Genomic DNA, 69,537 nt, shown 5'->3' on the forward strand with positions numbered 1-69,537 from the left:
ACATCATTGTATTAATGTTCATATAACCTTCATGACATACAGATTACATTCGTAGAGGATATTTCATAATTTTACAAATTTCCGAACACTCACGCCTGTTAAACCATAGACTTTTAATGGAATTAAGATTAAGACTCGACAAACCGCGGCTGACAGTGAGCTGCTGTGATGACATAGCGCTCGTTTAGCAGCACTCCTCCGCAGGTCTGTTTAGTGAAGAGTCCGAACAACGTCGTCCCTCTCACGAGCACCTGCCATGGCCAAGCTCCCAGCGCCGCCTCCTCGCCGTTCACGATACGACCGGTGCGAGACAGCGGCCTCAACCCACAACCTATAGTTTTGTTTATTTAATAATTTCAGAATATGGAAAGTTTTTGCTTTTAAAGAAATGGTGAATTTTTTACTAGTTTTATTTGTTTAAAATTCTCTTTGAAGTTGCGATCTAAGCTAGCTGCCAAGGGATCTTGATACCTACGTTTATTCATGAATCGTCAGAAAGTAGAGAGCTGATAACGAACATCCGTAATTGAAACGGCACAGAAAATTGTGTCATATTGAATAGTTATAAAATATAATCAAAGTTCTATAAGCATGTGGCAAATTTCTTGTCATCAGTTATTAAGAAGATTATAAACAAATTTGCTTGAAAACTGGCACGAACGGCCTTGAGGATAAAACTTGAACGAAAGAGCAGGAAACTTTGACATGGAAAACTTATTCGATATTGTCTTCATTTACTGTAAAGTATAATTCGTTGATATATATTATCTGTTCAACTTCGGTTATTAATTGATAGTATTCTTACGCATCTATAATCATTCGATCCTTAGGCAGATTTTCATTAGTATATTGTGGAGTATGTGTTTCAAAATTTTCTCTTGATCGAAAATTTCTAACCGGCGTGCATAAATTTGTCAAAAATATTACTTCCAAAACGAATAATTCAATATTTTCAAATAAAAAACAATAATTAGAAATGAAGCTCGCTTGGCCCCCATTTTTTTAAATTAATCGGCAATAAAATGAAACGGAAAACAAATAAAATAGAACTAAATACGTGCGGTTCAAATAATTTTTGTGCATTCTTTCATTTTTCCTGGTTTCGATTGATCTCACCTGAATTTTTTCCATCCACTGTTCGAATTTTAAAACCGGATGCCAACAAAAGACACGATATTGATAGAACACGTGTCCAGTTCATCTTGAGAATCAAAAAATAGTTTCAATTAGCTGTTAACTTCAATACCGTACAATAATTTAACACGGGGAATCCTTGAATGAATCTATAATCACGATATTTACAGGTACTGAGGTACCGTTATAGAAATGCTAAAATCTGATATCGTTTCCGAAAGGTATAGGAACTTCCACTAACGCCACACATTGTTGAAAATATTACGCTCTTCTATAAAAGTACGTTTAACGGATGTCTGACTTCTGCTGTGGCACAGCTCGAATGAAACTCACCTACTACCAGACCACATCAGTGTGACTGGAACAAACTAGCCCTATACTCTAGCCACCTAACAAAAGTGGATACCCTTGCGCGAGAATCAGATTTTTTTCCTGTCCTTGATTACTGCCCGTAAGGCGTGGGTAAATCCATTGCGTCCAGGAAAAGGAAACAATACCCTGGTCATAGCTGAATTTAATTCAAGTTAGCGGCAATCAATAATAATTTGATCAGAAGTTATACGTAGAATCGGTCTCTAAAATCAAACCAAAAAGGGCGAGTACTGAAAAACTCTAGTGTTGAATCATGACAGTCAATTCTAGCCAAATGAATAACGAAATTGGGAGTATTTTTCACTATCGCAACCTCAGCCTTACCTACAATATAAGAGAGGCCAGTGAGACATAGTTAGAAAAGAACACTTTTAATATACACAAAAAATTACAAATTCTCACTTTTACAAAAGATCTGAAGCGTTGCAGCGAACAAGTGCAAAATATTATAAAATGCGCGTTCAAACTAGAGAAAAAAAATCACTTCGGATTTCGCTATTCACCAACACTGTTAATTGACTGATGGGTTTCGTCGATCGTGTAGCCTACAGCGAGAATGTGATGAAAATTTTTTGAGAAATTTAGCCATGTATTTATTTTTTGGTTAATACATAAAACGAGTCTTGGTAATGTACTAAAATTATGAATAACATGTCAAAATAACAATGTAGAAGTTGTTAATAGTAAATTCTTTTAAAAGGTAATCGAATTAAGTAATTAATATTAATTTGATTAAATTATTATAAGAATACAATACATGAAATTTTACGCATAAAAAATGCAACATAAAATCTGAATTACAATTTTTGCGTTATTTATTTGTTAATCCTGCCATACTGATCTCGTATTCAATGTTTTTCTTCTAAAATAGCCCTATCATTTACATTTTATCCATGAGCCTTCTAGTCAACGTAAAGATCAATTCAGAATAAACATAAAAATATATTTCACAAAAGTAAATTCACTATATTTATGGACCTTATTTTTTGTTGTCATTGACTGTAGCGAAGGCTAAATAAATAAGCTCCATGTATCCTAAGAAAAATTTAATGATGCATTTGTTTCTATATAATTAAAAATGGATCCAAATTGAAAGTAGCTCTAGTGAGAATTCCTCTAATATGTTGCTATTAATCTATATAAATTGTTGAAACAGCTTTGTTGCTTCTTTCTCTCGTTGCTGACTATCAAGAGGTGGTCGGTATGGGACACCCGCGTTCATCGGTGCCACGAACGCAGTCTTCGTCTCGGTCACAAACCCACTGCGTTGGGATACATTGGCCGTCATCGCATCTGAACTCTTTCGTCGAACACGATTTTTCTTGACAGTTTTGGCGTTCGTCTGTTCCGTCGAGACAGTCGCGGTTACCATCACACACTTTTGTCCGTGGCAAGCAAGAGTTGTCGTCACATAGAAATTGCGTTGGGAGGCATTGAACTCGGGCTTGACAGTTCTGCCTCTCATCGCTGACACTTTGACAGTCCGCTTTGCCATCACACACTTTGGTTATCGAGATACAAGCGCCCTCATCACATTTGAATTCATCAGCTTTGCAAGTCCTTGCTTTACAAGTTATTTCTCTTTCATCACTACCATCGGAACAATCTTCTTTACCGTCGCACAGAGAATCCATTGGAATACAAAATTTGTTATGGCAGGTGAATTCCAGTGGTGAACATTTTAATTCGTTGGGCGGGAGCTTAACACAAGTTCCCGAAATTAAATGTAATCTTTCGTAATCTGAGCATCCGCATTGCGCCCGAACTCTTCCAAAGGTGACGTCAGGAACAGTGAAGCAGAACTTTTCGCAACTATGGTGACCATAACGACATGGGTTCATATCATCAATAGGTTGAACTTTGCGACTGTGAACTTTTACCCCAAAGTGTCTTCCAAATTTTATAGATTCTAAACTTGAGACGCTCACCACGCTCTCATTTTTTATTTCCAAACGAAAAATGCTCCGAGTTGTCCAGTCACTTGCGTACAGCCAATCTGCAAAGTAAAAAAATTCTATTTAACCCACTTGTGACTAACGAGACTTCTCGGTCCCAAACCACTAGGTACGAATAGCATTGATGGCGGCAAATGTATCCACAACGAAAGGAATAAAAAAGGGGCCCAAACATCCTGTACGAAACGTATGTTCAAGATATGAGATTTTTCAGAAAACGTTTAGAATTTTGTCATATACATACCTTGGGTAGGAAGTATAAGGGGGAAAATGATCGTATGATAAGTTACATCATTTACATGTAAGAAATCCTGATCGATTTCGAATTTTGGACGACCGAGAAGGTGGGTATTGGTGAAGAGACCTATCGTGTTAGTTCTATATATATCTATCCCCATCGTTTGTAGTCGAAATTTATATGAATATTTTTGTCAATGCTAGTCAGATGGCAAGTAGGCTCTTCCAACTCATGGACCAGCTCAACATCAATCTTAAGAAGCGATCCCGTACGTGGGAACTTCGCCCTATCTTGAACTTATTTTTAGATGATGTACTGAGCCGCAAAATAGATCACCGAGCTTTTATTACTGAAATTTCTATTTATTTTTAAATAGATGCCGTTATTGTGTTCTTTTAAATCANTGAACCGTAACTCATTCATTTAATAATCGCAGTATGAGTTAACATATAGCCTACAATAAATGAAGAGTAAAAAAAAAATCACCACCCATGTTGAGGGATGTGTCGAATACAGCTACAAGCGAACTTATAGAAAATGCCTTTTTCTGACTTAGCACTGTAATTAGTATGCGACATTTCCAAACGAAAACATAAAGTACTTCCTAGATACTCAATAAAATAATAAATTTACATCTGAAATACATGAAATTGAATTGATGTGGATTTTTATAAAATGTAGACTACGCGTCAAAATTAAATGACATACGGTTAATTTGATGTTACTCGACTACTAGTACCTATGATGAATGAAGATTAAACAAGCAATTAAAAATTAAACATGGAACCAATATCACATGGAATCTGCACAAGCTTGATAAACTATTGAGTTGAATTTAGCAAATTGATAGAAAGAAGATTGTATATGCTATAAAAACGAAACGTGTGTTTGATTTCTTAGGAGGTGTTTGGGAATTAATATTTGAATCGGTTGAGCTTCAAATATATGTTAAAAATGCAAGATGGTGTCATATAGCATTGTATAGCGGTGTCAGCGTTGATAATCCCGTTAGACCTGTCGCCTATTCTTAATATCATCAAATATTCACAGCTTGTTGCGGTCTCGAACACGCAACTCACTGCTCCAATTTTGAGTCGCTTAACCACCCACATTGCCGATTTGATCAGAACTCTCGCAGTAAGCTGGGATCGAACATACAGTTCACTGCTCCAATCCCGATACTCTGTACTGTAACCACTGGGCCATGTAATAGAATTCCTCTAAACGCAGTAAATCATTGCTAAACCAACAGATGCTTTAAATTCCATACGTCCAAAATAAAGCATATTCTACTCAAAAAATATGTCTTACCTCCATAAACTGAAAGAGCAAAAGTATGCTTCAAGACACCATTTCTGATAGTGCGAACGTTGGATCCGTCCAGGTTTGCATATTGGATGATGTCGAGCCTGGCGTCGCACCAGTAGACCAGGTCGTTGGTCAGGTCTACGGCCACAGCGTTGGGCCATTGCAGCAGCGGACCCGGCAGGGCCATCAACTCTGTTCCGTCCAGGTTGGCTCGGCTGATGCCTGGGCGACCTCCCCACTCGGTAAAGTAAAAGAACCTGGAAAATTAATACAAATTAATTTCCAAAAACCACAAGTCTCTTTCGGAAATTGCTATCGATAGATATTAGGAAGACATATACTAAATGTGTAATAAATTTGTTCTTCAGAAATAAAAGAACAACACTTTGCAGGCTCCGACAGCATAAAATTTTTCACAATGTATTCCACCAGTTTTTACTATGATAGAACTTTTTTTTCATTTTCTGGCAGCTGTCTCGAACTCAAGGCAGATAGTTCACCCTTTATTCGGATGCAAAGCGATGCCTCGAGGGTTGGATAGGTTTCTGAACAGCGTTTTAATGTCGGTCTGCAGTGACGTTTTAGTCACGCAGATTTCATCCAGCAAGGAGTCAGCGAAATACAGATTCTGGGCCACCCAGTCCAGCGCCAGCGTCTCCACAGTGCGCCCCGATGTTGACAACTGAACCTGCTCGCCTGTAGCATTCAACAAGCAACACACAAATTTTTAAACCTGACATAATTAATTGATAATAATCAGTCACATGATTCGTTAATCATCATTCCTCACAGGATTAATTGGCGGATCATTATTGGTCACATGATTCTTTATTGATCATTCGTACATAATTCGTTGGTCTAATGTTATAGGGCAACATGGGGCAGCGCCCCCCCTTTTTTTAAACTAAAATTTTGATGAAGTTTTAATTGATACGAGGTGCTTCTCTGTTTTGTTTAAAGGTACAACTAATGAGGAATGTANACATCTGCTTACATTTTTAGTTATTAAATTTCCTCGTGTTTTGTATAGTGTTCATTTCCCTAGAGATATCGAATATACATATCTGAACACATTTTTCCATCGCCCAATATGAACATTCAAATTGTTGACTTATTTGTTGATACGTACGTTTTGTTTAGGATATATTTAGCACATATACTCTTGACAATGTCACGACAAGATTCAGAGGCAGATTTTCAAGTTGCTGTACTCACAATTGCAGGACCTGTTGTCAGCCGCCAAAACGAAGGTGACGTCACAGGCACAGCGGTAGCCGGCGTCCTCCCGAGACAACAAGCATAGATGTTCACAACCGCCGTTGCCATGGCGACAAGGATTGATAGCTGCCCAAGCCGATAAAAACATCGATGAAATTTATAGGAGAATTGAGAATGAGGATTTATTTACTGTGACTAATAATCATGCAATGGTTCTAGCTTGAGAACACAAGGAGGCATATTTTCTGTATTTTATAAATTAATTGAAGTAGATATACTCGTGCAGCAATTGATTTACTATAAAAGGATTACAAGTAATTCTGAAATATTGCATAGAAAGCTCAAATGCATTAATTAATTTCGGATTTGGCTCTGGAAGGTGTAATATTTCGAACTGAAATCATTTAAATAAATATTATCTATATCGATGACATAAATATTTTCTTAATAAATAGGTGCAGTGAAGGTTTGAGTAAAGTTGAATTTCACGTTATGATTAAATTAACATAAACATTCTACACAGATGAAATGATTCAGTTATTGAAACATGAGAAAAATGTTTTGTAGCAAACACTGCTATAGAGAACAAGAAAATCAACTAACCTGTGAATTAATTTGAAGTTCTATGATCTATTATGTTATAATCGTGTACTTAGATGCGCGTTTACATGAGCTAAATAAATAAATAAAACTGCAGTTAATCATGAATAACATCATGCATAACGTTCAATGGGTGGAAGAGTCCCCATCACTGAATAATAAATGTATAAAATATAATATATATATACTATTCAATCAAAATACAATAATAATCATTAGAAAATAATTAATTGCCTGAGCAATGACCAGCCTCATTACCCTCAGGCTGCAGAAGGGGGTGGACGCAGTGAAGATGCTGAGGGGGATCACCTTCTGGGTCCCACTGACCCACTTGTTCCACTGAGCCGTTCCCGCTGAACCTGTCGGTGCTCAAAATAGCTTTCCTCGACGCATCCGTCCAGAATATCCGCCTCTCGAACATCGCCGAGTAGGTAGGCGCAAATGAGACTTTTTCACCTGCAGTGAAACACAACATTGTCCAACTTTCAATTTTTATAAATCTTGTTCTTGTTTTAACAATTTGAGATGAGGAAACTTGCGACGCTTATTGACTCTTATCATAGTTAAATATTCTCGGTATCTATACATGGTCTAATACCATTTTGTATTAGACCATTTTGTTTCAAATACGTTAAATTTTTATATAATATTTGTACCTACCTTCAATTACTGTGACCGACGAGCCCGAAGGACTTGTTCTTCCCAGGAAATAAATTTTATACGTAAAAAATAAATGTTCTACTTAAATATAACCAATATAACCTAGAAAAGTTATGTTCTATCGTTAATATAAAGAGTACCTTTAAAAATTAATATTCTTTGTGATCCATCGTAGGCCACGGATTCGATGGTGCCACGCGCCGCAGAGCTCCAGAAGACGCGTCGTAGGATGAGGTCCACGGTGACACCTGAGACGGGGGCCGCGGGCGAGTTGCTCGCGATCTCTACTGCGTTTTGACCGTCCATGTCAGCACGAACGACGGCGTTGCCAGCGGCCACAAACAGGAACCTAAATTTCATTTATACAGCGTATAATTTTAGGATAATGTAGAATAAATATCTGATATTTGAATATGTTCATTTGAAGTCAAGTGAAGTGAAAATCAAAATTATGTTTTTGCCTCAGATGTATATATATGGACAAGCTTTTAGCAGGTTTCATTAAAGATCAGGGTATTTATTTTATTGACAATTTTTTGTATTAACAATTTGTTTTTTCAATACATTGAACTTTTTTTCGTTTGCACTGGTAAATAAAAAATCAGGGTACTGATGGACATTTTTAATTCGCTAAATACGTTTCAAATATATCCATCGTTCATTATCAGGTTCCAAGACGCATTGAGTGATGAAATTTTGATCGGTATAAAGACAAAATTATGTAAATAGGATACTACCGACATACCTGTACCTGCAGTACAATTCGGGCTTAATCTTTTCATCTGAAAGTGACCGATTTTTTATTTTGTCACATATAGTAAAGCAAAAGTAGGACCAAGGGGACTGACTGCCCATGTCTACTACATTGGTTGTCGGTAAAATAAAGTGACGTAAGAAGGCCAGATGGGCGTGCAGCACGGAAGACCTCCGAAAATTTAGCCTCTAAATTTCACGGAGAATTGCTTTCGAATATATGTACGGTTCTATTATGATATGCAGTTCTTTGGCTATATTTTTACATTGGAGACGTGACTTGTGAAATAATAGGTCTGACCGGGGGTGCCTTCTTTGTGGATTTTTAACGTTTCCGTATAGGTAACCGGGAAAGCAACCCCCGACGATAGGTGTGATCATTCTTATATAGAGCTTATAATTACAACGGAGTTGGTCGTACTGCATGATCAGTTTGTTAGCTTTCCTGCGCAGTTGTTCATTTGGGTCTCGTGCGATGGGACAGAATTTAGAGTCAAGGAAAAGAATGTCGCAGTTTTTTATCTAAATTTAATTTTGTTGTAGAATTCTTCCTAATACGTACTACATCGGGCTCACAACTACGACATTTAAGCCGGCGTTTCACGTGCCACCTTCAGTCTGGAACCGACTCGCGATAGCTGAGGCCCTCATCATTAATGATAGGACTCCAGCCAGCAACCTGCAAACTACTGTATTTGTCCAGAACCTTGAGACTGTTTTCGGAGTAATTTTTTGTGCTTTAATTCTTGATCATCTTCATATGTTCGTGATTTAGTAGTTATTTCTAATCAAATTATGTTTCTGATATGTTTCTGAATAGTATCCTATTTACGTGATTTTATTCTTATGTCGGTCAAAATTTCATCACTCAATGCGTCTTGTACCCTGATAATGAACGATTGATACATTCGAAACGTTGTTAACGTGTTAAATATGTCTATCAGTACCCTGATTTTCGATTTACCGATTTACCAGTGCAAACGAAAAAAATTGTTCGATATATTAAAAAAAAATAATAAAATTGTAAAAAAAATTCTCTGGTTTTCAATGAAACCTGCTAAAAGGAACAAATTCTGCCAACCTATACTAATATGACCAAACATGCACCTATGTCAGTTCGTTATACTCGCACCTTTTCATAGGATCCAAGGCAATATCCAGCGGACTTTTGATTTTCCGCCAAAGCAAAATGGTACGTTTCTGATCTCTTAGATCGAACAAGTCAATTTTCAAACCAGGTTTGTCGACGACGAAGAGCTTGAAGTTGACCCAGTCTACGGCGATGGCAACTGGTGATACGTAGGCCGGCAAGGTTAGTATAACGTCTCTGGTTGTGTTAGGGTGAACTCGTAGGCTCTCAGCGTACACCTGTAAGTCAAGGCCACAGAACATAATTCACATAGGCATTGAAAAATATTATCAATATGAAAAAAGTTTGAGGTGATAACGTTGAAAACATTGTATCTAAGGAAACCTTATCGAAACAAGGCTGCAAATTTATTTGTGATGATCCGGAAGAGGAACACTTGTTTCAATCATACCAATAACTATTATAAACGTAATGCCCTTTAAAATAAGAAGATAAACACAAATGACTGATTAAAAGAGTAAAAAACTATCTAAAAACTTTGTTGCAGTGGTACTCGAGTTTTTAATGTCCGACTGACTGAACTGTAATGCCGAGATTTTTTCGGTCAGACTGAGCATAAATGAAATTTCTGTATCCGAGATATGAAATGAGTTATTGTCTGCAAAGAAAGATATGAGTGCTAAATTTACAAGCAAAAAACTTTTATAGAAATACAAATAAACTAATTCACTTATATTAAGCCGGTTCCATGATACATTATCGTTTACGATTAAACCTAGCAAGCATTTCCTGGTTAAATCAACGTTGAAACAATGTCCGTTCACGAAGTTGTATTCGTTTTGAATTCTAGTCCTTAATGAAATTTGAATCAGCGTCTTTCTATCAACGCTACACCTCAGCTTTGTTTCAATGTTGAGAAGAGGTTAGTTTAGAAAATTGAATACAAGTTGATATCATATTGATGTACGACCGGATTACATCATACATGCGTTATCGTGACAGTAACATTATATGAGCATATGAATAACCTCAACATTTTGAACTAAATCAGACTTTCTTAGTTTAAGTTGAACTTTTAGAATATGAAAAAAACAATAAGTGTTTCAGTGATTTGTTTCATATCACTTTTCCTATTTTGGACAAGTAATTTTATTACTTTTATTTATTTTATCTTTATATTTCTGTTACCGTATAGTACGTTGCCTCACCTCTCTCATGTCACGGCCCGTCCAAATGATCTTGTCTTCCGCAAAAAGGTAATCCAGGCCTCCTACAGAGTTGCCTTTTGCAACGACCCTCGCTTCACTCTCGCCAGCACCAGCCGTCTGCTAGAGAACGGACTAAAAATCTTCTGGCATTTTTTGCAAATTAATTGCAATTCTTTAACTATACTGCTGTTTGACTTTCTTGCAACTACATAAAATTTAAAAAAATACTGCTTTATCAAATAATCGAGTTTCATGAGAAAACTATTGAATTTTTTTTTCCTCGTCGAACAATTGATAGGGTGAGCTAAGAAAATGAGATAAAGCAATTGAGTAATAGGCAATATAAATAAAATATAATAAAATGTCTTATAATATAATTCGCATTTTCTGTCACTTAAACTTTTCATAGGCTGAATCATATTTATTAGTAAAAATTTAATGGTATAAATTACTCAATAAATCTGAAATGACTTGAATTAAGTAATAAGGTCACTCGTTTGCATGAATCGCAAATTCACTAAAAACTTAAAAGCAAAGAAAACTCCACAAAAATTCATAGTATCTTTAAAGAAAACGTTTCTTTATAAGAAAGAAACAATTTTTGAAGAAGACATTTTTGTGGCGTTTTCTTGCTTTTAAGTTTTTAGTAAATTAAAGTTAATCACTTGTTTCACAACAAAAAACTTTCATTGCCATATAATTATTTTGAATAATCAACACATTATTAGATTATTTATCAACACATTTATTAACAATTAAGTAATAATGTCACTCGTTTGCTTGAGTCGCAAATTCCCTAAAAACTTAAAATAAAAGAAAACTCCACAAAAATTCATGGTATCTTTAAAGAAAACGTTTTTTTATAAGAGAGAAAACGTTTCTTTACAGATATTATGAATTTTTTTGGAGATTTCTTTGCTTTTAAGTTTTTAGTAAATTAAAATTAATCACTGATTTCACAACAAACAACTTTCATTGCCATATAATTATTTTGAATAAACAACACATTTATTTGCAATATCAGTGCGATAACACTTATAAATTCTATTTCATGGATTTTCACGTCTCTTATTAATACATAATACGAGAGAATAAACAACACATTTATTTGCAATATCAGAACGATAACACTTATAAATTCTATTTCATGGATTTTCACGTCTCTTATTAATACATAATACGAGCGCAGCTAGCTATATAACTTTTTAAATACACATAGCACGGTATCTCTTATATTTAGGGAAAAATAAAATAAATTGAAAAAGCTCACACGTACGAAAGACAGTTTTCTAAACAGTTAAAAATACCGTGTTGCCTGGAAATGAATCGTAGTGTTTTATTTTTATTTGAATACATTTATTACATTTAAAAGTACTCATTCGGAAATTCAAAATTTTTTATTTAAAAGTCCCAAAATTCCAACAACAACTTCCATTTCATTTTTATTGTGAATACTGACCATTATGATTTCATCGTCACCAACGTAGAGCAGCTGTAAGGGGCCGAACAGATTTGCTGCGCGGCACACTTCGTTGGCGCGGTCTCTTCGGTAGCCCCACACGCAGAAGCACGAATACGAATTTTGTGTGCCAAAACAAACTTGATCGCACAGCCCGTACGTCGAACATTTGTCTGCTGTTGCAAAAAGATGGCATGGTGTTATGTTACTTAGGGTGTGACAGAAAATTTGGTTTTTGGTGGGTCTTGATGTAATCCTAAGCTGAAAAATTCCTCTGGGCCAAATCTAGGGAACCATTTGACCAAATGATTTCGAAATTTTTTACCATCTTTAGTCTTTATAAAATTTGTCTTGCTAGTGAATCAGAAATGATCCTTTGTTAATATCAGTGGTGGGATCATTAGCGGAATCAGAAATCTATGATCTATTCTCTCACATGCATCCCATTCCATTCCTATTCTACTAAAGTGCTATGGTCCAATTAAAAAAATCAATTGCTAATGTGCTATTAGTCTTCAATTTATGCGTTTGTTTCCAGAATTAAGTGGCAGTCGGTGCTACGCAAAAAAAATTTTTTTGAAGGTCATCGGTCATGCCACAGGATGTTGTTCAAAAGTGCACGGAGCAGTAAACATCCGACTCCTGCCACATAGCGTGGCAGTAGTTAATAATGAACTATAATATTTAATTATATTATTACAAAATTTTCACTTCACTCTTATCTGGGAAACAATGCATAGAACTTCCCGTGTGATTGGTTTGATAGAAAAAAATTAAGTATCCGTACGCAGCTTTAAAAGGATTGTTCTTCTTATAGAATGACATAATGAAGTAAAATATTTACTTTATCAGTACCTTCAATATAGGTACAATTTCATGTGAATGGTGCTATTGTGAGAAGAAAAATTGAAATTAAGAAGTTGGATTTATCACACTTGCAGTACACTGCTAAGATTTGGATAAAGTGTAGAGAACTTGAACTAATAGATGAATAGCCAATTGAAACCCTTAATCAAATATTCACAACAGTTTTATCAATGTTAATTTCGGTTGCACCTGCCTGAATTTTGACCATCCACGGGTTGAACTGCCGCGCTTGATGTCAGAACCCCAAACAATAAAGGAAGAACAATTTCCCAAACCATATTCAAGGTCAAAATATATCTAAACGAATATTTCATATCCTTCAAATATTCAACTATTCTTCGATTAAGTTACAGTGAATCCATTATTTAATCTATGATTATCTGGGTCTTGCCTAAAAAGATGTTAGGAGTCCCACACTCAGGAAAAATTGACCTTCTGCTTGTACGCAACAAAAGGCAACTGCCAGACAGTCCTAGCTGCGTGCAAACCTCCCTAGACTTCCGTCGGGGATGACCAGCAAAACCCGTTTTTTTAAATCTCAATCGATATATCTGACATGAACAGTAGTTTCAAAAATGATTAAAGAATCCAGGAAAGTAAGCGATTCTTTACCGAAAAACTAATAATATTACAATTTAACAGATGGTTGTGCTGCACGAATGAAGTTATTTCAAAGTCCGATAAGGACGCTGCAAGAAAAGTAGGGTAATTACTAAGGTTAATTACAACCAAACGTTCAAAATTATAATGTTATTAAAATATGGCCAAAATTAGCTGATTTATTTATCTTCAGTGGAAGGAGATTCATTCAGAATATTTCTTTTATCACTATAGATAATGTAAATGGAAAATATATAACAGGATCCGGTTTACCCTCTTGAAAGAAATTGTTTTCTAAGAAATATTACTACTAATACAGGCTCCACTAAATAGAGCAATAATAACGTTGAGATTTTAAATTGAGCAGCTATCGTTGCTCACAGTTAGAAATAACGTTTATGGCACATTATCGTATACAGCTGTTGTGCATAGTGCCAGGTATAAAAAAAAATAAATAAAGCTTAAACAATTGGATTATGGAGTTTGTGAAAGAAAGTAAGAAGAATCAATTGTCCAGTAAAGTCTTCGTTTTGGTGCAATTTATTGAGGCAGAGAATAATGCAATAAAATGAAACTGAGAAAACAAACGAAGAGTCATATGCATATTGATGAATTTTCAATTCCTTTTGTTATCCTATATAAGTAACACAAGTGGAACAATATACATAGAATAAGATTTAATGAGCTACCGTACACACACATCAGACGCGGTTTTGCAGATACTGTATTGAACACACCATTAATCATGAAAACTGTTATATCTATCATATCAACGATTTGTAGGTTTGATTAGCACATTATACGATAATTAAATCTATTGTTCAGTTATGTTGTATACTTTGTTACTTTTAAATTCCGGTGACATAAATATTTTTGGGGCTGAAATAACATTAACATTAACTTTGCCAAAATATCTTAATTCAACAGTTTGGAAATTTCTGATAACTGATAAGTTAACTTAAATCATTAGATGAAGCAAATGCTTATTTTACAAGAAGTGATGATTAAAGTTCCTAAAAAAACCTGAGTTGGATAAATAAACTGTTGGGAAAACTTCCCAACCTGGCTACTTTAAAATTCCAACGAAGAAGTAGAGCTTACTCTGTTTATATAAGACAGAGGCGCATCTCTCAAAAGCAGCTACTTTAAATGTTTACGTATCTCATGAAGTTTTCCGCCGTCCTAACTGTTCCCATTGTTCTTGATTTTGCGCCACATTTTTCTCGTGTATAACTAATGGTTTTATTTTGTTGTGCACAACCTTTGCCGAGTTACTGATTNTCTTATCATGGGACTCGCGCAAAGTGCAGCGTTTCTGTTTGATATACAGCATATACTTTATCTAAAATGGCCCTATTTTGTGAGTATTCATTAATGCGAATAATATTAACTCAGTGTTAATGTGAAAATTTTCATGCAGACATATGCCTTCGTCAATCTAGATTCTATCTAGATTCGTCAATCTAGAACACATCGTGCGCAATAATAAATTGAGTAACTACGCACTACCATTATCGTTGTTCGTTTTTGGATGTTAACTTCATTGATCCGACACTATACTGTATAGCTTGTTATAGCAAATATTAAATTTCGTACTTTATATGAACATGCTGTTCATTATAGCCGTATCAATGTGGAAGTGATTGATACGAAGCATGTTAATCGTTCCACGTCATGTAAACGTACTGCTGCCCACGAGTATACAGGAGTGAATGAAGCAGTTCATTGAACCTTATCACAAAGCGGTGAATTATTTAGCCCCATCGAATGTCCTGAGATGAGAATAATTGAGCAAATTTGAAAAAATCAGAAACAGAATTGTTGCGTAAGTAATAACTAATCTTTCGTTTAGACGCCAAAATAGATTAAATTCAATTGAAAGATTTGTACATTCACACAGATATTATCATGAGAGAAATTATTTAATTTAAATAAATTACTATCTTTTTATCGCATTTTCTCATTTATGGAAAAAAGGCGCTATTGGGCTCATCATGTCCGTCCGTCCGTCCGTGACGGATGGACGGAGAGACAATGCGCTCTCTGTCAATCGCTGCAGTGAGTACTGATCTAATTTTTTTGTTCTGATTGCTCCATACTCCGAATCTCATTTCGAGTTAATAAGAAGTTGGTTAATGGAGAAGGTAAGGATTATCATTAGTTAAACATGTAAGTTAACATAAATTTTCGAATCTAAAAATGATAAAGATAATCTAAAAGTAAGTATTCAAATTCAGTTATCTCCCACACAATATGAGTTCGTGGCAAGTACGAAATCTCTTGCAGCTGTCAATTTCCCTTTTCCAATTGCTGCTCTGCCATCTGTGTAGATAAAAAAGTCTCCTATTGATAACAGTAACTCAATAAGAAAAAATATATTATTGCGCAACAATGAATCAGTCTTCACTTAACGACAAGGATACAGCCAGTCATTTACCCCAACCCACCAGGTGCGTTTGCTGGTCTCCATCGTCACGAGTGTCAGTGACTCGAGTGTCGACTTCTCGGCCGCTCGTTCAGCTCACGATCGACAGTTTGTACCCACATCGATAAGGAAGATTGTTCCCAGGCGTTCGTCTCCTTTCGACTTGAATCGTCTTGTCTTGAATTATAATATTGTCATAAAATATACGCAATGCCTTACGACTTTGGAACCTGGGATCGGAATTGCAATGCGGAACAAAGTCAACCTTTGACGGGGACTTTAACAGGTAATTTAACTAGTACCTCTACATTGATGATGATTGACGACAATTAGATTTTGCTAATTTGATCTGTTCTTAGCCATTAATCTAAGTTTGATTCGGGACTTAGCCTAGGATAGTAGTTTGTCTCTTCTTTGTCATTGATTAAAGTTGGTCACTCCTTAGCCGTTGATTTCAGTTTTTCCATTATAAGTCATTGTTTAAAAATGGTCTCATCTTAGCCATTGATTGAAGATTTTCTCTCCATTGATTGGAATCACTGAACATCAAATTATTAATTCAATTCAATTATACAGAACAGAAATAACTAAAAATTTACTATAGCCACGTTAGCACTATTAAAAATGTTTGCCTACACCATTTGCTTACACCAGTGGTTCCCAAAGTGGGCGATATCGCCCCCCTGGGGGCGGTGGAAAGACCTGAGGGGGCGGTGAGGAAGAAAGGGGCAGTAAGGGAGCGGCAGTCCGCGAAGTCGAAGTCAGAAGCGTAAGTTTGACGATTTGTATACAAACACATGCAGAACACGACGCCGACTCGAAAAAATTTTCACGAGCTAAAAATCCCCGTTTGGTAGATAGGAATTTATATTCAAAATTCCGTTCGAATCTGTTCAGTAGCTTTGAAGAAATTCTTTGATCACTGCGAATTTCGGCCCGTATCGCCATACAACTCCCAAAAGGGGGGTCGTTAATGATTCACGTACTGGGGAGCCAAAGGGGGCGCCAGCCTGAAAAAGTTTGGGAACCACTGGCCTATGCCTTGAAGAATTAATGACCTCAGAGGAGTAAACGCTGTTGAAAGCTCGTGGTTCATATAATAAAAAGAAATCAGACGTCAAATCTATCACTCAATCGCTCGCGTTACTTATTACTGAGCAGAATTCATCCATACCACTACGCTTTCCAAGTTAATGGGTCAAAATTCACCACATTAGCTATGAAATCCAAACATTTGCCCGAAGAATGTCCATTTTAGACTCTAAACTTTGTTTAGACGTCTTCATTCCTCACATCTGCATTGTAATTGCTTGATACATAGTATCTACTCAAATTCAGATTCGTTCACCTCTCCCTTCTGTGGGCGTTTTGATTTACAATCACAGAAACACGTTTTACACCAGCATATGGTATGTATGTGCTTGATACGGAGTTTCTCAACCTCAAATACGTTGTAGTCAGCCATCAGTAAGTGTCAATGATTTGCCATCCCTGCAAACTCTCTCTTGGTTTTGATACCGCGATTCCTTGCTTTGAATATGCAGCTAGTAATTCTCTGGCTCATAAGTTGCTCGGCTCACAATATCCACATGTTTCCACGTGCTTCTTTTGCATGCATGTGTATTTTGACAGCACTCAAGAGTGCCTGAAGGCGCCCAATCTATTGCAGCACTTCCGACTTGCAGACGAGTGATGATGTCGCTTGTGCTCAGTTATCCTGCAGCGTCGACGTTACGCCTTTGTTCCGCATGAATGTCTCAACGATTCTCTTTTGTTCATATCAATTTATTCAAATTGTAAGTCATCGCTGGGGTAACCTGCCGTGAGTGGCTTACATGCAAGTTAAGAGGATTAATTAATTTCCGCTCTTTTATTTCTCGATTGTCTCTCTAGGTTATCTTTTATTGGTCTGTCGCTTCTGCAACCTTAAATTAATATTTTTAATATACGAAATACCCGAGTACACACTTCGACACTTGTATATCTAACGACACATTAACTTTCACATCCCTAGCTTGTTAAATGAGAATCTCTGTTCCAATAATTACCGATTATATAGCAATAAAATTTCACAATCAATACATTTTAGTAATGCAAAGAGAATAACTGTGCGTGTCAATTCACTGTGTTATTTCTGACTGAAAATGAACTATTTTCAGCGAGCATTTGCACGCGCCTGGAAAATGAAAAGCTCAAAGCGAGAATTGTAAAGGTAATCTCAGGGCAAAACTGAGCATTAAGAAATGTGTAGTCTTTCATCCGCTCTATTTTCATATGATCTAATATAAATGGCTGTAGAAAATGAAATCTTGATCAAATAAGAAAAGGATTCCAGTCGCGATACTTCTTTAAATATCTGTTCTTAAACCTATTCACAACTCGCTCGCCAGGCAATTAGAATATTGTGTAATTTCCGACTATACAGGACGATTCGCGAAAACTTCCTGTTTTTTTTTCTTGTTTCGCGCTAAGCTGCCAGATGTTTTAGAAAAAAGGCGAAGAGTATTTCATATGAAAGGCAAGGTCATGAAGTTTTTTGTCCCGTTTAGTTAGTTGAACTACGTCTTGGGAAAGTGAGATGCGTGCGTTTACTCTCGAGGCATACTTTATTCTAATCCCGTTTCATTGTCGCCACTAGTGGACGAGCATTCCGTATACTTCCTTCAGGAGTGACGGTGGACCTTCTTTGGCAAGCCCGATCCCCTGATTTGGCTCTGTGTGATTCTTTATGGGGTTATCTTTAATCAATTGTTTACAATGACTGTCCAAGGACCCTACGTCATTTGAAGAACAAATTACGCCAAGGCTTCGCCAAAATACCCGTCAATATGCGTCAGCGATTTGAACGGAACTCGACTACGGTAACTGAATGAATTGACAATTGGAGCCGTCATTTGTCCGATGTCATTTTAAAAACTAAATTATACAAAAATTCAGGTAATATATTTTTCAATTAAGTTTATATAGGATTGATATCTTTACTAATTCTTTTTTTAATTGAGCTTTCAAGTCAGGAACTTTCCGGGAATCACCTTGTACATGGTAAAGGTTAGGGTGGTTAGACGTGGTTAGAATTAAAAAGTGTCGTCAGAGGAGGACATGTAGTCGCAGATTAGGTTTTCTCCCCGGATGGCACTGGTTTTGGCTCCTCGAGCGAATGCAAAATTTTAATGTTATAATAATTATTGAACAGGTAATCCATTTTTGTATTAGAGAGTTTGACGTGACCTTGGCTTACTGATAAAATCGGGCTGCGGCCAGTAAGGCTTACGGCGTGTGTAAGAAGTGAAAGTATGGGTAAAATTCTGTGGAGTAGGACCTGTTGACAATAATTGACTATTTGATTCAGCAGGCTGTGGAGTGAGGTAGGTGTTGCTTAAAGTTGGTGTGGGGAGATGACTCAGTTACCTACAACTTCTTGGGTGTGAGCTGAGTTTAGTTATTGCATTATAGGGTAGGCGTTGGCGTCAGGGCTTGTTTACGAGCTAAATTTGTGGTGTAGGGCTGCGCTCCCACAAAATCGACTAAGCGTCAGTAAGCGAATTTAATTAGTCTTGCGTTTGTCGTCGGTGTTGAATAGTATGCGTTCTATAAGAAGGAAAGTGAAAACTGTGGATGTTAGGTCCTAAGTTGTTAATATTTTTGTCATGCGTGCATATCTTGTGTAAATATTTTTTGCTAGTTAATTTTCTTCCTCTACCTAGTAGAAAATATCGTCCGTCCTCGATTCTATTTACAAACAACATCACTTTCTTCTCATTTTAGCTACGTAATTTATTAGCATGCATGTAATTACTGCAGGTACTATCCCCTCATGGCTGCGGGGCAGCTTGGTCTGCAACGGTCCCGGCCTCATGAAATACGGAGACCATGAGTTCAAGCACGTGTTTGACGGCTCCGCCATGTTGCAGAAGTTCACCATTTCAGAGACCGGCATGACTTACACCAGCAAGTTCATCAAGTCATTCGCGTACACCACCAACACTGAACATCAACAGATTGTCGTATCAGAATTCGGAACCAGGGGGTGTTCAGTGACCAAAGGATTCCTGTCCAAGTAAGGATTCGAATGCTAGGATATAATAGTGGAACCTACAGTCCTAGGCTATTAGGCCTATGCGATAACTGAGCTGCAGCTATGATTTGGTAGTCCATCGAATCGTTTAAGAGTGCCGGCCTTACTAAATAATTTTCGAAACTCTGAAACTTGCTTTTTGCTTCAATTGCTTGGAGCCATTTCTGCTTATAAATCTGAATTGCTTGGTGAAGGATTAATCAGAATAATAAAATTATTCTGCTAAAGACTACTATAGACCGTGATATATGTCTACAAACAGCGTTTCCGTCATTTATAAGCAATCTCAAATTTTTCTATTTTGTATGAGAAAAATTATATTTATGATACGCACGTTATAAATTATGGAGATGATCTCGAATAAAAAATACAAACCTTGGATAGGCCAGGTAGAGCTTTACATGCTTAGTAAAGCCTCGATTATCAAATAGCAGTTCTGGAAGGGCGGCCTTTGTATCAAGGAAAACAAGACTGTCGACTAAGGTGAGTCACATTGGACAGTATGATCTCGGACACTACACACTAGTGCCATTTTCATAAAGATTATGATTTCATACCCAAGTGTAAGTTCGATTCGCTTCAGGCTTTTCCCTTATCTTCCCGCACACGATTACGCATGATGTCTATGTTCTGACTCCTTTGTGCTGAATTTAGTGTGGTTGAGTGAAAACGCGGAGTAGAGCTAAGTAAAACACCATGCGTAAATTTCCTGCTAATCGCTGACTACACTGACGTTCAAAGATTTTCCATAACATGTGGTCCGGACGAATGGGTGTCGACTTTTACATTTTTATCGAATTTCAAGGCCAAATTTTTATCAATTTTTTGTGCAAATCACTAATTTGTTCGACCTTAAGAGCTTTTACAAACGGGTAACTCGGTATCCTACATAACCTAATCTCATGCCGGTACTATCTGGACCATTTGTTCAGGCTTGGCTCAAAGTTCCAGTTCGACAAGATGTTCTCAGACAATCCTCCCGTGACGCTGGCGCGCTTCGGTGGTGCATACTACGCGACAACTGAAGCACCGTTCCTGCACCGCATCGACCTTGACACTCTCGAGACTGGGGAAAAGGTGCTTGGCAGATGCTGGTAATCCAGATAGTCTTTTTTCAACACGAATGTAATTAGGGTACTGTGCTCAAGAACTGTAAGGAAAAATTTTGAACTGCATCGTTTTCGTTAAATTAGGCTCTAAAAATAAATATGGTTGAGACATGACTCGTAAAATTTGAGCTAACGGCAAAGTGTGAGACAACTGTGAACATTTTCTGATTAAATGTACATAACAGTAAACAACTTCAATTCTTGAGTTTTCGACTGAGTCTCCAATCCTATACGTTCTTCTTACCCGACCAGGTGAACCTGCACAAGTTACTGAACCTGAACTCTCAGTGTCCGCACCCCGTGACCCTAGCGGACGGCGCCACCGTGAACGTTCATAGCGCCGTCGGGCCGCTCGGCCCCCGCTACGAGGTCGTCAAGTTCCCTCCCACGTGCCCTGCTGGAGCAGGTGTGATGTGCATGCGTGTTTTCTTTTCATTTCAAGTCTTAATTAATTGCATAAGAAATCTTAAACTAAAATCAATAATTTCTTCGATGTGCGTTCGAGAGACAGCCAAAAGACTTTGAAGTTATTCCAGGTGATCTGCTGGAGACAATGTGATGTGCCTGCAAGTCTTCATATATTTCAAGTCTTCGTTAATTGCGTAAGAAAGTGCAAACTAAAATCTTGAATTTTTTAGATCCATGAGAAAGACAGCCTTGAAACAAGTCCCTCCCACGTGTCTCTCGAAGGCCTGCCTGATTTGCTTGCACATTTTTATTCCATCTACACTATTTATTGTTCGTTTGTGTCTAATTTCGGTCGAAATTCTAATTGATTAGTTTTCAAAACTTGAGTGTCATGACTCATTGGTACTTGCATGCCAATGGGCATTTGAAATAAGTTGGAAATATTACATCACTATCAATGTATGTATGAATTCCTAGTTTGGTGAAACTAAAGCTCCTGAAGGCATAGAATACACTTAAATAACTCTTGTAAATACTTTTCTCTTGCACGAATTAGACCCTTTATATTCTGATACATTTACCACCATCAATGCTGTTTGTGTTTAAAAACTTGTATTGTAACAGATGATCAAGCCAAATGTTCTAAATTAGGTCAACTTCTAGAAGCGTATCCAATTTCAGGGCCCTTCATTTACCCATGCATTGACTATCACGTTGAGATGGTTCATGTTATCTAATTTTAACAGACTTCACAATGCAAATTGTTCGAATACATTTTTTAGCAAATAATCTTACTTCGCCACAAACTATGGATGTATCCAGTTGATTTGATATCGATGTGGCCATTTTTTTATTGCAAAATTCTAAATTCAGTAAAACCCACTGAAAAACAATTCGTTCTCTCTCCTACCATGAAGCTTATACCTCAAATCGACCTCCAAAATGAGCTTAGATTAAACGTCTAATGTACCCGTATAACTAAATAATCATGATGATCCTAGATAATTTCACAATAATTTTTACGGATGCCAGACTCTGTATTTGCGAAGCCGGTGAAGCTTGCATCGTGCGAGACGCGCTGGAAGCTCAACCCTTGCCACATGCACACCTTCGGTCTGACGGAACACTACGCGCTGCTGCCCGAACAGCCGCTCACTGTCGACGTCACTGCCATGGTCGCCAACACCATCAAGGACAAGCCGCTCATCGAGGGCATGGAGTGGCTTAAGGATAAACAGGTAATCCTGTTCATCGACGCATGATCAGTAAAGTGCTTAGTAAAATTATCCATTTAATAAAAATTTAAAAACACAATGTAGCTCCGATTGTTCATCATAAAAGGACTATCAAGGATAAGCCGCACATCAAAGGCATGGAATGGCTTAAGGAAAAATAGGTATTCCGTTTCTTCGAGACATGCTCAATAAAGTTCTCACTAAAATTATTTATTTAATGAAAAGTTGAAAATTGCGTGTTTGGGCATCATAAATGTATTCATCATAAATTGGGCATCACAAATGTAGCTTTCCACTTGCGTTTAAGGAGTTAATTATGCAGTAGATGGTTATAGATTGATATAAAATATGCTGCAATGATGACATTCCAACTGTTGCCTCTGCCATTTTTCTTTAAATTATTGTAGACGGCATGCTTTTGAATTTTTTTGGCAAAAATGCATACACGGAAAATTTTTTATTTTCAATCTCAAGAATTATATATCTACAGGTGAAATACCGTATTCTGTCCCTGGAGACGGGAAAAGAGCTCAAACTGAAGGTGAAGAGCGAGTCGTTCTTCTACATGCACATCGCTAACTGCTATGAAGAAGCTGACCATTTGGTGTTCGACGTCACGACTTTCGAGACTCCTTCGCTGCTGCATCAGTTCAAGTTGGAGAACTTAAGGGTGAGATGCGACATTATAATCAGACTCAGTTTCATTTCTAGTAGAAACGCCAAATATTTCGTGCGCACATGGAAAATATTTGTGTGATAATACGTTTTTGCATTGGTAGTTTAGTTGGTATGATTGAAATCTGTCAACAAGAAGGTTCTTGCCCCTGATTTGATTATTCAACTTTATTAGCAGTTAATCGTGCGGCAACTTTTCCCTGAATGCGTACGATTTTGTTTGGATTTTTATACATAAAAAATTAACGCAAAATACGCAAATTACATTTTTCATATTTTGAAACGAAAATCATATGAATGTTTTAGGTTCTATTTTGAATGTGGGTTTGAACGGGCCATTGTACAAGTATTATATATTGACATTATTATTAACGGATACAGAACAACACTGGATTTGTCATTAAAAAATCGCTAGGATTATCTATAACTCGGACAACGCCGGGGTAATCTTCTAGCATATAATATATACGAGTGATTTTTCACTAACCGCCGCCTTGTGCTTGACCACGCAGACCAAAGGTAGCGCTCTGGCAGGAGAGGTCGACAGCGGCTGCATTCGGCGCTACGTTGTACCGCTCAACGAAAGCGTCAAGGCGGCACCCGAAGAAAACCTGGTATCGATTACTTATATCTATACTCGGCTTTATCCTCTAGTTCACCACTAATTTAAACACAAAGAAAACGTCAATTCAATTCACTTTATATTTTAATTGAAACGTTTACATTGAAGATATAGTGAATTTACGACGTTTTCTTAATTCTTGGCAAACATAGTAACGTAATAGAGGGATGGGACCTCCACTGTACAGAGCCTGGTAATGTAATGGAGGACTGGGACCTCCACTGTACAGAGCCTGGTAATGAGACTGGGACCTCCACTGTACAGAGCCTGATAACGTAATGGAGGACTCGGACCTCCACTGTACAGAGCCTGGTAATGTAATGGAGGACTGGGACCTCCACTGTACAGAGCCTGATAACGTAATGGAGGACTCGGACCTCCACTGTACAGAGCCTGGTAATGTAATGGAGGACTGGGGCCTCCAATGTACAGAGCCTGGTAATGTAATATAGGACTGGGACCTCCACTGTACAGAATTCACAGATCCATTTCATTTTCACGAATACGATTGCCTCTTGTCCTTTGATGAGTTTTATGAAATTTTTGCCAGTTACACTAGAATATCTAAAAGATTTTTCTAGAATTTATCACAACCATTACTTATGAATGCTTAATTGGTCTCTATAGCGTTTTGAATTTTTCAATATCACTTAATTTTACATGAACTGTCTTCCATTGACCAATTCTTTTCTAGTTATATGACCTATTCGATTTTAATATTGAGGGTGAGTTTAGTGAGCATTATTGGTGAAGAAATAATGTAAGATTTACTTGCAATAAGAATTGTATTAAGAATTGACGAGGCTCTAACCTTATTCTTGAAAATCTTTACATTATGTTGATAGATTAAAGTGTCTGCTTATATAACATACGTACTTTGGTTCTAATTTCATGTGCTGGTTTCATTCGCATGTGTCAGATATTAGTTTAAATTTAAGATGATACATCAATTATTGTTTGGAATAAAGTTCTATTTACGGCAAAATGATCACAGGTTATTTCTAAGCCTAGTCCTGTACTGTACTTCGATGCCAATCGAAAATTATCTCTTTTTTTTTCAGACGAAACGGACCTCGTGTGAGCTTTATTTTATGTGTCAAATTTTTTTTCATATCTTTTTCAGGTCAAACTTCCAGGAGCGCAAGCCACAGCCCACAGGCAAAAAGATGGAACGATCTTCCTCACGTCTCAGGTATCATATTGAAGTGACCATTGACCAAAAACTTGTAGAAAGCTCATATTACAGAAATTAATTACAAGAAAACGTGCATGTTTTTAACATTACTGCTTATTATTACTTTTTAGTGCCGTTCACACACCCTCGGTTTTTTTCTGATAATATTCACATAAATCAAAATATGTAAATCCTCAATATGTGCTAAAACAATAGTTTCGTAATTCCATGAAGTTTTCACGATGTTAAATTTATGTACCAGAAATTGTCCGATGTCGCTTACGAAAACCCTGTGGTGAACCCTGCGATGGAGCGCAAGCCTTACAACTTCTTCTATGGCATCTCGGGAGACATGACGTCCAATAAGGCCTCAGTGAGTGGTGCACTTTTACTATAAAATTGTCGAAATTATGTTTAATTATTTGATTCTTTTATTTCATTGTGAATGACATTAAGTGCAATCGCTGTTGACTCGGGGCTGTTGAAGTAATAATAAATTGCAGTAAAATTGTGCAATTGCTGTTGGAGCAACAGAAACTTATGCATATTTATACGCTGCAACGTTGAAAGAATGACGGTCAATTGCTGTATATAAAAGTCTAGTATGTAGATTAGATGTAGACAAGTGTGGTTGTAGATTGGACCGTAATATCCTTTGACAATTTCGCAAACGGGCTGATATACTTGAACGCACGGTATTACCTTCCTGTCGCAATAATTTGTTATCCTGCACTATATGTGAAGGGCAAAATTACCTCGCAGTCACGGTGAAGTTCACGCTGATACTTTGCTTTCGACAGCAATGAAAGGAAGTTAAACTTTTTTGTGTAACATTCTCTACTAAATTCGTGTATGCCATCTTAGTCATTATTTTTATTTAATATGATCTAAAGCTTTGGAGCATTTTTCAAGCTCTAAATTGAACATATTGCTTCTTAATAATCTATAGTTTTGTGTTTAAACCTATATAGCATTAAATTCTGTTCACTATATAATATTGCACCAATTTTTGGGGGGGAAATATTCTTGGTGCAATTGAGGTTTATTTTCTCGAACGTAACTTGGATAATATCTTCTTTCACAAGTCCGTAGATGCAACATTCCCATGGTGATCGGATGGTCTCTATGATCATTATCTAAATTTGATCAATTACCGATGCAAGGCTAAGAATGCGACCAGAATTTTGTTGCGGCTGTTTTTTATTTATTTTAATTTGAAAGTTTTTTTTTGTTTGCATGTCTTCATTTCCGGAAATATTTCCGCAGGTGGGGAAAGTGAATGTCAGGACCGCCGAAGTAACGCGGTGGGACGCGCCAGACGACGTCTACGCCGCCAGTATTGCGTTCGCTCCTCGACCTGGAGCTACGGTGAGTCCCACGGTCAGGAGCTACGGTGCGTCTCACGCTCAGGAGCTACGGTGAGTCCCACGGTCAGGAGCTACGGTGCGTCTCACGCTCAATCAGGAGCTACGGTGAGTCTCACGGTCAGGAGCTACGGTGAGTCTCACGGTCAGGAGCTACGGTGAGTCTCACGCTCAGGGGCTACGGTGAGTCTCACGCTCAGGAGCTACGGTGAGTCTCACGCTCAGGAGCTACGGTGAGTCTCACGCTCAGGAGCTGCGGTGAATTGTCAAAAAATTGCAAAATATTCTATGGATTAAATCAATCGTGCAAAGACAAAGAAAGTTTCCAAACATCTGAGACTTCACATATCTGAATAACCTCTTCCAAAATAATTTGCGGCGTCAACCATAACTTATTACGCTCAACATTCGCAAATATCAATTTGCGTATTATTTATAGAAAATTACTTTCTTAAACTTGTCATTCAACGGTTACGTGGAAAGCCGAGGACGGTGGCGTGCTGCTGGTGCACTGCGTGGTATTTTTAGTATTCAATAAATTCCGTCATAAAAAGTTTTGAATAATAATTAATAAAAATTAAATGTAAAATATTCCATGCATTCCTCGGCATGGCAGGCTGAGGACGACGGTGTGCCGCTGGTGCACTGCGTGGTATTTTTAGTATCCAATAAATTCCATGACAAAAAGTAGTACATAATAATTAAATGTAAAATATTCAATGCATTCCTCGGTATGGCAGGCTGAGGACGACGGTGTGCTGCTGGTGCACTGCGTGCACGCTGAGCGCCGGCGGGTGTCGCTGTGGCTGCTCAGCGCTGCCGACCTCAGCGACATAGCGTCCGCCTCCTTCACGCTCGCCACCGACGCACCCAGAGCTCTTCATGCCGTCTACATGCCTTGAGTTGCGTCGTGATGTGCACACAAACTTATGATTTTTAGTCGACTTTATTACCAAAACGACTAACTTGGCAAAATAACATGTTGAAGAATAATTTTGTTACTGTCTAAAAGTTCACTGGTAAAAATTCCTGATCGTTCGTATTATCAATGATTGGAGATGAAGGAACCATCCGTTTTAAATCTTATGAGATAAAGTTAACTATCAGTGTGAAATATTAGGAGAGACATTTTAATGAACAGATCGTGTATAAAATTAAAATGCTGAACTACTGGTACAGTCTACGTATAGTTGTCATCACTTCTGTAATCATTGATACCTAGGATCATCGTCGTCGCTCTCGACAGACATTTAAATAATATCTAATGCTATCAATACATGAAGCTTGTGCAAGACAAATTGACTACTTGACCTTCGTTGATCTAACGGAGATTCCCAATGATTTTGTCATCATTGTAGGAATTCATCTTCGGGATTGATTACCTCTACCTAGACGAAAAGATTCATTAAAGTTTTACTATAGGAAAGCTTTTAGAATTGTTGCGCATAATTAACACCTTAACGTAGTGTTATTACTGCCTTGCAATACTCTGCTCATCTAGTGGCAACTTTCGAAGACGAGTCTGATCGTTCAATCGTCTGTATTGTGTTGATGACGGCTGTAGTTTACAAAGTGGAAATAATTTAAAAATGCATAAATTTTAGAATCTCTCGTCAGTCTGCAATAAGAATAAAATGAGAAATCTCTAAATGTCGCAAAGGTTCGTTAACGAGTCGCACATTTATCAGCAATTCAAGAATCTAGCAGAGAAGTGTTTGAAAAATAACCAAAATTCAGATTTTTTAAGATCAAAAAGGGCAAATGAAAGACACAAAGTGTAGCAGATCATATTGCAGAGGATATTAAGAACATGCGAACAGAACCAGCCTGTCTCGAGCAGCACGTAGCTCGTAATAAAATTTTTACTTTATTTAGGTGTTTGCAAGAGAACGTGATCGTCGTTGATCGCCTTAACGATCGTCAACATTTACACTTTGCATCTACACAAAAAGATCACTTGAAAAAATTATTTATCGTCAGCAGAGAAAAGAGTAAATGAACTATTCAAGAAATGAGATATATTTCCATCGCATGGTCGTGTGACGTCAAAGATTTAATTTAGTTGGAATGATTTCTTTCTAATCCTCGGACATATCAGACAAACTAAACAGAGCAAAACCAATCAGCCTACAAGGCAGACCCAACTGACCCAACATTCCTTGTATTAGATATAAATAAGTGAAGCAAATGTCCTGTAAACTATGTATCACAATCAACAGATTAAAATCCTCCTGACTTATAAACTGTAAATCAGCGACAGCCACCATCACGAATGTTGCAAGAACGCAACTTGAAACGATAGATAATATAATTTCAATTAAAACTGTTAAACATGACGTGTGAATACATGACAAACGTTAATAAATCATGACTGTTTATAACGATTTGCCAAGTTGGCTTTGTATTTTGCAGCTCACAGGTCGAGGAATGAAAAATATTACTGTTATTGTTAGTACAAAATTATTCACTGATTCATAAATTTGAGAAATTATGATAGGTATAACTGAAGGGCAAGTGGAAGAGTTCATCTTCGTATTATGACTCGTTCAAAAACCTCTTGTCCATCGTAGATATAGCAGCGGATACACAGGATATATTGTAGCACTGCAGTGAGCGCTGACACAGTGCAGCAGAAAAGTGTTCTCAGCACAAAGTTATAAAAACTCTACTTATTAAAATAATTCGAGAACAAATTAGGAACTCAATTGATAACGTAAATAGCCAATAACTCTCACTTATTATATACTCTAACATGAACTTGACTGGTCCAACATGCTACAGCGACAAGTGATTAAGTGAGCACGCATCACATAACTAAATCTGCAATTAAAATAATAGTACCTGCATCAATACAACAAAATTCACGAGTGACGGTTGTGACTACGACAACTTTAAAGCAACAACTGAAAAATTTCCAGGAAGCCAAAGTATCAATAGAAAACAAGATAATCGGAAAGAACCCTTGAAATAGCGTGCGGATAGGACAAAAGATAAAATAAGAAATAAAAATTATCAAGACAAGTGCAAAAAGGCTTTGAAATATGAAAAAAATTCACAGTGAGCAATAGCGAAAGTCGCCAAAATTCCATCCCCACGGGAGAGTTGAACAACAACTACTTTGCTGAAAAAAAGAAACACCCAGAATATAGACTTCAAACGCAGATATGGTATTGAGTTCAATATGAAATCAATACAGGAGTGAGAAGGAGGGCGGGTTGTTCAAAAAGCCTATTCCTTCGGGCGAGATTCTAAATGGGATCAAATAGTGTGGCAATACCTTGCCAGTTTTCCGCTTTGCATACACGCGTTTTCACGACCACAACCAAGCCTTCAACGTGAAGCTCTACGAGACACAGTTATGACTAGTAGCCTATAAATAATGACTACAGTTGATACGGTGCTACGAACAATAATAAAACCATCGTGGTTAAGGTTGCGAAAATCAAATCTAGAAACAAACCATGATAATTGGCGAAACAACACTGCCACCACCCTGCATTAAAACGAGCATACATGGATTATAGTGGAAACTTCTGAAATTGAAGACAGCGCAACAGTTAACAACAGATACGTACCTCAACACAATTTTTCCAGTCAAGTAAAATCCTAAGTAATGAATGCAATCCATTTGAATTGGAAAGAAAGAAGTATAGACATCTGTTATGAAGATAACTTTAGTAATGAAAAACTTCAGAATCTATGCGTAATAAAAAAATATATTGTTGTATTTTCACTTGTTGATACTGATAAATCTACCCGTTCACGCCCTAATTTTTACATACACCATTGAACGTTCCAATTAAATCAAATTCATTACATCCATTCAAACGAAAGCAATCACGACTCACGAGACGGTCTTCCCTCGCTCATAAATATTTTTTCTTTACCGCACCAACCCTTCAGACATATTAAAAATAAAGCGTTCAGAGTTTAACAAGAATATTGCAACGTAACTTATACATAGACGAATTAAGGAGAGAGTAGCACCCTGATGACGATGTGGTGACCTAAAAGCCTAGGTTATTTTTTAAATTAACAATATGATTACCGAAGAGGGTCTGAAATCGGTGCACTAGGATGCTTGTTCCCCATAATGCGTTAACAAGCAGTGGAATCACGACCATTTCTTCAAGTGTTCAATAAAATGTCAACACGAGTACTACAAAAGCGACTTGCAGCAGGTGAAGGGACTGCAAGTATTCAAAACGCACTTAAAAACAAAATTTCATCATGAACCTGACTAAAAAACAGCGTCGTCGCAAGACTTCCATTTTGTCATATACATCAGACCGATGACATGGACTTGTGTACAACGTTTACAATTTAAATCAATCTAGATTATTCTGATGTAACTAATCAAACTTGTTTTCCTTGAAAAGGGACGATTTTATTTGAAGAATTTTTCAAATAACATTGAAAACAAATCGTGGCTGCAAATAATGCCAGAAGTAAAACGTCGGAAACTGTCAGGAAATTTTTCTGAAAAAGATCAGAAAAAAGCAAACAATCCAAAGCTGTATAGCTTCCATTCAAATTGCAAAGGAAATCCAAGGTGGCATCTACGAAAGAAATTCAAGCCTAGAAGTTTAGAAACATCTAAACATCCTACAAATCCTAAGAAGCCGTACAAGCCATTTTCACCTTAATGCTATTATATACAAGATATATAAGTACAGAATGAAGGACATACATTGTACAAAAACAACGTTGGTGTGGTGTTGTTAGAAGAAAAGAAAATTGTGTCAATTTAAACATGTTTTACTAGTTAATTTCCAAGGAAATACTCACTTTGAACATATATCTATATTAATAAAAGAAAATCACATTTTGAAGTTTTTGCCACAGTCGCGATGCCAAGCTCGATTCCATAACATAATTATCCAGGCAGAATGTAAATTAATTGTACCGAACAAATACGATGTATCTAAGAAGTTAACTGCGGTAGCAAGAGCACTATGAGTTAGGAAATCTAAACACGGAATAAAAGTATTAAACTGGCTATGTTCGCTTGCTAATTACATACCGTAACATCAAAATACCCATGTAGTTTGGTTCCATTATCCAAATGCCTTGGGCTTCATTAATAGAAGACAGAATAGAAACTAAAATGCGAACGGCAGCACACACAAAGGCCTTCAACAAGATGCAAATAAGAAAATTGTTTTCGGTCCATGAACTTCATTAGAGAAAATATTGGATTTAATATTGTGTCTGGTGCAGCCCGCTGCAACCGAAAAGCTTCATGAACATTAATCTTTTATCTGCGGATGCATTAAACGTCTCAATACTATTGTTTTCTAGAGAACTGTAAGCTAAAGTTACAGTCAGTAGATAGAGAGGAAAAGAAAACTGGAAGGATCTGGAGACTTGCATTTCACCACTAGAAGAGAAATGCTAGCATAGCCATGCGTCAAGCAGGTCTAAAAGTCATAGAGGGAAATGGCTCAAAGGAAAACGAGCCTACAAATCATTGATCTAAACCACAACACAGATCTAAATACAAGTCCTACAAACTGTAGAAAGATCCATCAGAGAATTCAGGTAGTGGCTGACATTCCAAACGCACCACTCGATTATGACAAACGAATATGATTTAAGGTGATGAATTTAATAAATCCATGTCCACATTAATGGAGGAAATCTAATAGTAACACTGGGGGTTCTGAGTAAACAAGGTTCTGGGGTTAACGATTCCAGAAATGAATAGTAAATGGGGTTCTAAGAAATACACTGAAACAGAAAGCATTGTGAGAAATAATTTGTTGACATGAGTCACGTCAAATCTATCGCAGATCTAGGAAAATAATTATGGACATTCACAAACTAATCCATAGAAATTGTTAGGTCAAACCGTTTGACAACTCAATAGCAGAATGTGATTTTTGCATACAAATAAAGAAAGAATTCAGAACGTGAGAGCAGCACTTAAGCGAAGTTATTTGGCAGACGTGGAAGTGAAGTTCATTCGCAGCACTGAAGAAAATCCTGTAGCAAATCTTGGTTGCCAGGCCGGCGTGGCACATACACGAGTCTAAGGCGAGATTGCGGTGATTCGGAATACCACATAAACAAATTTTAACAGAGATGAGGCATACACAATACACAGAGGCTGTATTGATGTTTCTAGAAACGTGTAATCCATGCGTTGTATTTAACATTTATCTTAAAATGAGTAGTGAATATTTCCGGAAGCTCAGCTCATACAGGGTACCAATTGTAACACCAAGACGCAGGAGTGCTTTAAACAAGGGGTGTAGTTCCCCAGTCATGAAAACATGGCCGTGTAAAACTTTATTGGAAGGCTGAACATAAGCAAGAATGGTCGCTTTAACAACTTGCATGTACGCCATATTTGCCAAGTCTACAAACAGGGCTACATATCCAGGCAGTACTAGAGCTTCTGCAGGAGTTAACAGGAGCCTCGTTCAAACCTGATATCAAAGCAAGAATCAACTATCTTTGCATCGAAACTGAACTTTATGCGTCAAATTGGTAAAGTGCTGTTTGCAAAACAGTCCTGAATGTTGGAAGGTAAGGTAATTGGGGAATTGTACCTTTATAGGCTGGAATTTTCAATTTTTGAGCTATTTAGAAATTTCATTACACAAACAGAAACGAATGAGAGATGTAGTTTTGAAGGCAGTAGACATATGCACCAAAATTATGTGGCCAGTGTTATGATTTGGGATGAACAAAAATGGTAAACAATCGAGAAGGTCAGCAAAATTAGCTCGAGTTTGGCAATTTCTTGAAAAATATACGTATTTATAATGTCTCGGAGGTATTGAGCACAGGCAGAATTGGGTTGTAATTGATGAGAAGTGCAGCTTCCACAACCTACGTGGTGTCGTAGGTGTTGAGGATCATCGCTTCCACAAGCTATGTGGTGTTGTAGGTGTTGAGGATCATCGCTTCCACAAGCTATGTGGTGTTGTAGGTGTTGAGGAACATTGCTTCTATAAGCTATGTGGTGTTGTAGGTGTTGAGGAGGGCCGCGTCCACAAGCTACGTGGTGTTGTAGGTGTTGAGAAGTGCAGCGTCCACAGGCTACGTGGTGTTGTAGGTGTTGAGAAGTGCAGCGTCCACAGGCTACGTGGTGTTGTAGGTGTTGAGGAGGGCCGCGTCCACAGGCTCTAGGCACGAGGGGCACGTGAAGGAGCGCTGGAACCAGTCATCTATGCAATGCGTGTGGTACACGTGCATGCAGGGCAAGTAGCGAACCTTCTCGCCCTCAATCAGATCCATCATACATATAACGCACCTGCAAAGCATCCCGCATCAGTTGCATATGACAGTCAAATTTAGATCATGAAGGCTCCTGCAAACATGGTGGCTGCACAAGATGTTCAAAGCATTGGAAAATCAAAAACCAAACCTCATTTCATGTTTGGTCTTTATAGGCAATAAAATAAAAAACCTGATTTTATACGTAAACTCTAGATAATTTCAGGCAATTACGTTTCACATTTTTGATCCAATTCATACAAATAATTTTTGTATTCATTTCATTCACAATCAGCTTCAAAGGGTTGGTTCAGCAAATGTTTTCTACAAAAATAAGAAGCCTCAAAAATATTTTAACCACTAATCACTTTTTTGAAAACAATTTGGGTTAATTTCTCGTAAGAAGGAAGCTAAGTAGGTCGATACAATGGGTAAGATGCCTACAGAATAAATGCTCACTCTCTAACGCTGGTCCCAGCATCAACCGTGCCCTGGGGAAGGTGGTGGATGAGACCCATGCGCTTAGCAAGCTTCATTTGTTCATTCTCTCGTGCCTGTGCCTCTGAGTCATCAGCAGCTGCCGAGGTGCCCAGAGCTATGCCATAAATATGGTGGTTTCCACCCTCCTGAAAACATATTTCATATTTATAATATAAACTGATAACTTATCAAATGAGATCAAATTATATTGGTCAAATTAAAATTTCATGCATCATTACCTTTCTTCCTCATTAGCAAGAATACTGATGCATTGTGGGACTGTCATCTTTTTATGAAATTGAATGGCTACAAAAACATGTAACTGAGCAATTGCTCAAATAGAGTTCTTTGTAAGACACTGGTTTTCAATTATAAGGTTCAAATTGATCAAAAAATAATATCAACCATTCTATTCCAATTTCTTAGCTGTTTAAATTTCTAACCAACATTTCTTAGTTTATTATTTGCTCATTAAAATTCAGAAATGTAATTAGAAATTTCATTCTTTGAATAATATTTTTTCTATACATTAAAGTAGATCAAGCAATCAAATATAAATGAAAAGCCAGGTAGTCACAAAAATTCTGCTCTTTCAAGAGCCCAGATATAATTTCTTGCAACCTAAAAACTCATAAAACTTTATAAATATATATAATTATACATCCCAACATGTGCAAAACTGTCTTAAAACAGTAATCAAATCTCAAATTAAAATTGTACAAGACTAAATTGATATCTATGAGGAAGAAACAAAAAACTGCAAGAAAATAGGAGGTAAGAGAAAACATGTAATTAGAGGAACACAGCAAAGGAAGGGAAAAACAAAGATGCAAAAGGAAGCATTAATGATAATAGCTACAAAACAAGGGAATAAACTCCCTGCCCATCAAAAAAAAAACACAAAACTAATTCAGGGAAAACAACAAATAAAAAAAGGTGGAGAGAAGGTGAACTGGAAACCTGTTAACATAGGAAATAATGTGCAAGCTTGAGCGCAGAGCTGATTTTACAAAGTACACAAAATCACTTTACACAAATAGAAAGAATGAAGATAGCAAACTGAAGGAATAGGCAATGTGAAGGAGAAAAGAATGTCAAGTGAAATTTCAAGAATAATTGGCACTTATTTTTTCAAGGGTGAAAAAGGAATGGGAATAAAACACATGATATTTAAATATTGGAACATTTGCACATGATGGTAATAATAGAAAAGGGCATTTTGGTACATTGATATACTAAAACAATTCAACTGCAATATTACAGTGCTTTGATGAGGCACCAAAAATGCTATAGTATGAGACTAACAGTAATTTAAGAGAGGCAAGTTCTTGCAGCAAAAAATTGAATGGCAAAAATTCACTAAGCATGTATGATTTTTGAAAACAAAAAAAAATAATCATTTAAATACACATTTCACCAATGTATATGCCAATGTATATGGTAAATCTGATTATATTATAACTATTTTATTGCCAGACAAAAACAAAGAGTAATTAAAAGCTAATATTAGACCAAAATTATATATGAAAAGAAAAACAAAACCAACCACAAGCATCAATGAAGAAAATGAAATCAGTATGGAAATAAAAGCAAACACGTACTGCTGAGACTCCTAATGATGACCCATGCGAGTTGAATGCCACTTCTATGAGCATGTGAGATGGAATGTAAGCCTCACATGGCCACCGAGAAAACATGGGATGGCTGGCAGAGCGAAGGTTGTTGCTCACCAGCAACAGACCACTCCGAGCACCATCACTGCACTCAGATTGTGTTTGGCGACTATCACAGTCCCAGATACCGCATGCAACCAAACTTATGGGGTGACTGTCATACAACAAATAGTCTTCCATTAGACTGGGAATGCCATCTTCATCCTTGGCATCAGAATCCACTAAATCATTAATTTGAACACAGGAATGGTCATCCCCACAATCACTGGGGGCATTGCTTGTGATTAAAAAAGAAGAAGCTGATTCTTCATTCTTAAGAAGATCTACTGGCATTGCAAAGTCTTCAGTTTCATTGGAATGAGTGTAGCCAGAAGTGAGATCAGGAGTCTGTTTATCATCACATTTCATTGAACTGATATCAATATCATTATCTAAACTATGGAATTCATTTCGTTTATCCACAGCAGCATGAGAGTTAGAAACTTTTTCTTCTATAGTAGAATCACAGATTTTATGTGGCAAAGATAAACTAGTCTTAGGATGCACAGGACTGGCAAATTCACTTCTTTGAGTCTCCATGACAACTTTAGATGATTCTATCATAATTGGACTATTTTGAATTTTCCCAGTAGTCTTTTTAGGCTTGTTCAAGTTGCTATACTTGAATATTTTAGGTTTTGCTCCATGCTGACAATCACTTGTAGGCATCATCATGCCATCACAACTGCTAGAAGAAGCTTGCAGATTTCCCTCAGTTTCAGGAGAGGATTTCAAAGTAACTGAACAAGTTCGAGATGAATCCACTCCACCACACAAGTCTGGGAGACTTTCAGCTATATCAGCATGATCATGAACATCACTGCAATCACTGATGCATGCTGACTGTAGAAGGTCCGATGAGGTGAATGTAGGATCAAATGCATCTTCTTTCACAATGTCCATATTTTCTTTAATAAGGGAATATGCATCTTGTTCTTGTTGAGGTGGGCAAGAGCGAGGAGAAGGAGGAGAGCCAAAGTCCTGACTATGATTTAGGGAGAATTTCATTGATGACTTGAGACAAATATCGGGTGGCATGGACTGTTCATTGGTACCAGGCTCATCACAATCCATTGGAGAGCCAGCAGATTGAGGTAGCATTTCACACAAACAAAATACAGGCAATTCAAGGGCAAAGTAATTGCATTGTTAGATAAAACCTAAATCCTATGAGCAAGGCAATACAGTTTAAGCTCATTATTATGAAAATTATTTTATAAGTATATGTATCTCAACTGTAGAAAAAGAGAAACCCTTATTAGATTAATGAAGGATGAATAAATCTACTGCAACACACAAACCAGCACAAGATAAGATGAAAGCAGTAAAGCAACAAAACCTGTGGTTCTACTGGCTCTTGACTCATCTTAAAGTGAAATAATTGATAATTAAGATTTGTTGAAAGCAATTTGGGATGGCTGAAATCATTTTAGTTAATTTTATGTTGATCAAGTTCACAGACAAATGTGAATTTCAACTGATGCAGGAATATCCAGTGCAAGCATTCAAAGATTGCTTGCACTGTATTATTAATTAGATTGGATTAATAATTGGTACAAATCGGGATTATTAAAGGACACAAATGTATTTTTAGCTCAAGAATATAGATGTTTTGACAATAGTCAGCATTTATACAACTCTTTTCTCCTAATTGCTGAAGCAGCAATGGAATTTCTGGTATTAAATTATTAATTATTAAAAGCCTAATGGTCGAGAGAATGATTAGGATTAAAGAATTACTAAGCCTTATGAATATTATTACTGAATGCTGATAAGATTTGAGGTGAGCACTTCTTCAAAATTTGCAATATAATCTTTCTTTTTATAGTATTGCAACAGCCTACTATGAGGGTAATTTAATATTAGAATTGAATATCCACCCATAAATCACATAACACATTTCTATTATCTTAATTGCCAAGTACAAGGAAGCAAACCAACACACACATGAAGCATTTAACCACGACATTGCTGTTACTGACCAATGAAGCTATGGTGCTTGCGGGCAAAGAAGGAAGTTCTTCAGACTCTTCTGGGGCTTCTTGCATTTCTTCAGCAGCATTGCTTTCTCCACCAATCAAAGAATTGTAATCAGAAGAATTTCCTTGCAAGCAATTACCCATGTCACTGATTTTACATATAAAAAAGTTGCCAGCTTAATCCTCATCTGATATTGCAGGATGCAGAAGTCAAGAAAATCTCTCCCAAGTCAGCACATAAATATTTTTTAGACTAATAGATACATTTAAAAAAAAACAGCTGGTTCTGAATGAAAATTAAATCACCAAAAAAATTTCAATGGTGCAGACTGATTTAATTTATACCTATATCTATTAAAAAACAAGTTAATGAATTAAAAAATTTCCAGCTCAATTCCTTGGATTATTTCATTATTTTTCATACTACCAGTATTAGCTGGTCATGAAAACTGTAAAAAAATCAAGTTCAGCAATGTTAGCTGCAGTGGCAATGTGGTATATACATATTTAAGCTATCCAGGTACTTAGTGTTCACACTTTTAAAAAATTTTTTCTATTTATGTGCATCATTAAAACACTTTCCCACTTTTTGAGACTGCTCAAATAAGACCAAATCCTCCCAAAAACCACTATCATGTGCATAAACTAGTAATACAGATGGGTTGGCAGATTTAGCAAAAAAAATTAGCAAAAAAATCTCTTTTCTTTCAATTATCAAGTATGTATAAAAAGAATATATTTTAACACGTTTTTCTTAGCTTAGCTTCGCGTTTGTTTGTTTGTTTGTTTGTTTGTTGTTAACATTGACAACGAAAATTAGCCCACTTCTGATTGTTCTAGAGATCTGAAATTCGACATGCAGGCTATTTTCGCCTAACAATTTCAGATGCAATCATATAAACTAGTAATAAGAGACCAAAATTAGTTTAATTGAGTAAAGTATATATATAGTATATATATAGTATGACGTGCGGGCGCTCACGTTATAGACGAGCAGGCGCTGACGCTGCGTATCATCGATACGTACGTCAAGTCATACTTAATCGAGTCTTAATCGTTTTTCTTGTGGACTAAAAAGTAGAAAATAAAATACTTAAAAAAACTTTTTAAAAAAAACACATTTTTCTTGTGGACTAAAAAGTACAAAATAAATTATGGTTCGCTAAAAAAAACGTGGGTCGGGCTGTACGTTCACCATCAAATTTCCAAAATTTAAGTGTTGTGTGCTCTTCGCTTTAATCATAAATCTGCACGACACACGTTTTTTTGGAGCGAACCATAATTTATTTTCTACTTTTTAATCCACAAGAAAAACGTGGTTTTTTAAAAAGTTTTTTTAAGTATTTTATTTGATTATTTAGAAATCAAGCTTGTTTATGTGATAAATTCTGGTGACAAATTTTGAATATTACATATACTAGTGACTATTGATTTTGGGCTTAAAAACCTTGTCTTGGCAACAAAATTGCCAAATGCTGCATATCAGATCAATAATAATTTTATTAAAAAATATTCCATAAACAAAACTGAACCACACATTTCTGGCTAAGTTTTGAGACTCTATATTATTATGTGGTTTTCAATCAATACAAACCCTAGTTCTAACCAGTATTTTAAAATTTGTATCGACAAGTGGCCAGTGCAGACTGTGAACAGTGTGCAGTAGAGGATTAGAATTTTACATATTACTGAAATCTTGCAGCTCCAAATTTAATACTTTTCAATACATTTGCAATCTTGTGGCCTGATTGTGCCTTTTAGCTGGTATTAAGATAGTAGGTAATTTATCTAGCAGATTTTTCATAACTAGAAAAATGGCAAGAAAGCTAAGGTTGTGGCTTGGCAGGTAGATGTACGACTTCATTTGTTTGAATTTTTGGAGTTTGTAGAGTCTAATTTGTGTTAAATATTTTGGCAGTCCAATATTTATTTGTGATCTCTAAATTTTTTTGTGCAACACATTTCTGTAGCTTGTTTACTGTCAAGGTTTATTCTTTTGATTCAAAATAGATTTTCGCAATAGCAAATAAAAAGCAACAATAATTAATTTGATTACCAACTTTAGGGGAGCTTGAAGATTTGAGTGAAATGAAGGAAATAATTAATGTGAATCAGTTTTGTATCCTTAAACACTGACCAATTATTACACTGAGATCTTTTGGAGTCAGATAAAGCTGAAGAGTTTAACTTGTTGCAAACACAGGGAGTGCTAACTGAGGTCAGATAGATCCTGCAGAACTATTAAAGATTTACCGGTAGATATTTTCCACTCCTGGTACAGTATCGGGCTATCTTCTAAATGACAAATCCATATATACAGGGTGTCCCAAAAAAATGATACTCAACTTTGAATGGCTGTAACTCGAAAAGTAATTGAGTTAAAAAATTTTGGAAGGTCAGGATTTGTTTCCTATGTTTTTCTCCATCTCTTACCAAAAATCAGACAGATCAAAGTAGCCATAAGCGTTTGATAGAACTTTCAGTGCCATGTGCTAAAATTGTGCTTGCGCAAAGTTTTAGCAAGATCATTTTGGATAATCATTACGTTGTCTTGACACGTTTTCTTTTTGCTGTTTTATTTTTTGTATTATTGGTGAGACAAAAACATGGCAATATTTGGTGAGAGGCAATCATAACAATCTTTGGTGAGAGACAATCATGACAATCTTTGGTGAGACTCAATCATGGCAATCTTTGGTGAGACACAAAGCAGGATATAATTCTAAAAATTGTGGTTCATATATTAATTTCAATCCACAAAGGCCAGTGTTTCAATCCAAAAATCAAAGTTTGACAAATTGAATATGTGCATTAAAATTGAACATGTGCATTTGAGTCAGCAGTTGCCAAGTGAGTGAGTGAGGGCACATTTTTATTACCAAAGATGTGCATATTTCTTTTATATTAAAAACATTCTTATGTTACTGGTATCTATCTCTTATGTTAAAAACAACAAGGTTTTTTGATACAAATCTTACAGCAATATTACTCTTATACCTAAATACTAAAAATTAACCATTTAGTTATTCCAAAGACTCCCTTGACTACATAAGTTTAGTTTTCAGAAGTGTATTTGTTCATGAAACGTTTGTGATTTATGGAAATTATCATTTGTGTGTGGAATAGGGATTCATAAAATACCTACAAAATCCATTTATTGTCATTCAATATGGAATCAATGGTATTGTTCAAAGAATACCAGTAGGTAATTGATTGATTTAACCACATTGAATGTTAGGCACTAAAACTACAAATACCCTCAAAAGGGGAATAAGGGAAGGGCGGAGTAAATAGGGACAGTCCTTGGTCATGGCATAAAAATATTATAGCAGCAAAACTAATTGAAATGTAGCAATACTAGAAAATAGTGGCCTAAACTTCAATGTTTTTCCTAACTATGTAGCATAGAGAAAGTTAAGAAATTGTAGATAACTAGCTCTAAGAATTCCCTGAAAAAATGTTAAAAAATAATCTTTTTGAAAATTTACTCCTGCTCAAGTCTAGAAAAAAAAATATTTGCCATATTAAAAAATTTGCTTGAAAAAATTTGCTGACAGCTGTTGGTGTTAAAATTTTATTGACAGAATTTGCATGCCTCAGCCTAAAACAAAATCACTAGACTTGATTAAAATTGTGCAAAATTACAAACCATCCTGTAAGCTTACAGATACAGAAGAAATACTATATGGCGGCTGATATGAAGCTTACAGTGGACAAGGTTCTTGCTAATGCTCAAGGGCACGTCCATGGATACAGTAATATCACATTAATAATACGGTAATTAATGAATATGGTAATATCATATCAATAAAGGAATAAAATACTTAAAAAAACTTTTTAAAAAACACGTTTTTCTTGTGGACTAAAAAGTAGAATAAAATACTTAAAAAAACTTTTTTAAAAAACCACGTTTTTCGTGTGGACTAAAAAGTAGAAAATAAATTATGGTTCGCCCCAAAAAAACGTGGGTCGGGCAGATTTATGATTAAAGCAAAAAGCACACAACACTTAAATTTTGGAAATTTGATGGTGAAAGCGCCCGCACGTCATACTATATATATACTATATATATACTTTACTCAATTAAACTAATTTAGGTCCCTAATTACTAATTTTTATGATTGTATCTGAAATTGTTAGGCGAAAATAGCCTGCATGCCGAATTTCAGATCTATGGAACAATCAGAAGTGGGCTAATTTTCGTTGTCAATGTTAACAACAAACAAACAAACAAACAAACAAACAAACAAACGAACGCGAAGCTAAGCTAAGAAAAACGTGTTAAAAACAAGTGAAATTCACAGAAAAATGTCATTTATTTTACATCTACATCATCTACAATGAAAGAGGAGGACATCAGAGTACTGTTAGTAATCTGTTAGTAATAGAAGAGTACACTCTGCAGGCTTCAAATGTTTGAAATTGAGTTTTATTTCAAGTGTCCCTTTTTACCCCATTTCAAGATTAATTCAGGAGCCTTTTATATTGTGTCTAGCGCCTTACAAATAGCATATGGAATTTTTTTGAAGATGCCATTTGATAGCCCTCACAAAGAGCTATAAAATGAGCCTAAACTTGTTTCTGAAATGTTTCATGATAAGAAGTTATCAACAAAAAACGCTCAAACTGTCCCTTTTTATCCCGTTTGACGGTATACAACAAAAAAAAAATAGTTCTTGTAAATGAAAAATTGATATGGTAATATAATCAATAAAGGAAAAACAAGTAAAAATGACAGAAAATGTCATTTATTCTACATATACATCATCTACAAATGAAGAGAACTTTGGAGTACTGTTAGCAATGGACAAGTATAGGTACTCGGCAAGTCAGCATGGTCCTAACGTTTTAAAATTTAGTTTCATTACAGAGTCCCATTTTACCCAATTCCCGGGAAGCTTTTTGGAAAGCTTTTTTTTGTACTTTATAAATAGCATTTGAAGTTTTTCAGAGATGCCATATAATAGTACTTGCAAAGACCTTTAAAATGAGCCTATACTTGTTTGTGAAATGTTTCATTCTGAGAAATTATCAACAAAGAACAAAAAATATAACTCAGTACTCATTGCAGACTGCAGTAAGTGACAGAAAGCACAGCTTTTTCTTGTCGACACGAACGTGATGTCATGGACAGGTGGATGAACAGACAGGCGGACGGACATGATGAGCACAATAGCCCTTTCTTTCCATAAATGAGAAAATGCAGTAAAAAGCATCCATTATTACCCCATTTGATGGTACCTCATGTTATCTTTACTTGTCTAGGTGCTGTTCCTATAAACTGCAAAACTTTCTTAAATACCGTGTGATTTTCATGAAAATTATCAATATTATTTATAAATAATAATAAATTTGTAATATCTTCATACAAGTTTATGGTTCAAAATTGTGAAAGCTTCACCACTATTAAATTTTAATAACATTTAAATTCTAATAATATCTCCTTATTACTAATGGTACATGCCCAGTTCTTAAAATCCTGCCTCTGTAATTTATCAAAATAAAATACTGTCAACCGAGGCTACTCAGGACGATTTCGAAAGTTTTTCATTCATAACTTCTTACCATGAAACACTTCATACACAAGTTTAGGCTCACTTCAAAGCTCTTTGAAAATCATAGTTTAGGTCAATTACTTTTCATTCTATGATGCCTGGTGCACAATTCTACATATGACCTTCTATGCACAATTTTGTAATGACCGATGATGCACTAATTTTTCGATAAGTGAAATTTTTTTTGCTGAGCGAGGTAAATGTAATCAATATTCTTTGTTTTGAATCAATTTTTTTCTTAACTGGAGCCTTTGCTAACTGAGGTTCTCCTGTAAATGCGTTTTTGGGGGTGTCCCGAGTAGCCCTGCCATGCGGAAATGGCAGTCATTTTTTTTTGGATTGAGGTACCGGTATGTAAATTCCACAAATAAAGTTTTCATGCTGACACTTGTCTGCCACTTTTTTTTAAGCGAAATTTTTTAATACGGCAAATATTTTTTTTACTACAGACCTTAGCAGAAGTAACTTTTCAAAATATAATTTTTCACCATTTTTTTCAAGAATTTTCCAAAAGCTAGTAAATGTAGTATTTTTGAACTTCCTTTATACTACATAGATAGGAAAAATGTTGATGTTTACGCCACTATATTTAGTTTTGCAATATTCCAATTAGTTTTGCTACTAAAACAGTTTTATGCCGTGTCGGAGGACTGTCCTGAATTACCCCGCCTGTCCCGAGTAGCCCCGGTTGACAGTAATTTTCACTTCTATATAACAAACATTTTCTAGAAGACATGAGACATTCAAAAACTCACAATGGGAGACAAAACCATTCAGGATTTGAAGTAGTCAGTTAGACAATATCAACAAAATCATGCAAAAATATAAGAAAATTAATTAACATTTAAAAAGAGATGTCTAAATTTTAAACAACTTTCCATTATTTAAATCTCACTGTGGATCAAATCTATTTATTGTGAAATTGAATTTGACATTGCCCAAACATAAACAAGGATATTTCCAGTTGTTCATTGTTATAAACTTGGTTGCTTCACTTGCTTGTCATATTATCCCATTTGTTTATCTGATATTACAAATTTCATTGGTACTAATAAAATTGTGAGACTTTTCTGCAATAGCCAACATAGTACTTTTTCTCTATTTTAGAATAAATTTATTATAAAAATTGTTTTGTTGAAGATAAACAACTAGTGCAGATAATTGAGAATGGCATCATTATCATACATGATCATGGGTCCGGGACATAGAGAATTAGAGATCACACGACATGTGGTTGGTAAATTGTGCAATGTCTGAGGAGCAGCTCAGCCTCTGAATTTGATGAGTTTAGTCAGCCTCAGGGCTCAGTGTATTACTTTATTTACTTGGCAATTAGCATTGTGTTAACTGGTTAAGTAGGATGTGTAATGTGATAAACCTTCCAATCCTTCAGGTTATATAATTGTGAGAATATAATACCTATCCAGATTCCAGAATTCTATATTGGGAATTGGGATTCTGCTCATGCAGATTGCAGAATAAACTTGTTGAAATAAACTTGCAGAAATAAACTTCTTGCAATTATCAATTCATAATATATTTATTCCAACTTGAGCAAAAGAAAATGCTTCTTTAATTTAACTTTTGATGCAAGTTAGGTTTCATGATCACAATTTTATCCATTGAGTAAATTAGCCAATTAATTCCAGTGAACAGCCTTACAGTGAACACTGTATTCCATCCCAATTAATTCCAGTGAACAGCACATCTTTCTGCATTCTGCCTTAACACAAAAGTGGGAGCAGGACTCAGGAGCAGCCTATATTCTTAATCAGAATAGAAGTATTTCACTTTAGACACCTTCTTCTTTTCAGGATGTCCATGCAGGGTAGACTTAAAGCCACAGCCCACAGGACAACCGCAAGGATGACTGTTGGGCCTGAGAGCTTGTGTAGTTTTGGACCTCTTGGCATGGGCCATGCCAATTGCCATGGAGCATGATGGAGGTCAGACCACTTTATTTTTGCTTATAAAAAGTCAGTGGACGCAATGGCTGAGCCTGAGCATGACAGCAAACAAAAGAAAAGAAACAGGGCATGAAAAATATCAGAAAGCAAGGGCCATTCCTCATCAGAATTCAGCACAGCATTTGGCCACAAAATTAGGTGGACTAATATAACTTATACAAGTACCTACAAGGCTACAATAACTTAGTCTAGATCATACATCCATCATAAGTTCTTAGATCATAGGATCATACCATACACATACAGTTTATTTAGCCTACCTGACGGCTGACATTGACAAAGAAAGAAAAAAGTATACAGTTGAAAATTGAAAAAGTACACATGACATAAAAAAAATATGATTTTGATACCAACTAGCGACTAGCCTAGGCCTAAACGCCTAAATCCTAATGAAGCAGCAAGTAGCAAATAGAAATGTTGACAAACCAGTATTGATGACCTCTGACTTGAGAAATATCGAAATATTGAACATATTTGCAGGCATTGCAGCCAATGCCACCCATGCAATATCTCTTGTCTCAGACTATCAGTTTCAGTTGTATGGAAATATAGTTTTTAGTTTTTACTACGACAGTTCTATTACTTTTATAACGTATATAATTTTTATATTAACGATACTGCAAGGCTGAGTAACCACTGCATCTACCATCTATGCAGATTGCAGGATGTTAGCGCATTGTCGACTGGTAACTACCAAGTGGCAAATACCATTTCCAAATTTCAACCATTTTTGCTCCCTGCGAAGTAGTTGTTGGACTTTGAAATGCTGAACGATCTGCTGATCAGCTGATGTTTCAACGCGGAAGAATTGTTCATCAAATCATAGTGATGTCGGCGCCGAAAAATAGGCCAGATGTGGCCTGTCGCCGATTCTTGTACTTTTCGTGAATTGTTCACAGGAGTTTCAAAAACAGCTGGGTCCTTTGAGTTTGACCGTATCTTTTCAAAACTGAAGATAGTTTTGACATAGCTACTGGGCAAAGACTAATATGGCAGACAAAGCACGATAGGGGAGAGAAAACGCGTTGAAATCAAGGAAGTCTTGCTAAAGTAAACTCTATTTCAATCTATAAAATTTTGAAATTTCTAATAATGATTGCAATAATATGCGTCAATAACATACAAAGAAATTGAATAATTCTCTAATAATGATCGTAAGAAGACTTTAAAATTTTAGATTTCAAATTTTCTTTTACGGATGAGAGGCTAATCACATTACTATGTAATTTAGCTACAAAATGTGAGGCCTTCAAAATGTCAGCGTGTTAGAGCAATTCTTTTTACCGGGTTATCTTAAAATATTGAGGTAGCAGCTAGTTTACTCAAATTTGCTCCTTAATGAAAGGCCAAATATTACGGGTTACAATTTATATTCAATGATCTATGAACAGTGTAGTGGTGTACTACTTAATACACTAGGTAGAGTTTCATTAAACTCTAGGTAGACAAATCTCAACGTAGAAGTCTGCGAACTATAAGACGGCGCTATTGCTTTAATAAATCACGTTAATGGTCTTCCTTTTACTGTTCTCGAGTAGCTTTTGCAAGCTGAAGCTGGGCGATGACAGGTCAAATTTTAGATTTGTATTTGTGGCCCATGGCTGCTTTTCCGTCATTGCCATCTGCGTTTACAGATCCCACGACGTACTGGTACTCGATCTGGCTTTACTTCTGGGAAGAGAAATCACCTGGTGGATAGCTAGAGGTCAGCATAGCCCAAGTCCACAGTGCGATTCATATACCTTCCCGAGCGTAACGCAGCCGCGCATCTTCACGGCTTTCGACACATAGCGTCCACCACAACACTGGTTCACAGCGCCGGAGCGCAACAGGCCCTACCGCAACAGGCACAGGTTAGGTTAGGTTACGTTAGGAGTAGCCTGTTGCGGTAGGGCCCGTTACGCTCCGGCCAGTTGTGCTCCGGCGCTGTGAACAAGTGCTTGTGACTGAACGGCGCTGTTGTGGTGGGCGCTATGTGTCGAAAGCCGTGAAGATGCCCGGCTGCGTTACGCTCGGGAAGGTATATGAATCGCAGTGTGGACTTGGGATTTGCTGGCCTCCAGCCATCCACCCCGGGGAGGTATATGAAAAGCACTGTGGACTTGGGCTATGCTGACCTCTAGCTATCCACCCCTCCAATGGATCAGAGATTTTCTAGTAGGTAGTAGATAACGTGTCGGTATTAACGGTACCGTGTCAGACTGGGCATCAGTGCGCAGTGGCGTGCCACAAGGAAGCGTTATTGGGCCTATTTTGTTTGTTGCTTGACTGCTTCTATAAACGATTTGCCTGAAGCAGTGTCAAGCGTGTGCCCCATGTATGCCGACGACACAAAAGTTTATATTACAGTGAAGCTGAAGGATGCGTCAAATAAAGCGCAATTGCAAGATGATCTTGACAGTTAAGTTAACTGGGGTGATACGTTGCAGCTGCGGTTTAATGCTGACAAGAGTAAAGCACTTCACCTCGGGAAGAACAATGAACAGCAAGATTACAGTATGAGAAGACATGGCTGCAACGAGAGAGTAATGATTGAAAAGTCTAGTGTGGAAAAAATCTCTGAGTTTATGTCGACAAGAAGCTTTAATTTTCTGAACATGTTGAAACGCAAGCTCCCATGTTGAAACGCAAGCTAAGACATCCAACAAACTTCTTGGACTAATCACGCTCATACGAGTTCCTAGATGCAGAAGCGATGAAGTAGTTGTTTGTTGCTGTAGTGCGCCCGAATCTAGAGTTTGGAAACGTGTGGTCACCGAGGTCTGAGGACAAAAATTCAATAGAAAATTTTCAAAGACGTGCAACAAGGATAATTCTATGCTTGAAAAGAAAGTCACATGAAGGAAGATTAAAGGTTATGAAGCTTCCAAGCCACAGACATCGACATTCGACGTCTGCGTTGGGACCTCATTGAATTATACAAGTATACTCATTGTTTATACGAGGTCCCCGAAGGATTACCAGGATTTGAAACAAGAACCAACACCAGGGGCCACGGCTATAAACTAAAAAAATTTAACTCAGTACTCACTGCAGTGAGTGACAGAGAGCGCATTTTCTCGTCGACGAAAACTTGAGGTCACGGACGGACGGACAGACGGACGGTCAGACAAGACAGACGGACATGACGAGCACAATAGTGCATTTCTTTCATAAATGAGAAAATGAGCTAAAAACTGCGCTGCAACTTCTCCACGCGACAACATTTCTTTTCGGCGTTCTCGCATCGAATCACCGATACGTGGAACAGCCTCCCCGATGACATCGTTGGCGCTCCAAGTATGAACGCGTCCAAGAACAGACACGATAAAGCTATGGAAAAATATATGTTCAGACTTGAAATGCCTAGCACCATATCGAACCCGGTGGAAGTCTAGTAGCTTTTTCAAACTATCGTCAGTCATGAAAAGATCCGGTCAAATGACACGATTTTAGATAGTGGACAAGGCACGAAAAGGAAAAGAATCGGCAACAGGCCACATCAGGCCTACACTTCAGCGCTGACATCACTTTGCTAAGTGGTTTGAAAACTTTCGTCGCCGAACGCTTACGTGGTGAATAGACCTAATCGCACAAATTCTGTGCTTTCCGACGAAAATTAAAATTCACACCGTGCCTCAGAACGTGAAAGTTATTGAGTGTTATAAATTTATCGATCTACTAATAACTTGATAAGTGGCGAAATGTCTTGTGGGCTGAAGCTCGGTTATAAAATACTCAAAAAAAAAAACTTTTTAAAAAACCACGTTTTTCTTGTGGACTAAAAAGTAGAAAATAAATTATGGCTCGCCCCAAAAAACGTGTGTCGGGCAGATTTATATACTAAACAAATTACTTTTAAAAGATTTTCGTGATCAATTCATCGACAATTTACGTTACTAGTTTAAGCTAACAGAATCTGGGGTTAGGTTCAAATGCCTTACTTCCTATTCGACGTTTAACTGTTGGGTGGCGAAAATAATATTCACCGAAAAATTTAGGTGCACTAATTAAGTCTGCTTTAGGCAAATAACTTTCACTCATTGGCAGATGGTCCTTGGCCATTGTATACCCGGCTTTTCGGCATTAGCCTGTAATGCTGGTTGGGTTACTTCAATGACTAGGTCATGTATAACCGTCACTCACCGTCACCAGACAGTATAAGAGGCTTGAGGCCAAATCAAGCATGTTGAGGCTTGGGATTAAAACTGAAGTGATGTTAAAAAAAGACTAGGGGGAAAATGTTGGAGTTCTCGTTGACCACGAATCAAAGTTCTTTAACAGCGTATCACTATATTAATTTTACCTTCAAGTTAGTAATGTGAATTAACTGTTGGGACTAATTCGACGAATGATCAGATGCAGAATGTTTCATATAGCGGTTTGTCACACTACTGTAGTGCACCCGCCTATGAGGCCCTATAGAGTTCAGAAACGCAGTTTGAACACCGAAACGTAAAATGGACGAAAATTAGATGTATCTTAGCGTTCTAGCCTGTGCTTTCAACGTAACAGTTTGCACTGATGGATGTATGCAAGCATACTCACGGTTTGTAGTAAATTCCAGTAGCACTATTAGAATATAAAGTCCGACTCCTTAATTTTAACCTTGGTACTTCTTAATTTTAACACGGAAAGAATGATTTAAAGCTTACAGGGGGTTAGCTAAACTCAGTTTATCGTCGCGGAATCCTCGATAGTCGCTCTTTGCAGAATGAATTGAAAATGTTGAAGCGAAGTAGACACCGTTTTATTATTGCAGGAGCCTTGGATGTTATTCAGACAATGAAAGAATGGTTACTTGGTTAAAATGAGGCGCTTCACCAACTGGTGTAATTAGCGCCCGGAAAGAATAGAATAATGTGAAACAGACTTAGCTATATTTCATGACGTCAATCATGTACGTATGGAACGCGTGAGATCCATTTCTACACGGTAATTATTCACTTGGCTGCACATATAAACGATTTACAATAAAATATTAATACTTAGAATTTTAAGGGCATGGATTTATTGTTTTTTTATATCATCAGAAAGAAATTCGTCCATGATAAGTTCCGAAAAACTACGACCGATTTGCAGATATGTGCATAAGTAATTATGCTCATGATGGTCTTTGAGCTATATGATGAACTGTGACAATTACATGCTTTATTTTAGAACTCCTGCCAAAAACTGGCTATGTTTGAACAAAATAACCTAATTTCAATTGATTGATGCATGAATGGCGCCGAATTTACTCATCGCAATTAATAATTCCCAGCGTGGAACAATGTAGAATGCCTGCGCGCGACTACTAATTGCGTGATATTGCAGCTATTTGTACGCTTAATTAGGCATTTCATGTAAGCCAAAATAAATTGAATTGCTTGTAGATTTTTTACTCAAGCATAGGTCAATTGGAATCTGTTCGGATTATATTCATTCGATTAAATGTTCTTGAACAGTAAGTTGGTACGAATTAAATTGTTTAATCGGATGCCTAAGATGAATATTACAATGTAAAATCCTATACTATCTACAGTGACAGAATTTCTTGAGTTCTGTCTCATCCACACAAGCACTTTTGTTGTTGTAAAGATTTATTCGAGAAATTTCTTCCAGAACTTTCCATGACTTGTCTCCGCTGACGACCGAGCCTTCGAAACGGCCGCCTCCTAGAAAACAAGATATTTATCGCTTAAGGTTAAATAAGACTAGATACTGGAATGATTATAGAGATTAGTCATAAGCAAACATGAAGGTCATTTATAAATTAGGTGTTTGGTATATAACGTTCGAGTAATATTCCAAAATTAAATAAGAAATGAACCGAAGCTAAAATTTCGTAAATAAAATAGAATTATTTTATTCGAATCCATATGAAATTAGCTGGTAGTATTTCAGACCAGCAGGAGCCTAGGTCGCCTATTAGTATTTTTTTTCAATGTATATCAAATGGGTAGTAAGAGAAAAAATTAGATTAAATAAAAATGCGATGTGAATTCTTATCGCAATAATTGTGAAACTTATTTTAATTTTTTCATCTACATTTTTCGCGCACCGCAAAAAAACTGTTTGTTGTATTCCATTTCCACGTGAATAAATTGTTCAAACAATGCTATTAAGTTGTATAAAGTGCGCTTTTGTGGCCCGTTTGATATGATTAATTAAAGTATTCACTTTGTTTGTAGAACAGGATTAGTCTTCAAATTTTTATAGATATATTCACCAGAGACAATTCTCACAAGAACACTCACCTGGTGCAGTCTCGATTATCACTGTGTATGTCTTCCACTTTCCAAATTTTTTTTTTGACTGTGCCCTGTCCGAAGTTCTGGTGATTCTGGTACTCTCTAGCACTGATGATCTGTTGCAAAAGTTGCATTATTACATTAAATTTAATTACTGGTTTATAAATGTTCCTCTAGGAAACATACAATATTGTTTTTTCGATATGAATAAAAAAGCATGAAAAATATAATTTGTACGCACCTCCTTCAGCGTCAACGGAGCACAAACAGGATAATTTTCTATTAATTTATTGATGGTTTGCGTGAGAATAGCAGCCGCTTGCTGGACTTCAGACGCGCCGATGCTCGTTGGTGATGACGACTGACAAGCGCAGTAATGCCATGGAATTCCAATAGACTCACACGTTCTGTTCGTTGGAATTTCTAAGAATAAACTCTGGCCCAGCCCATAAGGTGTTTTAAGGTTTAATGAGGTATTATAAGCCCCGTGTAAAATGTCGAGAAGAGTGCAGTGGATGTCGTAGTTGTTAGTCAAGCGGCGTTGGTTGACCAACAAGTTGCGCCATGTTTCTGGAAACTCATCTTTAAACCACGGTGGAAAAAGTAATGTTGCGAAAGGTAACCTTTCCTCCAACGCACCTAGGTAAGTAGATCGTATATCACCAAATCTAAGGCCGTGGTCACTGAAGAAGAGGAGAATAGTATTGTTGCGATGTGATGATTGTGTAAATTGTTTCAGAAACCGAAGAGTTGGATAGTCCAATGGAGCGGCCTCGCGATTGCTGTCATGCGTATATGTGGCACTCCAAAAATATCCAAACACAGGTACCTTGTCTGATAAATTATTCAACGCTCTTAAAATTTGTTCGTAAACTACCTCTGTCGTGGACTGAAGTCCATAACAGTAGTGGTTATTATTTGCTTTGGGATTACCGATCTCTTTCTCTGAGAGCAACATATATGGACGAGCGTAGAAATCCGCTGGTGGTTGAACAAACCCGATTTTGTTGAAGTGAAAGAGTCCCATACTGGGGGCGTCCTCAGCATAAACCGTTGCGTAACCTCGAGCGGAAAAGTTTTTCCAAATTAGAGGACAACTGTCGTGGTTACTTTTTTGTTTCTTGTAGCACTCCAATTTGAAACGCATGAGGTCTTCTGCTCGATTACCCATGATGACAGGTGAGATGTTCACATCCGTATTGTCAGCTACTTTGTTGTAGCCCATGAAGTCCATAGAGCTGGGATCATCTGACAAAAATTTAAACGTTTCTGGCAAGAATCTTCGTATGTTCTGACGAGAAGTTGAATCGACTCCCATTAGGATGAAGTTGAGAGGAAGTGTTTCATGAGACTTTATACGTTCCTACAAGAAGAAGGCAATGTGTTAAATTCAAATTAACTCGATGCATGGTTCAGATTAATCTACCCCAAAATGAACCATGTATAAAAATTCTCAAACGAGGTACATGTACAAGTGTCCCCAAATTCGAACTTGTAAATTCAAAATTTGAATGTGGATTTCGATCTTGTGGTCCCTCGCTACTTTGCGCTTCTTAATTTGCGGTGTTTTTGTTTCTCTATTGGATTGTTCGAAGAAAAAAGACACCAAATACTCTACGCTTCACATTTCGCGGTCTCGTTAAATCACGAATTTTTTGAAAAAATTCATCAAAAGCTGTGGACCTATGGCGGAAACGTTGCGTGTACGCTATTAATGGTCAAGACTAATGGTCAAGGAATACACACTCCATTTAAACCCACGTTTATGTTTATGACCAACTAACTAGCATCAAAGTAATGAAGACAATATTACTTGAAAAACACTCACTTGTTTAGCTGTGCAAATACTCATCAGAGTGCGCCACAAGAGTCAATATAAACGAATCAACGGTTGGCCACAATTAATAGGATAAAGTGAAAAACCGTAAAATAAATAACACCAAGTGTTTGAGAATTGATTTTTAGAGAATTTGATCTTTTCACAGTGCGCATTCAAAAATGAACGAAAATATCTAGAAGAACTGGAGTGGTTCTTCAGTGAATGCTATAAAGAGATGTGTTTTTGCCTGATAAGTCAAACTATTGACCCCATAATATCCTGGAGTTTGGAATTAACTCACCATGTGTCTTGCAATTTTATCTCGTATCTTGTCCTCGTGGAAGAAGTAGTGAACATTCTTATAAAATGGTCCGGACTTGGATTCGTTTCTTGAGCAGACAACCAGAGCGCCGTCGGTTGCGACTTCTTTGGAAGCCCCGTTGCAGATCGCATAGCACTCGCTTGTTCTGCGCGATAAGGAAAAACAATTTTGGTCTAGATTACTCGAATTTGTGTTGATGAATCATGGATAGATTATTCAATAATTCTATGCCCTGAAGGGTATTTATATGATATTGTTTAAGCTTTACCGAATTACAATTAAGTTTTATTGGAGAGTAAATTTTTGTTGTGTTAGTAGTGCTGTCAGCTTCGATTAGGCCATGTATTTTTTCTGTAGTTGATTTTTAACCACTTCACTACTCCGCCGACTATGACCAGAATTTTCACATCTTGTTGCGGGTCGCGGGTCTAGAAGAACCAAATCGCTGCTCTAATCTTGATGATCTCGACCAAATAATATTATTGATACTATCAAGTCCTCATTTTCGAAACAGGTTTTCACTGCCAACCAAGTTCATAATTACAATTTGCCCTCCATATAGGCAAAAAAATACTTTAATAAACAAGACGAATCCATTTCACATCATTCTTACGTGTATTTGTTGTCGCAGCTCTCATCAAAATTGGTTAGATTTTGTGACACCCTTGTGACCTCATGGACACAGCAGGCCAGCGAGTCCAAGCTCACATTGTAGTGTTGTAATAACTTGGGGTCATCATTGATTTTGATTCTGAATCCTTCAGTATACGTGAAAGGACTCAATTTGTCTGAATTGCAATCCATCTGAGATCAAGGATGGAAAAAATTAGATAGTTCTTGCGTCCAAATAAAAATAAGTTTAAGCTAGGTTCCCTATATCGCCGAGATTGAGGTATGCAGTCGTTCGTCCTCAAATTTGCTATGCTGTCTCGCAAAACATTCCACCAGCAGGATTGGATAGCCTTCACATTTTCTGCTTATAATTTGTCTAAGCTTGAATTTTATTTATTTATTTATTTTTCTTTTTTTGTTTTGGGCAGTTGGCTGAACTTCAAGCACAGAGCCAATACAAACATAGAACAGATGATTTACATGTTGCCCGATTACTATGGCGTTATCTTTTGAAACAGTCGAACCCGAAACTAAATTGTGTAAGGGTTTTGTTGTTAGGTTGCACCATACTAATTGCACTAACTGTTTGCAGCACACTAACCTCTAAAGGTTCTCCGATGAACTTCTTAATGCTGGCATCAAAAGGGTCATACTCGAGCATTCTGCATGCAGGAGTATCGATGAGATAACCTAAGCGCTTCAAATCTGCAGGGACGAAAAATGATCAACTGTTATTCTTATTGTTATTTCATAAGATTCATTGCGATCGAGAATATCTGACAATAATTAATATTTCTAGAGTAGAATTGTACGCCCCGTATATGTGCGCCCCTCGCACATGTACTCAGAGCTCACAGGTATCAACCAAATTTTTAAATGACTAAACCTTTGTAGTAAAATACATGTAAGCAGATCAGCGAACAATAATTGTTATCGAGAATAGTAATTTCAAATTGCAATTTAATTTTATTTTCTCCCTTTTTTAAGTGCACAAAAACTTGATTCAGGGCACTGGACAGTGAAATGAAGCAAGAGGATTCCCAGCCTAAAATTACTATTGAACTTAACCTATGATGCCAATGTTGTTAACGGGCATTCATAGAATATAATATTTAAACTTATAGAAATGATGGTGCACGTAAATACATGTTTAATGCAAAGAGACGAGAAACTTGCCGTGAATGGCATTAGGCATGCTCATATGGGAACGATGAAATATATTTAAACGAGAAAACCCTAAGCCAATAATATGAGAAACACATGTCTAAAAAATTGGCGAACAATGACGATACCATGCGAAAACTGAAGCCTGCAAAAAGAATAAAACAAATTCACAGCACAATCGCAAAATACAGACGTGAAGGTCAGAGCCAGAAACTTCTTTCTAATTAAGTGATTTCAAACTATACTAAATGATTCAAGGCTGTCAGATAGGCCATTACCCGGTTAAATTGCCGATTTGGGCATTTTTAATTGTGTTCACCGGCAAAGGCCTATATGATGGCTTTGAACTTATTATATTTTTAATGTTTAATAAACCCACAAATAAAATTGTTGTATCGAAAATTTTGTTTGACGTTGATTTTATGAAAATTTGTTTTTCCGCTATGAAAAAAGGAAAGAAAATAAAAAATTTTGTTGATAAAAATTGTTTTTCCGCTATGTTGTTTTTCTGCTCCATTCAGTTCAGGGCTTTGTTTGTGAATCGTAATTTTATATGAAAAATCTAAACCAAACACAGCTCGCACTACGATCATTGAATTCAAAAATTGACTAAAAATCTTATTTTATTTCAAACAAAGAACAAATTTTGGTCTCGGTTCGTTGATTTCCAGTTAAATCAATTTTATTTATTGCTGAATAGTTATGGAATGTTTATATATTTCTGGACATTGACTGAATAAGTTGTATTTACTGATGTATTTAGGTACATGCAAATAAAGCTCTTTTTCGGCTAAACGTGCAAATCATGTCGTACAAACCTCTATGAATGATGATGCTGTTATAATTTAGTATGTTTATTGGCTGTAAAAATGTATTGGTAATTTAGTCTATGTTTAAATACGTTGATCTGGTTGTTTCCAGTTTCAATTTTAAAGCTCCGCGGGTAAGTGCTGCTAGTTTCTATTTATTGAGTGCGCGTAGACAAATGCATCCTTCATTTAAATCAAATGTGCGTAAATAGCGTGTATAAAGGTTGGCATGCTGAGAGACCTGCGATGGTGTAGGCGACCGTTGATGTGATTGGTTGGTTGGTTGTCGCGTTGATTTGGTTGGTGAACCGTCGATGCTCTTTCGTTTTTGCAGAAGCTGAAACTATCCAGAGTTAATTAAAAATAAATGTCAACATAGAAAAATATCAAGATAAAGCAATGGTTATAAAGCAGTTACTCCCTGGGGATACTTATCTATTTTTGGGTAATTGTCGAGGCTGGTGTTTTAATTTAGTCATGTATATCAACTACAACAACATGTGTGCACATGATAGAAGTAACATGCCGCTGTAGTGGCTTGAAAAATTAAGTAAAATTGGAAAAAATGTAAGAACCACTGGAAATTTTCAGAGTTGTGAGATCTTCTATTCTAGAGGTCATATAAACGTATAAGAAGTTAGTATTTGAGAAATGCTTGTTTAAACCTCCACACACTATCGACTCTGACATTCAAAATATTTTGCCGTCATGGTGAAAACCTTTGCAAAAATACCAACATTCAGCTACGTTCTTTGTCTTATTTTCAGATGCAAAGTCAAAGCTTAATTCGGATACGAATATTGGTATTAGCTCGCTGCTACTACAACTCATTTGCCATGAATAATAAATGAGGCAATCGTACGCATGTCATGTCCATTGATTTTCTAAGATATGAACGCGCATCTGGTACGCAATTTGAAATACGTTATCTCTCACTGACATCAGGAATCCATCATAAAATGACACGACATCTAAACTCGTCATGAAACCAGTCTTAGTAAATCCCCAAGAAACAGAAAAAAGTCGTAAATCATCGTATAATAAGACAAAAGTGCGTGATTATATTATTAAACGGTAAAATATCATACCCAACATAAAATGGCATGAAGAAGAATAGTTCCATTATAAAACGGCAAGACCTTTTAGATCCATTATNCGTGTCATAAGTCCATTATAAGAATGGCAATACATCGCAAATCGATCAATACTGGCAATGACTTTGTGTCGTAAATCGTGTGATAATGTACATTGTGTGTCTGATTGGATGATAGTTTATGTTGTGCCGTCAATCGTATGATGATACACTCGATGTGTTGAATTCATCGTGGGTCTCGTGCACTCGTTTGAGCCTATGACAAGTTTGCTAAAATACATATAAGCTTTAAATCGTTTAATTCCAGTTCATAGTTCGCTATTTCCAATCTTAAAAAAATTTAAATGAACTGCAGAGAATTGCTATTGAGACTAAGCAGAATATTAAGAGCAGCATTATTCACAAAGGAAAAAATAAATATATAAAAAAAAAATTTTTAAAAACCACGTTTTTCCGGTGGTTGCAAAACTAAAAAAAAATGAAATAAAGCAAATAAAAAAAAAACTTGAAAAAAACAGGTTTTCTTAACGGACAAAAAAGAATAACACTAACTCCTACATAACATTAAAGTTATGCAGAATGTGTAATGCAGTGTTGCTGCAAATTTCCCACTACTGTATGTCAGACTACGAAGTTTAAGTAGGACCGACTCTGACGTCGGTGTTGAATTGGTTATAGCCGTCAGATACTATGCCGATCCCGACTTGCGTCCTGGTTCCTCTCTTATAGTATTTTGACTCAGACGCCAGGGTGAGTTGCGTGCTATGGTGGTGAAATCTAGTTTGGAATACTTGATGGAATATCGTGATTTTTGTGTATATAACGACTTGTCATGCGTAGATATTTACTTTGTTTTCTGTTGTAGGATCGTGCGTTAATGTAGAATGTTATGTAAGAGTTAATGTTTTTTTTCCGTTAAGAAAACGTGGTTCTAACGGTTTTTTGTTTATTTGTTTTATTTCATTGTTTTTAGTTTTGTAACCACCAGAAAAACGTGTTTTTTTTTAAATGTTTTTTATATATTTCCTTATTTTCTACTTTATAGTTTAGAAATGTTAGCAATTCAAATCATTTTCCAGGGTTGGCAACTCTGCGATGTTCGACAAAAAAAAACTCGATTCCCAACCGTGAATTTTTATTTTTATTTTTTTTCATTTTTTGAATAAAAATTTTTTTAATTATTACTTATGATAATCAAATCTCGAATTTTTAGGCAGCATGAGCATGCATGCCAAATTTCAAGTTTTATGATCTTCAGAAGTGCTATAAATTAAGGTTTGAATTTTTGATGACAGACAGAGACGAAGCGAAGCTAAGAAAAACGTGGTAATAAAAATTGATTTCTAAAAATATTGTGTTCTTTGGTGATCCATAAAAGAGAAGACTATAAAAGCCTTGTATAATCTTAACATCGTGATTATAAATTCATTGCTTTTATTGATGCGGAAAGGTTTCACCAGTTGCCATGAACTGCATGGAGGTGCTGTCTTATTGCCACCTGGGCATGCAATGTTGCGTGCGGAGGCCCAATTTTAAAGGTTCACCATGGGAACCGAGCAAAATCAGAACAGCTTTCATAGAACTATGAATTGTGAGCGTCAAATACTATAATTATGAGTACAATTTTTCTTATTGAATCAAGATAAAGAAGATTTAGTGAAAACAATCGGTTTATAAACACGGGTTGTTCAATGGCGATATTGCTGAACAGTACCGGTACTCATTTCGTTCCTTCAGAGACCAGAATTACTAAGAGACATGTTTTTGTTGAGACTTTGACAGCAGCAACTATACATTATTTTATTCTTTTTTTATCAATCATGCAATGCTTTTGGTTCGATTAAAGAAAAATTATCAGTTTGAACGGTCACTCAACAGAAGGAACGTACATGTTCCCGCATTGCGACTGTATTGAACAAAATACGAATTAAATATCGTAAATATTCACTAATATATACTTCTGAACTTGACATTATAGCTGTGTAAATGTTGTTTTAAATTTATATCTGATAGCTTTGATGCCAAAGGCATCCATGTAGACCTTGTTTATTAACTAAATAAAATCGATAACGAAAGTTATGCTTGATTTTCGCTTATTGTGAATTTATTACCTATAATAAGTCAGCTGGTATTTTTGTGTGTTTATTGCATTTCTCGGCATCATGGATACAATCATCGCACTTCAATGGAATTCATGTAGGCCTTTTTGTATACTAAAATTTACATCCATTCCCAACAATTCACTTTGTGTTCATTGAAGTGCCTTTTTAAATTACCACTAATCATTTTTCATATATTTTTCTATAAAATTTTCATGCGTTTTCTGAACATTTTTCATACATTTTCAAACAATTTGTATCCAAATATCACAATTTTGCGAATCTTTCATTCGTTTATCATTATTTTCCATATATTTTTGGATTATTCTCTGAACATCCTCCCCGCATTGTTTTATAAGTTTTAGTACCTAATTATCCTTCCCTTTTAATCCCGCTCAATTTGGACCACGCATGTGATATTGGATTATTGAATTAAATATTGAGCCATCTCAAGCATTATCCATCCCAAGCAACGCTAGATTTAGTGGCCGGTATACATTTTAATCTCAAACAGCACTCTGATAGCATCAACGTACAGCATCAACATTTCAACATATGAGAGCACATAGGCAGCATCAACGTACAGCATCAACATTTCAACATATGAGAGCTCATAGACAGCATCAACGTACAGCATCAACATTTCAATATATGAGAGCACATAGACAGCATCAGCATTTCAACATATGAGAGCACTCGATCAAACATTATCAACAGACAATTCAACATTTTAACATCAGACCGTTTTAACATCAGAACATTTGAACATCAAAATTTCCACATCAGATACCATTTAGGATTTGCGACGAGAATTGCAGGAAATAAATTTCTCAGGAAGATAAGAAATATAATTTGACCGAAAACATTATTACTTTTTACTTACTCAAGAAATCGGTGGGTTCCCAGTAGCGCTCCACTGCCAACCAATACATCAGTGAAACACAAGCTAAACTAATGAGAACTAATAAAACATTTTTCATGTGCTTCATGTCGACAGCATCGAATGAACTGATTACTTCGTCACAAAATAATTATAATACAATATACTTATCTTCTGAAGATGTAGGAATGTGTAAACTGGTTGTCACAGAATAAATGAAAAATCCAAAGCATTTTTAAAACTTCAAATACATTTTTTGTGCAGTTTGTGTGTGACCATATGATATTTACAGCACTTTATTTCCGTCGCCAATATAGAATGAATATATATTCCATGATTAGAATGTAATTGATTTCTGCGATCAATTTTAAACACTGATATCAAGTTGATGTAATGAAAATAAATACAAAGAAGTAGCCTCGCTCACATTTATCTACCCGCGGGGGTGGAAGAATCGCATGAGACTGAAGGCTAACAGAGCCGCGAGGCGTTCAAACTTATCAACTGCTCATCAAGTAGTGATGAACTTTTGATGAACAAGAGCCGTGCGTGTCTACGGACTTGCCCTATTATCTATACCCAGCATGACAACTAACTTTAAATGATCTGCTATTGATCTCGGTACACACTTAGCAGATTCGATTAATTATAGACAACCTTTCCATCGCTCTCTTCAACATCTTGAAAGGCGCTTCATTAAACTTCGAGTCACCGAATAGAGTTGAAAAAAATTTATTCTGCTGAAGTGTTATAGTAAGACGTGTGAATCGATGTATAGGGCAACGTGGGGCAGCGCGCCCCCCACTTTTTTTAAACTCAAATTTGGATGAAGTTTTAATTGATACGAGGCAGTTCTTTGTTTTGTTTAAAGGTAAAAATAATGAGGAATGTATGATGTGAATTAGACGCCTATAGAGTTATTCAATTCTTAATGAAGCACTATTTTGTAAAAAGTGTCAAAATGGGCCCATTGCCCCACCCCTGGGGCAATGGGCCCATGGGCTTGGGGCAAGGCGCCCACCCTTGGTTCCTTTACCACAATTGCATATTTTTCGTTTAAAAATGATAAAACAACACTTTACAGTTAAAAATAAGAAAAATTTAATAAAAAATATGACATTCATTCATTTATTAACAACTCAAAAAATCATATACATAACTTGAAAAAATATGCTCTTGGCTTAAAAAATCTATCACTGACGTGAATAAAAATATTTCATTGACATAACAATATATATCCTTGACTTGAAAAAGATATTGCGATAAAAAATTCGTCCTTAACATGAAAAAATGTATCCTTGACTAGAAAAAATATATTTAGTTGATCAGAAAAAAAAACTTTGTTCCAGTTTCGTCCATAATCCAGATATTATGTGCAGAGAATTCGTACCTAATCGTGATTTCAGCCAACACCATAAAAACTCATCAACTTTTGGCTCATTAAAGGCGCTTCATTAAACTTCGAATCACCGAATAGAGTTGAAAAAAATTAATTCTGCTGAAGTTGCTATAGTTGCGACAGGCCTATCCAGGCCTATTCTTTAATGCCGAAGATACTATACTATACTTTACTACTATACTATAGTAAGACGTGTGAATCGACGTATATTAGCATTTCTTGCATCTACTGAATCTGCATGGCCGGTGTAAATTCTTATGGAGTCTGAGCAGGGTGGCCCAGTTGATAAAGTTCAGAGTACCAAGATTGGAGCAGAGAGGCGCTGGTTCGATCCCAGGCTCTGTGCGTGCGACAGTTTCTGGTCAGAATCGGCGATGAGGCCGGGCGGTTAAGCACAGCAGAATTCTAGCAATGAGTTGCGAGTTCGAGCCCGCAAAAATGCTATGAATGTTCTGCGATGTTAAGAATCGGCGACAGGCCTACGGCCTAATAAACGCTGAAACCGTTATTAAAATTATTTATTATGGCCGGTGTAAATTCTTTATGGCCGGTCTAAATTCTGACCGCGCAAGATCTGTTCGAGCTCTCCCGATCAACACCAGCAGTTGGGTAATTAATTAAAGTCAGCCTCAATTAGAGGAGGAAAAGCATGCTTTATACCCAAATTATCGACTTAAATTTACATGGTCAGTAATCTATTATAAAAGTTATATCTTGCGTCCTTCTATAGGATGAAATCAATTCAAAACTGTACAAGACACCAAATGCGATGCAGATATAGTTCCATAACTGGTAAACTTAGCAGTTAAGAAAAAAAATTGCCTAATAGACAAGTGCGATTTTAAGAAATAGCCATTGCTAATGCATAAAATTTCAAAGTTGAATATAACCAAATTAACGTGAGGTTTAAAGGAAAGCAAATTTTCTCGTTTGAGCATAACTTCCAGGCCTTCTGCAAAATCTTCCAGGCCTTCAACAGGCCATGGGCCTATTTTTTCAGTGCCTACACATCTATTCTATTCACTTAATGAAGTGAGATATTTAGTTCCCATGATGTAATGGTCAAAATAGTTGAAATATTTAAATCTTTACCGGTAACTAACCTGCAGACGGGAGCATCTATTTCCATGTGCAATAACAAAGTTAAACTGACGCAATAATTTTCAACTTCTAATCCTATTTCTAACTTAATGCCGGCAATCAGAGGCCAGTGGGGTCGCGGCTTTACTTTCACGGTTTCTGGGGATCTTTCCCCAGCGAAGTTGGAGTCGTAAGCTGCCAAAGAGCAGATTTACCAAATTACATAATTCACAGTTCGTTCTGCTCGTCCCCGTGGAACGTGGTTTTCTTAAGTGTCCGTTGTACTACCATTTTGACTACGTACAGATGCTGAAGATGGGAGTTCACCGCCAGCGGACCCCCTACTAGCCTTGCTCGGTGGTTCGTCTCCTGTGGCGCAAGGGGGACTCGCCCGGGGCCAGCAGCTGTTGGCCCCTGGAGCGGCAAAGGATCCACCAGGGGGCGGGGGGCAACGTGGGATCAAGCCGCAAGGGGAGATGCCCAACACCCCCCCTCCCGCTCACAACAGAGGAAGATGGGACTAGCCGCCCCGGACCCCTCTTTAAAAACTTTCAAGGCGAGGGCCCCTCGGGGGCCCGCATCAGTGCCTAGTGGAATGTGCAGAGATTGTCTATGAGAGAGCATAATAGGAGGCGTTTGAGGAGAGTGATAGAGAAGATTGTGAGGAAAGGGTGAGAGATTATTTTGTTGAGTGAAATAAGTGTGGATGATGAGGGTGTGTTGTGGCTGGGAGAGGATAAGGAAAGAGTGGTGGTGGTACATGGGAAGAAGTCGGCTGTGGTTTTGAGGGGTGAGGCTTTAGAGGTTTGGGTGGGAGAGGGACAGAAGAGATGGTTTGAGGAGAGAGTGACTGCTGTGGTGTTGGGAGGTCTGCGTCTGGTATCGGTTCATGAGCCTGTGAGGAGAACGAATGATGACTGTATGGAGAGGTACAGAAGAGTGGTTGAGAATCAAGTTGCGTGTGGTGGAAGTGAGAAATTGATTATAGGGGGATATTTCAACTCGAATGTGGGGAGAGGGAATGAAAGTGAAGTGGCATGTGGAAAGTATGGCATTGGAAATATGAATGAGGCAGGAAGGGATCTGATTGATTGGTGTGGGGAGCATAAGTTGGAGTATGTGAATAGCTACATGAGGTAGAAAAGGAGAGGGACGTGGTTTAATGTGAGGTATGGTAGATGGTACGAGTTGGATGGTTTTGTGATGAGGAAGAGTGAAAGGAGTGAAAGGAGGTGGATGGTAAGAAAGATGAGGACGGATGGAGAATACGAGTTGTCGGACCACAAGCCAGTAGTGATGACTGTGAGAGCAAAGGGGAGAAGATGGAGAGTGCCAGGAGGGAATACGAGAAGAGTGCCAAGGATAAAGTGGGAGGTGTTGAAAGAATGGGAGAACATGCAAGGAGGAATACAAGGTGGTCGAATGATATGATGACTGAGGCAAATGAGAGAATAAATGAAGGTAATAAATGGAAGGTGCTTGCGGAGGTGATGACTTAGGCGGCGAAACAAGTATGTGGAGTATGTAAGAAGGGGGTTCAGAATCCCTGGACAATTGGGTATGAAGATGAGTTAAATGCGTTGAATGAGAGAGTGAGTGCGGCGGTGCGCTTGAGAAATGAAACGGTGCAACTGGTGGGGAATAGGATAAGGCTGAGGCAGAGGAGAGATGGCAGACTGATGGAGAGGCTGGAGAGAGAGGTGGCTGGAGCGAGAGAGGAGGTGAAGCAGGCGAGGAGAGCTTTGCGAAGACGGTTGTGGCGGCTTGAACGAGAGTGGTGGGAGAATAAGATTAGGGAATGTGAGGAAGCGTGTGCGACAGGCAGAGTGGGAGACATGTACAAGTGTTTGAGGAAGATTGGCACGAGGGGATGCAAGGCGGGAACGAGTGCTAATATATGTGTGAATGACTTTAAGGAACATTTTGAACGAGTAACGTGCGAGAGGTATGAAGAGGAGCCGAGAGTGATAGAATGGGCGGTAAATGGTGCGACTGACCTGCGAGAGTGTGAAAGAGCGAAAGAGGCAAATGATCGACTGAATGAAGTGCCTGAAAGAGAAGAGATTGTTGCGGCTATGAAAGATATGAAATGAGGATTGGATATATGAAGTGGATATATGAAGTGAAATGATATATAGTGGATATGAAGTGAGGATTTGATATATTAAGTGGGCGGATGAAGGAGTGAGAGACAGAGTGATTGAGCTGGTGAGAGAAATGTTTATGAAGAGAGCGGATGCTTCGGATGAATCTTTGAAAGTAGGCGTTATGATTCCGTTATACAAGAAGGGTGATAGGAATGACTTAATAACTATAGGGGGTATGTCTGTTGAGTATGGGGAGCAGAAGACTTGCGAGGGTGATAGCAAAGAGAGTGGCACGATGGGCTGAGTATTTGGGGTTGTTGGATGAGGAACAGGCAGGTTTTCGAAAGGGTAGGTCGACAGCGTATGTGGTGCAAATGATGGTTCGTATGCAAGAGGACGTGGTTGATTTGAAGAGAGAATGGAACTAAATGAGAATGGGGGCATGAATGAAGAGGAGTGGCCTGTGGCGAGACTGCTGGATTTGAGAAAAGCGTATCCGAGAGTGAACAAACAAACCGGGTTTGTGGAGGTTGCTTGAGAGGTATGGAATGAAAGGGAAATGTCTGGATACGATTGTGGATTTGCACGAGTCGACTGTTTACAAGGTGAGAGGGAAGGAGGGAGTGAGTGAAAGCTGGGTGCCTGAGCGAGGTCTGCGAGAGGGGTGCTCCACGTCACCCATCTTGTTTAATGTGTACCATCAGGCGGTTATGAGGCAAGCGGAGGTGGCGAGAAGAAGCGGGGGTGAAGAGGTTGGGGTGACGTGAAGATGGGTGCCAGGAGGTTCGTTTGCTGGAGAGACTGCATGGGAGAAGGGGAGTAGTGAGTGTGTGAGAGTGAGAGTGTCCATGGCTTTGTTTGCGGATGACACTACGATTGTGGGTGTGAAGAGTGAGATTGAGAATGGAGTGAGAGCAGTGAAAGAAGTGATGAATCAGTGGGAGGAACGAAACAATGAGGAGAAAGAGGAGGTGCTTGAGTTTGGGACGGAAGAGCTAGGGGGTGAAATCAGAGTACTTGGGAGCTGGGTGAGTTCGGAAGTGGATGTGAATAACATACTACATACTTCAAAATAAAATCGATTAAATTGACCCGGAATGTTAACAATACAAGAATTCCAAGAATCCAGTTATTTATTTTGATTTGAGAAAACGCCAAGCAAAAATCCCAAGCTTGTCAGACGCTGGCTTGAGTTTGTATTTCTGGCTGAGATCGTTCCTCCCAGTGGCCGAGTCGAGCTCAGCACAGACGAATACAACTGAAGAATGCAAATAATTGGAGGCTTGGCGCTTAGTGAGGCGAGTAACTGCTACAAAACTAGTAGATCTATGCTAGGTGATGGTGATGCAGTGAGGCGTGAGGCTAGGTGATGCTGACACGCTGTGAGGCGTGAGGCTAGGTGATGGTGACACGCAGTGAGGCGGGAGGCTAGGTGATGGTGACACGCAGTGAGGCGTGAGGCTAGATGATGGTGACACGCAGTGAGGCGTGAGGCTAGGTGATGGTGACACGCAGTGAGGCGTGAGGCTAGGTGATGGTGACACGCAGTGAGGCGTGAGGCTAGGTGATGGTGACACGCTGTAAAACTTGGGACTTACTTGGGAACGCCGGTTAACTAATAAAATAATTTCATTGAAATCTCCACAAATCCAATCAATATCTTCAGACTACACATTTTATAATACATTTTATCACGGCAGATATGCTATGAGTCGATTTAATGTCATGATGACGAAATTTTAATGGGAAATTTAGCCAATTTCTATTGCTTAAACCTTTAATATTAGCCTGTTTACGATTTATTGTATTATTATTATTTTTATCGCAGCTATTTGCGCTCTTAAGAACGCTCAAAACAAGTAAAAATATTCATGAAAATACCTTGCTGTCAACCGAGCTGGGCCTATATTTTCAAAAAAAGTTAAGAGATCGTAAGTTCATCAGCCAATCATTGACGGCCTATCAAGCAAAATTCACCAATCATATAGACAAGAAAATAGAGCGTAAGTACTTACGTTCACTTAGCGAGTTTTGAAAGTATGGTCCCTGATTACCATTGAGTTTATTCCGTAACGGACATCATGAGGAGCTCATCTCTAACCCAACTCACAATCCTCCAATAACTCAAACTAGCTGTTCCGGCCCAAATCTTCGTAATGTGAGCTATGAAAGAGAATTGCCTTATATGCGTTAATAAAAGAATACCCAACTTAGACATGCAACATGGTACAATATTTTTAAAACGCGCGAGTGTTCGAGCATTTGTTTACGCGTGTTGTCATATAAAGAACACATGACGCTGCCATTTGACACTCGTAAGGGGCATAGGAGTCCTTATTAACAATTTAACGTTCCTGCACGCCTGCTTAGATTCTTATCCTTTGGTGCATAAAGAATATTAGATGAACTTTTTTGATCGTGAACAGCAGAAGAATTAATGACACGCCGTTGCATGTTAATGTTATATGAAATAATATGGGATAATCGAGATAAATCCCGATGGTTGATTAAAGGAAAACTGATAAATAGATTTTCAGTTACATTTAAAATTTGCATGTTGCAATTTTTCAAGTTAATTGTATGGGGCTTGCGAATAAAATCTTCAAAAAATAAAAAATACTGTTCATTCTAATTAATAAAAATAGGAAAGTAAAGTTTTGGTTTGATATCAGGGAATTTATAAATTTTTTGCAATTTCTCTTGGAAGTCGGCCGCTGTATGTGGTCACATCATACAAAAATATAACTCAGTACTCACGGCAGTGAGTGACAGAGCGCATTTTCTCGTCGACGAAAACGTGAAGTCACGGACGGACAGACGGACATGGCGAGCTCAATAGCGCTTTTTTACATAAATGAGAAAATGCGTTAAAAAGGGTTGCATCTTTTTATACAACAGAAAACCACAGGTGATTGTTAGTTTGCGCCACGAGATCAATCTGAAACCCACATGTTTGATTACAAACTTAAAAACCTTCATGATTTGACTCTGAATATTTGACTGGGAATATTAAATATGCAAATGACAATTGAACATACAGTTCTCATTCTGTGTGATTTAAATCTTTTATATATATAGCAGTTCAACTTAGAAAGTTTCTCGGGATGATGACTGGACAGAAAATTTATGCTCAGTGGGAAAATTGTGAGGCGTTATGCAACTAAGAGGAAAATTCTGAATAAAAATTTGAAGTTTGATTTTAAAATTAGAAAATCTGAATTTATTATGAAAAGGCAGAAAATGCGAGTTCAATTTTCTTTCTGAAATGGGGTTTTGAATGGTTCCTTAATTTTAATCAATACGCATTAGCTTCATCATCATTTGCAGAATTTGTGACAGAAGGATCAAAAACTTATAGTGATCATCGAGCTCGAACAACACCGAACAAACCGGCTAGTTTCAAATATACACATCATTTTCAATTTCTCATCACTATTTTCACTATCATTCTCACAATTCCCAAACCCCCCCGCGTAATTAGTTAATTGCTATTACAGGTTAAGTTATTAAAAAGTTTTCCAGTCTCTACCGTACTTCAACTGCTTTGTTGGACCTGATTAATTAAATATTTTGGACCTGACTAATTAAGCAATAACACTCGATTTGTTAATTGATATTCAGCATTTGAAGCTTCACTGCCTTGCCCTTTCAAAACTTATGCTCGCTTCGTTTGAAGATCTCAAAGAATTATACTGTCCTCGCTTATTAGAAGGAGCTTCTGATTATACATGAAAGAAGTTGGGTGACGTCTTGCTTGCATATGTTAGTCAGATGATCAAGAGATGATATTTGAATATTTGGTCTTACCCCACCTCACTTCAATCATGAAATAGTATTCAGTAAAAGTCACAATATACAAGAGGACTTATATAAACGCGACTGTTTAATCTGAAGATCAGACTGCGGCAAATGTTCAAAGACATCAACGCAGGCAATATTTCTCTCGACAGTGTGTATAGAATTAAATTACAGGGCCTTGATAACAATTATTAAGATATGGAATAAATGGTCTACAGGGTATCTGAGTTGGTCAGTTTCCCTGGATGCAATTAATTGATAGAAGATCTCATAGCTCTGAACCTTGGCTGTCAGAAATTGTACAAGAATAAATGTTAAATTGTCAATAAATCATTTATTATTGTAAATAAACTTTTATCATTAATTCACAAAATGGTACCGTCACAGGCCATGGAGGCTCCGTTGGCAGGCGGGTCATCTGCCTGCATGAGAGCTGCGATGATGACTGTAGGTAACTACAGAACCTCTTACTTTATTCGTTGTTCAATTTATGTTCCATGCTAGGATTTTTTTAAATCAAGTAGCTGAAAAATATAAAATTTGACATTACATCGCGAAATAAAATTTCATTACATCGTAAACTTGAAGTACGAAACATTGAAGACTGAATATTTTCTTACAGCAATTTTCACCATACCTGACAATCAAGGCTGATTCACCCCACGGTGCCCTTGGAGTACAAGTGGATGCTGTGGAA

General features: G+C 37.1%; 5 protein-coding genes across 6 annotated transcripts; 1 reads left to right on the forward strand and 4 right to left on the reverse strand.

The window, feature by feature from the left end:
* Nucleotides 1–144: 144 nt before the first annotated feature.
* LOC108668519 (serine protease filzig) lies at nt 145–1,507 on the reverse strand (the record flags this gene model as incomplete). Its single annotated transcript, XM_018155752.2, is given in 2 exon segments — nt 145–331; nt 1,117–1,507. Coding segments are annotated over 2 exon segments (272 nt in total), but the record flags the coding sequence as incomplete, so codon positions are not given.
* A 790-nt stretch (nt 1,508–2,297) lies between these two features.
* LOC108668515 (low-density lipoprotein receptor-related protein 2) lies at nt 2,298–12,447 on the reverse strand. Its single transcript, XM_018155747.2, has 10 exons — nt 12,432–12,447; nt 11,996–12,171; nt 10,537–10,653; nt 9,371–9,606; nt 7,626–7,834; nt 7,084–7,281; nt 6,223–6,351; nt 5,508–5,703; nt 5,011–5,264; nt 2,298–3,502 (listed from the first exon to the last, which is right to left on the reverse strand). The coding sequence occupies exons 1-10, from the start codon at nt 12,445–12,447 to the stop codon at nt 2,694–2,696; spliced, it is 2,340 nt and encodes a 779-aa protein (XP_018011236.2). The 3' UTR covers nt 2,298–2,693.
* A 3,443-nt stretch (nt 12,448–15,890) lies between these two features.
* Nucleotides 15,891–28,119, forward strand: LOC108668518 (carotenoid isomerooxygenase). Its single transcript, XM_018155751.2, has 11 exons — nt 15,891–16,173; nt 19,689–19,944; nt 20,895–21,039; nt 21,324–21,477; nt 22,512–22,717; nt 23,205–23,384; nt 23,902–24,003; nt 25,135–25,203; nt 25,448–25,558; nt 26,452–26,553; nt 27,290–28,119. The coding sequence occupies exons 1-11, from the start codon at nt 16,098–16,100 to the stop codon at nt 27,449–27,451; spliced, it is 1,563 nt and encodes a 520-aa protein (XP_018011240.1). The 5' UTR covers nt 15,891–16,097; the 3' UTR covers nt 27,452–28,119.
* Nucleotides 28,120–28,324: 205 nt separating this feature from the next.
* Nucleotides 28,325–38,226, reverse strand: LOC108668520 (RING finger protein 11). 2 transcript variants are annotated; one of them, XM_018155754.2, is made up of 3 exons: nt 37,948–38,226; nt 34,233–34,399; nt 28,325–33,810 (listed from the first exon to the last, which is right to left on the reverse strand). In XM_018155754.2, the coding sequence occupies exons 1-3, from the start codon at nt 38,086–38,088 to the stop codon at nt 33,639–33,641; spliced, it is 480 nt and encodes a 159-aa protein (XP_018011243.1). In that variant the 5' UTR covers nt 38,089–38,226; the 3' UTR covers nt 28,325–33,638. The 2 variants fall into 2 exon arrangements, with proteins under 2 accessions (XP_018011243.1, XP_018011242.1); XM_018155753.2 differs by lacking the exon at nt 37,948–38,226 and adding an exon at nt 35,855–37,203.
* A 12,915-nt stretch (nt 38,227–51,141) lies between these two features.
* LOC108668517 lies at nt 51,142–55,626 on the reverse strand. Its single transcript, XM_047880394.1, has 7 exons — nt 55,608–55,626; nt 55,033–55,136; nt 54,433–54,623; nt 53,799–53,964; nt 51,920–53,041; nt 51,685–51,794; nt 51,142–51,148 (listed from the first exon to the last, which is right to left on the reverse strand). The coding sequence occupies exons 1-7, from the start codon at nt 55,624–55,626 to the stop codon at nt 51,142–51,144; spliced, it is 1,719 nt and encodes a 572-aa protein (XP_047736350.1).
* Between the last annotated feature and the right edge of the window lie 13,911 nt (nt 55,627–69,537).

This window comes from Hyalella azteca, unplaced genomic scaffold (assembly GCF_000764305.2).
Source record: "Hyalella azteca isolate HAZT.00-mixed unplaced genomic scaffold, Hazt_2.0.2 contig578, whole genome shotgun sequence".
Taxonomy (NCBI): domain Eukaryota; kingdom Metazoa; phylum Arthropoda; class Malacostraca; order Amphipoda; family Hyalellidae; genus Hyalella; species Hyalella azteca.

Bases quoted from the DNA above. Each gene is read 5' to 3' on its own strand.
- LOC108668517 (XM_047880394.1), bottom strand. The intron at 54,624-55,032 runs GTTAGTGTGCTG...CCTTGATCTCAG, and splicing joins TCATCGGAGAACCTTTAGAG to ATGGATTGCAATTCAGACAA. The intron at 51,795-51,919 runs GTGCGTACAAAT...CTTTTGCAACAG, and splicing joins CTCCGTTGACGCTGAAGGAG to ATCATCAGTGCTAGAGAGTA.
- LOC108668515 (XM_018155747.2), bottom strand. The intron at 7,835-9,370 runs GTGCGAGTATAA...AATGAAATTTAG, and splicing joins GCCTTGGATCCTATGAAAAG to GTTCCTGTTTGTGGCCGCTG. The intron at 7,282-7,625 runs GTACTCTTTATA...GTTTCACTGCAG, and splicing joins AAGAATATTAATTTTTAAAG to GTGAAAAAGTCTCATTTGCG.
- LOC108668520 (XM_018155753.2), bottom strand. From the start codon at position 37,066: ATGCTACCTCAATCTGCTGGCTCTCCAATGGATTGTGATGAGCCTGGT. The intron at 34,400-35,854 runs GTACGTGTTTGC...ATATGTTTTCAG, and splicing joins CATCATTAGGAGTCTCAGCA to GAGGGTGGAAACCACCATAT. The intron at 33,811-34,232 runs GTGAGCATTTAT...GATGCTTTGCAG, and splicing joins GCTGGGACCAGCGTTAGAGA to GTGCGTTATATGTATGATGG.
- LOC108668518 (XM_018155751.2), top strand. From the start codon at position 16,098: ATGCCTTACGACTTTGGAACCTGGGATCGGAATTGCAATGCGGAACAA. The intron at 21,478-22,511 runs GTGTGATGTGCA...TACGGATGCCAG, and splicing joins CACGTGCCCTGCTGGAGCAG to ACTCTGTATTTGCGAAGCCG. The intron at 24,004-25,134 runs GTATCGATTACT...TATCTTTTTCAG, and splicing joins CGGCACCCGAAGAAAACCTG to GTCAAACTTCCAGGAGCGCA.